Consider the following 70,222-nt stretch of genomic DNA (forward strand, 5'->3'; position numbering starts at 1 on the left):
GCCTTATGGAGAGGGACTGAGGCCTTTGGTCTACACAGCTCTAGCTGAGCTCCCAGCTGACAGCTAACACCAACTTACTAGCCATGTGAGAGCACCATCTTGAAAATGAATCCTCTAACCCCCAGTTGGACCAGCTGACATTGCATAGAGCAGAGATAAGCCTTTGCCACTGAGCCCAAATTGCAGATTTATGGTCTAAATAAATGATTGAGGTGGTTTATTACATAGCAATGGGAAACAGATACCCCACTCACTCTCTCTCCCTCCTTTCTGCCAGAGTTGTGCAAAAGTCTTGGGGACTTACCTAGGCCCAGGTACCAACAAGAAACTGACACCCATGTTCTTGCCAACAAGGACCTTTAGGTTTCCTGCTTTGCTGCTCCCATGCCACCTTTAGGGTGGGGGAATCTTCTGAGAGGCTGGGAATCCCATGACCATCCCCCTTTAAGATCTGGCATACCACCATCTCCCCCACCTCCAAGCTAACCATTTGATATCTTCTCTCAAGGCTTTCTGGAGTGGTTCTTCTCGCTTCTTTCCCCACCTCCAGAACTTCTGGCTTCATTTCTGGAACGGACTAAAGAATTTTACAAAAGATGGAGTCTCTCACTAGACGTCTCTCTGCTCTCTGCCTGGCAAAACAGCCAAGGTAAGTCATGACAAAGCCCGACTTCTGCTGGAAGAGAGTAAATGAGGACAATGTGGGGAGAGCCAGCCCCATGTGATATTTCAGTAAGTGACCCAGGTGCACATCTACTCAACAACTGTCCCTTAACCTTCTAGGCACTGTGCTAGGTGCTGGGGAGACAAGGCCAAATGGCAGTGCCATCCATAGATCCAGACGAGAGGGGAACCCATGTCCACCCAGAGCCCACATCTCATCTCCATCGTGCCTTGGGTATTAAAAACCTGGAAATCTCTGCCTAATGGGCCCACGCCCAGTTTTAAGGCTGACACAAGCCTCCTGGCATGTGCACCCCTAGAGGGGTGACCAAGAGGTGGCTGTAGGCAGGGCACGTGGACAGAGTTTGAGCATTTGGGCTGGGTTGCCGCACTCCTGAATCCTAGGTCACTTATGACATAGGACGAAGATGGGGATAGGAAGAGAAGCGGGGTGGGTGGGCTGAGGGTTGGGGTAGAATTCCAGAGTCCAAGAATTCTAAATTTGAATTTAGAATTCTTCTTCTTGGTCATTATAAGGACCAAGGTAGGAGAATAAACATATTTTATTGTCTGTTAAATGTTTAAATACAAGGGATGTGGCATCAGTTTGCACTCTGAACTTAGGCTTTACGTGATAGGATAGGTCTGCGTGATAGGACCAGTGCCCCCAGCTATGAGCTCCTACAGAGAGACCCTCTTCTTTGGGGCTGCAGAGGATGGTGGGGAGTATGGCACAGGTTCCAGAAGCTGCCTGCAGACTGCCCTCCTTGTTGCCACAGCTGCCTCCATCTCTAATCTGGAGTGGCAAAGACGGAAAGGGATAGCAAATGGGACTAACATGAGGGAATGTCTGCTTAGGGGGAAGGGAGTGCTGATGGGATCCAGCTGTTTTGCCAACTGCCAGTCACCATCACAAACACCCCAGCTGTGGAGCAGCATGGAAGAGAAAGGTATTTTATGCCCATTTTGCATGGGTAGGGTGGGGAGCTAGAACCCAACACAAGACAGAACAGGGTGGTGGTTCTCAAAATACGGTTCCTGGAGCAGCAGCGTCCACATCATTTGCGAGCTTGTTAGCACCTTGAGCTCCCGCAGGATAGAGGGTGTCCCCCTGGGAGAAAGACAATGAAGTGGAACACCGATGGGCTTACAGGATTTCCCAGACCCAATCCCCTGACCTGGTGTGGAGATTCTATGAAGGAAACTTTTTCCTGGAAAGAGAACATTTCGTGAGCATGCCCAGTGTCCAGGCAGTGAGCCAACCACTTCACGAATGCTATCACATTAATCTTCAACAGCCACCCTCAACATTAGTATTATTATTGTTATTGTTATTTTTCCCTGTTTAGGGGCTCATCCTAGAATGGTTAAGTACCTCGCCTTGCCCTGGGTTGCCAGGCAGCTACCTAGGTCTGTGATTCTCAGACCACCCTAAATTTCTTCACAATTTGCTCAAACTTGAGTGTGATTCAGAATCACCTGGAAGCCTTGTGAAACCAAATTGCCCCATAGTTTCTCATTCAGTAGGTCTGGGATGGGCCCTCAAAATACACATTCCTAACAAGTTCCCAGATGATGTTGATGCTGCTGGTCCCAGGACCATGCTTTCAGACTACTAGACCAGGCTGGGATCCAGCTCCCTACCCTACTCCACCCATGCAAAACGGGCATAATCATACCCTCCCCACAATGCTGGTGTTGTGAAATGCCAGTGAGATAATGGGAGTGAAAGAGCTTTGTCAGCTGCACAGGTGAATGGCCCTGGTCATTAACTGGGTAACCTGCCCCAGGCTAGTCCCCTGGAGTCTGGGAGTGCAGCATGCTGGGATGCAGGGTGGGGCATGACAGACACCTGGTGACCTTGTAGCCCACCTTAATTCTGGGCCATTTCTATGGAGAGAGCCACCTTTGAGGGCTCAGGCCTGCAGGCTCTCCTGTCACCCCTCTCATCAACCCACACCTCCTCCCTTACCTCAGGCGGGCTGCTGGGCACTGCTCCAACAGCTGGCTGGCCTGGGCCACTTCTCCAGGGGCCAGCCTAGGCAAGCTGGGGCAGCACCAAGTCTGTGTGTAATTCAGGGACTGGGGCTGGATCCTGATCACCACTGCCTGCACCTTCTCTAAGCCTTAAGTTGTGCATCAGTAAAATGGGTGTAACATGAGTACCCCATGAGTTGTGGGAATTCAAGGGCCGGTACTTTTCACAGTGCTTGGCATAGAGCCCAGCCCCTGGCAAGGGTTCAATCAATGGTAGCTGTTAGTTTCAAAAAGTGCCCAGGCCTAAGCAGCCTTCTGATAGAGACTTGGAACGCAAACCACTCCCACGCTGTTCCCCGGTGGCACCCGGATACACCCGTCCTGGAATGCCAGAGTGGGGGCCCCAGGCCTCACCGCCCTGAGTCGGGGTGGACAGGGCGGGAAAGGATTACCGAGGAGGGGAAAGGGAGTGTCTTCATCCTAGGAGAGCCGGGGGCGGACCCGGAGGAGAAAGTGAAGGAGGCGGGGACGATGGGAGGGCCCAGGAGGGCCGGAGGACTCGGGGGAACGAGGAAGGCCGAAGAGGGGCGGGACCGCTAGGTAGGGCTGTGACTTGGGCAGGGCTCGGGGGCGGGGGCAGAGGGACACACAGTACAGGGTCGGGAGGCGGGGCCAGGGGCGGGCGTCGCCCCCTGCGTGACCTGGAGGCGGGGCTGCCGAGAAAGAGAGAGGCCAGAGCGGGGCGGGGCAAGGGGCGGGGCCTGGCCTCCAGCGGGATCCGGGGAGGGGCTGGCGGGTTAGAGTAGAGCGGCCGTAGTGGGCGGAGCCTGGCTCGCCTGGAAGCGAGGCTGCTTTCTCTCGAGGCCCGGGGGCGGGGCTGGCGGACTCTTAGAAAAGCAGAAGGGGCGTGGCCTGAGGAGGGGCGGGGCCTGGCCGAGGCCGTTGCCTTCGCAGACGGCCTCCGGGAGGGGGACGCTGGAGTGACTGAGCCAAGGGCGGCGCAGCCCGACGCTGACTGGGACGCGAGCGGGCGACGCCGGGCTTGGAGCGCGGAGCAAAAAGCAAAGCCAGCAGGTGAGAAGGGCCGAGGGAAGCCGTCCGGACAACCAGAAGCGAAGTTAGTTTTCGCCCCTACTTCTGTGGCCGGCTCGGGCAGCTTTCTCGGAACAAGTGACAGGTCGGAGCAGCTGGTGGGGGAGAAGGAGCATTGGCCCCCGAGTTCTGACCGCACCCCCACCCCACAAAGTTCTCTGGTTCCGTCTTGCACCGGCTGTGTGACCCGGCCCTGTCCCTCCACCCGGATTTCCCAGGTTGCAGTAGGAGGGGGTTGAACCAGGTGAACTCCATGCTCCAGTTTCCTTTCTCACTGAAACTCTGGAGGGTGAGGACTGCCAGGTGGGAACGGACTGCAGTTCAGCCACAGGTGTTCAGATTGCGCTACCTAACCGCAGTTTCCCTGCAAATGGGACTGAGAGAAGCGTGTTGCTTTAAAGGTCACACTGGTTCCCGGATGGGGCTCGATCCCATGGGCCTTGGGGAAGGTGAGCCCAAAGCAGGGAGGTTGCGGTTCTCCTCCCCATTACCCCAATTTTGAGAGCTCAACTGAGCCGGGCTCTCAAAGACTTCAAATCGGAAACTTAGCCGGGCTTTTCTAGATGAGCTGACCTGAGGGGTCCAGGCAGAAACTGAGGGACAGTTCTTATTGGGGTGAGTGGGGAAGAGGAGAGGAAACCCCACCAAACCTTGGGCCCAGGGTCAAGCCCAAGGGTTTGTTGTGCTGGAGGGTTCTGTCCCTGGTGGTGATGGGTGCCCTGTGTAGGGCCACAGTAGCTGGGCAGCGTAGTTCAGTGGTCAAGGGCTTGAACTTTGGGACCAAACTGACTTGGATTCCACTCTCCCTCCAAACTTCAGTTTTCTTGTCTATAAAATGGGGTAATGACTGTACCCAATAGTAGTAGCGAGAACTATAGAGAATAACGTGTATACAGTGCTTACCCAGGAGCCAGGCACCCAGTGATGCCTCACACTACATGACAGCTGCTCTGATGGGGATGGGCAGGTGATGGGCTGGCTTCCTGCTGGAAATGAGCCCTTGTTTTTGGAGGATTGGAGGCTGGCTGCATCCCCTCCTGACTCTGTGAGAGCCAGAAATTGCCAACTGCCACCAATGTCACTCTGTTCATTCAAGGGCTGGAGAGTGTGTCACCTGGACCAAAGAGTGGCTGAGTTTTCTGTAATATTGCTTGAGTGAGTGGGTGTTCAATTAAACCAAAAAATCTTTACTGAGCCCCTACAATATAGTACACAAAGCTAGGAGATACAGAGGTGAACTAGCCAGACCTGGCTCTGCCCTCATCCTGAGTTGGTGTCCCTGCCGGAGAGGATCACTCACATGCAGGGCTCAGGGCCAGAGGAGATTTCACAGGTCTGTGCCGTGCTGATGATTGGACTTCAGCTATTCCATTGCACACTTGGCTTGGGGTGGAGGTGAGGGGCAGTGTGGGCACCTGTTGTCTGTGTGAGCAGGGTTGGACACCGAAGGATACCCTTTGTCATCTGGGGAGATAAGCTGTACACTTTGGAACCAGTCGGAAAGTACTATGCACAGAGTCTGACTGAAGGCTGCACGATGTAGAGGACAGAGTTTGGGATCAAACTGTATATAGGGAGGGGGAGGTGTCAGAAGAGGTGACACACTTGAGAAAGCAGAGCAGGGGGTGAGGAGGCTTCCTGGAGATTTAGCAGGACTTTCTGCCCAGGCTCTCAAGCCCTGGTTGGGCTGGGATCAATGTGGGGCCATAGACTTAAGTGGCATAAGATTAGAGTTTAGTACAGTGGGGAGGGAGAGGGCTTGGTCAGTGGTGCCCATGGTGGGGAGGAGATGTTCATTTTATAGTTCCGGTAAGCATCTAATGGAAAGCCCTACCCCCCACAACCCCCACCACACACGCTGAATGATACAAGGCCCTCACCCTAAGGTTGCTTATCACCTGGGGAGGAGTTTAGACAACAATACCAGTGACTCCGATACAAGATAAGTGAAAAAAGCGTTAGTGGGATTTTCAGGGCCTTAAGGATTGGGAGGGTTTCAGTAGCCAGGGCAAAGATAGTGTCTTGGACAGAGGAAAACGCCTAGGCAGAAGCAAGGAGGTCAGCCTGTTCAGGGAGTTCTCAAGAAAATGCTGTGTTGATTAGTCTGGCTGAAGTCTGGGACTGTGCAGGGGATGCGAAGCAGGAATAGTAGGTGGGATTAACTCATGAAGGATCTTGAATGCCCAGATGAAAAGTTTCAATTGGATTTGTGCAAAGTGGGAGCCACTGAAAGTTTTTGAGCAGGGGCGTAACATACCAGAGTGGCAGTCTGTGCCAGATGTGCTGTGGTAATGGGGAAAGAGGGGTCTGGGTGACTTTAGGGCAGATGGGAGTGAAGGAAAAGGCACCATCAAAGGGGTGGAAGCGGAGCCAGAGTGGCGCGAGAGGAGTGTTCCAGTGCATGCCCTGCATTTCTTTCTATTCCCCCACCCTGTCTGGTCCGTGGTGCACAGCAGGGGTTCAGAAACATGGCTGGATTGGGTGGGTGGGGGGTGCCAGGGAGAGTGATAGGGAGAGAGCCACCCAAGAAGGCCCTGCATTCACCCATGAAGGGGAGGTATCTGGGCCAAGGGGCGGGAGCCTGGCCCAGCCAGCAATAGGTTTGGGAGCAGGGTGGGTGGGAAGAAGTGTCTTGGGTTTCCCTCTCCCAGCCCCAGCCCAGGGAGGGCAGAGGTGAGAGGTTAGCCCTGCGCTATCTCTGGCAGCAGGCAGCCACTCAGGGCACAAGTTTCCCACATTGAAGGGGGGGAGTTTTGGTTCCTTTGGGTTCCTCTGAAATTTCTACTGTGCAGGGGCAACCCCCTCTCTCGAGGCCTCAGACCTTACAGTCACAGCCTGGAAGTTCCTGCCAGCCATCCCCCTCCACTCTCGGGACCCAACCCCTGTTCCCCTGAGGACCAGACAGCCCCTCCTGGCACACAGCTGAACAGACTCAAGCCCTGAGTGTTCCTTTGGGTTCGAACACCTGGGGCCAGCTGGTACCCCTGGTTTGGGCTTGGCCTTGGTCCCCTGCTCCAAACCGTTATACCCACTTCCTCTGCCCCACGGGAAGCTCAGAGGGGACGGTTATGATTTAATCAAGAGCATCAAATGGCCAGAAGTTGGCTCTGTGAGAGGAGGGAAGAGTCTGGGCTGCTTGGCCTGGGCCCCTCTATGGGACAGGAGGGGATCGGGGTGGGGGGCCTGTTTAATCTCAGCAGGAACTGCCCTGCCCTCTGGTTTCCTTTCCTCTGAGCCTGAGTCTGAGGAGCCTGGAGGGGAAGCTCAGTGGTAAACATTGGCCCAGGGGTATGGGATGTGTTGCTTCTCCACCCGCCCCCAGACCCTGATGCTGCCCTGTGAAGGGGCAGCCAAGCACAGACTTGTCACCTCTGTGACAAGCTCAGTGGTGTCTTTCGGGAGATGGCTTGTTCCTGACTCACCCCCCAGGTTCCCCTACACTGTGGTTTTCCTGCCAGCAGCTGATTCACTCTGTGCTGACACGAAGCAGCAACTGAGGGGTGAAAGAAGCCTGTATTTTGGTCTTGCAGTTCATTCCGGCTCTGGTGTTTGTATGCTGTGTGACCTTAGATAAGTCCCTTTTCCTCTCTGGGCTTCCTTTCCCTGATCTGCTAATGGCCCATTCTTTCCTTGGCTCTCAGGGGGTTCTGGGACCTGGGACCTATCCTTTGTAAAGTAGGGCATGTGCGTGAACATATAGTCATGCGCATGTGCACAGACACACGGACACACACACACACACATGCAATACAGTCTCAGCACAGAGTGTAGCTGAGTGACTCCCTTCAGATGAATAGTACTTGGTCCCACCTCTCTACTCTTCTTACCTTGTTCCCCCACCTAAATTGCCCTCACCTACCTTCTGTCTATCCACAGATTAGGGAGATGCTATAGCATGGTGGTGAAGTGCTGGACTTTGAATCTTGGTCCTGTCAATTCCTAGCTATGTGACCCTTTCTGAGCCTCTGTTTTTGAATCTGTAAATTGGGAATTACAATGGTAACTATTTCATGGGGTAGCATGAGGATAAAACAAAAAAGTACACACAAAATGTTTAGCACTTTTATTCCTAGCATATGGTAAATGTGCAATAAATGAGTCGTCGATATTTTCTGCATCTGGCTGGTCTTTCAAGACTTGTGCCAGGCTACTTCTCAGACCCCCAGGGGCATTCCCAGAGCACTTGCTTTCTGCACAGATCCTCTGTGCCTGCCCCAAGACACTAGTCACTTCCAGTTGTGTGGTGCTCCCTGGCTCTTCCTGGCGGTGACTGGGTCTCCTCAACATGGCTCTAAGGTTCCTGAGGGGAAGTAGGTCTGAACATCAATGGCAGACTTTCCCCAAGTGCCCCAATCCCCCACCACCTTTTCTCCTTCCCCCAGTCCCCTGTGCTTGTCTCCACCAAGGACCTTCCTGTTTGGTCCTGATGTTTTAGGGCGTACAGTGTTTCTGAGAACTCTACTGGGCAGGGACATCCCTATCCATCTCTGTATTCTTGATTTCTGGCATAAGGCCTGGCATATAGCAGGCACTTGGGAAATGATTGTTCAATGAATAAGAAGGTGATTCTCCTCAGGGGGCCCCATCAGGACGCAGCTAGGTGCCACACTCGGTGCCCACCTTGGCAAAGGTGGAGCCAGAAAGCAGGGTCTGGATATCCTGCCTTGCCCTGCAAGTCTGTCCACCCCACTCCTGGAACTGGATCCAGGGAGGAGAGAACGGACTGTCTGGGTTGCTTTAGTTGGGCTTCCACTTCCCTTGTGATGCCTGGCCTTTACCCTCCTGATAGGGGAACAGCTCGACTTCCTCCAGCCGAGTGAGGGGCCACTCTGGCCTTTAGTGAACTCTGATTCAGCCAGTAAAGGTGCTTTCAAGTCAGCAGTTACTTGTTGAAGGTGCTACTGCCCTGTGGGGGCTGGGACTGGGGGAAGGGGAAGGTGCCGTCCAGGAAGGCCATCTCAGACATCATCCACGCAGACCACCTGGTGGGCAGCTCTGGAAGCACCCTCTCCCCTCTGACTTCTTGCCCCTCAGAAGAGGCTTCGACCCCTTGTTTGGGTCCCACCCCTGACTTTCCCTGCTATGTCTCTCTGCTGTGTGAGGGGTGATCCTGCATGAGAGTTGTTCAGAGTTCTGGGCCTATGCTCTTAAGGCCAATGTGGAGAAGTGGACACAGTGCTGGATGCTGGGCTTTAGGAAACCTGGATGCAGATTCTGGCTCTGCCGTGGAACTGCAGAGTTATGTTGGCCATGGAGCTGACCTCTGGGCTGGCTTTCTTACTCTTCGGGCAGCAAGTGTTCCAGAAGCCTGCCTGTAGTCCTAGCTGGACTTGGGCCCAGGGGAATGGGGAAGAAACCCTAGGCAAGGTCATGGACTGTGGAATCAAACTGTCTGAGGATGTTTGCAGCCCACCTCTGCTACTTTCCAGCTGGGCGTGACCTTGTGCACATGTCTTAACCCTTTCGTGCATCAGTTTCAGCATCTGTAAACTGGGGTCAATAACAGTACTTACCTCATAGGGTTGTTTGGGAGTGACATATGAGCTAATATATGTGAAGCATTTAGGACAGTCCCTGGCACATAGTAAGTGCTAGATATATATCTGTTGTTTTTGTAGTGTTATTAGTAGGAAGCAGGATTTAAGTCTTTGGGAGACAGGAGAGCCTGGTGAATAGCTTCAATCAAGGGGATCAAGGGACGTGGGTTCCAGTCCCAGCTCATCCTTTACTTGCCATGTGACTTTGGGCAAGTTACAGCCCCTCTGGAGCTGCAAAACTATAACTGTTATCCTACATTTGCTGCACTTGGCTTTTGTAAGTAAGGCACATGTGATACCACAGTGAGCAGCCACAGGATTTTATTCAGGGAAAGGGTTTCTGGGTACCTGGCCCATTCTCCTGCACTGAGACAGTCTGAGGAGGAAGACTGTAGGTGGGCAGGTTCTGGCCACAGGGCATTGCAGACACAGAGGGGCAGAGCTGCTCCTCCATGGCTCCACTCAACAAGGCCAAAACACAAATGAATACATTTAAATATTGCAATATGCAAATATATAGGTTAGATTACAGATCTTTATCTTTTTTACTTTCCCTACTTTCTGAATCTTCTGCAGTGAGCCCATATTATTTTTATGCTCAAGAAAAAAAGAACACACTCATACAATAAAGCTATAAAAAAAATTTACCATACATATTTAAACAAAAATATGTTATATGAACTTGGGATCATATTGAGGATTTTGTTAATAAATCATATTTTTTTCAAAGGAGGGATAGGGTGTTGGTTTGAAGTGAATATAAATTTGTCAAACCTCAAAAGACTCTGAGGGAGTGTCTATAGCCACAGGCCTCACAGCCTAGGAGACCAGAGTCAGATATGGACAGAAATGAAAACCAGCTTCCAACATGATTGACACATCTCAGTGCTGGGTGATGTTTAGAAAGCTTTTCAACAGTAGTTGAAATCAACAGGCTTAATGACCATTCTGAGCCTCAGTTTCCTCATCTGTAAAATAGGGGTAATAATGATAACTTCCATCAGGGCTGCTGTGAGGGTTAAGGAGCTAAACACATATTGAAAATGGCACTCCAAATGGAAGCGTCATCAGTGAGAAGGCCCACAGGAAAACAAAACGTGGCTTTAGATCTGGTGCTCAGATGGCTTGCCAGCTGTCTGTCCTGGCACTGGTAGAGTTACCCGTCCAGCCACAGGCAACACTGGAGAGGAGCCAGCCTCCTCGCAGGATCAGGTGACAGGTACAGAGAACAGCCCAGAGGGAATGCTCCCTGCAGGTAACCTGGCCCAGTGAGGGGTGGCGGGGGCGGGGGGGGGGGGGGGGGGGGGGGTGGGAGGCCCGCTGAGCATGCCCAGTGTGTCTCCCAGGTGAACCAATCAGATGAGCCACTCCTGGGTCCCGCAGGTAGAGTGAAGGAGGGGGCGGAGCAAGGCCAAAGGTGTTTCCCTGGTAGAGGTCAGGCAGCAGGCAAACATGTGCAGAGAGGAATACCTGTTCCCACTCGCACACACAAGGCATTTTGAGGGATGCCTGGTCCGCGGTAAGCACTCAATAAATGCTGCTTTATTGTTGCTGATAATAATAATAACTAGTAATTATACTACCACAGTTGGAAAATCACCTCCCACATGCTGTTTTAGGAGATAGGTCCCATCGCAATAGCATTCTAATGTTCTAAGAGAGTTTGTCGTTTATAGAGGAAATAGAAACTCAGTGGGGGAGGATTGATTTGTCTGAGACCGTACAGCAAGTGAGTGGATATCTAGGCCTTGGGTCACCTTCAGTCACATAGACTACCTACCTCCCTGACCCCTGGCCTCTTTGAACATACATTTCAGTGGAGTAACTGGAGCAGGGAGGTTGGGTCCGTCCCTGGCACTAGGCATTTACTGTCTGTTCAAACGCCCCTCTGATCCCCTTTATCTCTGCCCCAGCCCCTCTCCTGGAAGGGTTGAGTTGCAGACACCTCTTTTGCCTGGAAATAGTATAGCATGGGGCCATGGTTCTCAAATTTTGTGCACATCAGGAGTCCCTGGGGAATCCTGGAAGTTGCAAGTAGGGAACCTCTGGGATTGTGATCTACAACTTGGGGTTCTTCTGGTCCTTCAGGCATTGATGTTGGCCAGACGTAGGTATGGGCCAGCTCTACCTTGCAGTATCTGCTCACCTCTGGGCAAGTTTCTCAACATCTCAGAGCCTTGGTTTCCATGATGATTAATGCTTAGTGGTGGGCCCAGGGAAGAGTGTACCTTTGATAAAAGAGTGATAATGATGAATGAAGACTGCTTCTCTCACTCCTTTGGGGGAAATGACAGGGAGTCCAATTCTCCAGAGGCTGAGGTCACTGATCTGGAGGGAAGGAGCTTTCCACGGCTGCCTGGACCTTTAGGGGTCAGGAGGGGCCTTAGGCCTCTGTGGTCTTAGTCCCCGATTAGAGTATCTGAGCCCAGCCTGAATTGGAGTGCTCTTGGCATAGAATTGAGGGCAAAGTTAGGGGCCTGTGTATAGAGCACAAGATCTTGGTGCTGTGAGCAGCTCTGTAGTTCACTGAGTCAGCCTACCTACCCAGTCTGATCCCAGGGACAGCATCCAGCCTATACTTGCGTGCCTCATGGCTTGGAGAGCTCACGACCTTTCATCTCTGGACAGATCTGACTTTTAGAAAATATGGTATAGAATTGAGCAAACCCACCTCTCTGAGCTCCCACTTGTTGATCCTGATCATGCTTGGAGGGACACTCCCGGGTGGTACCAAATCTTGTAGCAGGGGACCCCAGGCCAGTGATTCTGACATAGGAAAGAGACATTTCTGCCAACTTTTGAAACAACTTTATCTCCATCTGAATTAAATGGCTACCAAAAAACCCCACAAACTTTCTAATTATTGGGGAAAGAGTTTCTGTGGAAAAATTTGGAGGGTGAAGAACAGACACACGAGGAAATAACCGCTCAGAGATAACCGCTGTGAACAGTTTGGTGTTTTGGCCATTTATTTAAAATTTTTTAAAACACACACACACTGAGATCATACCATATGAACCACTTCCTGTGCTGCTGCTTTTGGCTTCATGTGGTATACGGAGGATTTTCCATGTGATTCAATATTCTGCCGCAGTGTTTCCCGGTCCTGTACTATATCACACCACATGAGTCTGCTGTGACCTGGTTAAGCATTCCCCTGCTGCTGCTGTTGAATTTTTCATTAGTATCCACATTGCTATAGTGACCACCTCATCCATATGTATATTTTGTGCTCAGCTCTAATGAGCTCCACAGAGTGAATTCCTAGAAGTGGTTTTCTAGTCAGGTGGATTTTAAACTCAAGATCCGAGGACCAGATTCTCAGGGAAAAGCCCTTTCTCCTATACCCACCAGAATATACCCCCCAATTTAGCTCTGGCCCCACTGTGGGGGTGAGGGGTACTGTCTGTCCCTTGAGCTCGTTGTCAGACCCACAAAAGGAAGGAGGCAGGCTTTTAGGGTATGTGGGTCTGGGAAAAAGACCTTCAGAGAGAGAGACAGAGACAGAGACAGAGAAAGACAGACAAACATGGAGGAACTTTTTCTCTTCAATTATAGTCCAACTTTTGACCCTCCTCCTCTCTCCTCTCTGGGAGCTTGTGGTGTCATTAACTAATCATGGGATGTCTTTACTATTTACTAACTTCTCCGCAGTGACTCCTTCCTCCCCAACAGCCATCTGGAAGCCAGAGGATGGGAAGATGAGTCTGTGGGAAGGAGTTTCCCTGGAGTAGGAGGTGGGTCATGGGGTGGTACAGTGGTTCTCAAGCTCTGACACACATCAGAGTCACTTGGAGGGTGTGTTAAAGTACAGATCGCGGGGCCCCACCCCCAGAGCTTTGGATTCTGTTGGTATGGAGTGCAGCCTGAGAATATGCATTTCTAACACGTCCCCAGGAGATGCTGCAACTGCTGGCCCAGGACTACACTTTGAGAACCAGTGGAGCAGTGGAATGGGTAGGAGTAAGGCTTTGTGGTGAATTTCAGCTCCTGGTGCTGCTGAAAGTAGGAACCTTGCCCTGTTTAATAAAGCCTTATCCTGTGAGGCATGAACTTAACTCCCCCCACCCCCACCCCCACCCTTCTCCAATGTGTGCTTTGCATATATTGAGAACTTTATGTGCAAGAGGACAAGATGAATATCACCATCCCCATTTTACAGAAAGGAAAACTGAGGCTCTGACAGGTGATCTGATATGTCCGAAGATGGTCTGAAAGCCGGTAGGAGTGCTAACACTAGGACCCTGGCCCTGCTGTGTCCCCCACCCACCCTGACTTCTCTCAGGCAGGTCTGGTGTGGAAGCAGTGATACCTTCCCTGACCATGGTGCCTGCCCCAGGAGACCTTAAATGAGGGACCTGGGGAGGCAGCTTCCCCCATACCATCTCGGAGCTGAGGTCTTGCTCTCTTTTTATTCCCCCACTAACTATTCAGTAATGTGATCTTCCAAGGTCTAGTGTTCTCCAGCCAGTTTATGTTCCCAGTTATTGTTCTGGACAGGTTTTCTGGGAAGCTGGAAACTTTCTCCTGCCAAGCCTGGGCTCTGCGTGGCAGGCACAGCAGAGGGGGAGAACCCTCATCTGTTGAGCATCTCATGTGTGCCAGGCCCTGCCCTGGACCCTTGCAGCCTTGATGTCAGATCAGCCTCTACCAACCTCCCAGGTAGAGGTTTTCATCAGCCTCCATTTTAGAGATGAAGAAACTGAGGTTCTGGGAGCTGAAACAACTTGCCTAAGGTCACAGAGCTGAAAGGGGCAGATCAATCCCAAACTTTCAATCCCAAACTCTATAGGTTTCAATCCCAAACTCTATAGCTGAGCCAGGTGTGGGGTGGCAGCGGGTCCTGGACTGGATGGAGCTGGGATGTGGGGGAGGCAGCCTCTGCCCCATCTGCCATCCATGCAAGTAGGCGCAGAGCTCTCTTCAGTTTCAAGATCTGGCAGTGGGAGGGCCCTGGCCTTGTCGGGAGACCCAGTTCAAATCCTGTGCTGCTGCTGTCTGGCTATGTGACCCTGGGCAAGTCACTCCCGTCTTGGGGCATCTGAGTCCTCATTTCTTATAATGATACCTTATGCTTTATAGCTGTTGGCAGTGGACCTATTCTCATGTACTTATTCCTTCAGGCCTCCCAGAACCCTGTGAAATTGACAGCGAGGCTGTTATTACTCAGCCCGTTTTCACAGATGATGACAGGGCAGTGAGTGAGTTGCCCAGGACTCTACAGCTAAGGAGGGGCTAGAGCCAGGACTTGAACCTGCATTGTCTTTGCTCCCCATACTTAGCCTGGTCCATCACCCAGGCTGCCTCCTCAATAGGGAGTGAGAGCTCTGGGCTCCTCCTCTCTGTTCTTAGGTAGAATTAAGAGGCTTAGGGCTCTTAGTTGGGCTGGTGGGTCCTTGGTGCAAGGGGCTCAGGACTGCAGGAAAGGTGGGCCTGGGATCTTTGCTCTGGGCCAGAAACCTGTGGAGAGGGAAGATAGGGTGGTCCAGGCTGTCCCCATCACTGGGTTCTGCCCATACCCTGGCATTTGAGGCCCCTGGTGGGGAGAGAGGTCCAGCCCAGTTTCCCCTCCCACTCAGCTCCTGGCTTCTCCTGGTGACTGTGCCTGTCCTCCAAAATGCACTATGCGGAAATTTCTAGACTCTTAACACCTTGACGCCTGGGCCCTGCAGCTCTGCCTGAATCCGTCACCTCCTCCCATCTCCTGACCTGAATCTTCCTCATACTTCCAGGCCCGATTCCAGCCACCTTCGTCCTTCAGGGAAGCCTTGGGCCTCTGGCCACACCAACTTAACTGTCTCGAGTCTGTCCAGTGGGTGAACTGGGTGACTGGGTTGGTTAACTCCCCAGCTAGGCATGAGCGCAGGGACTGTGGCTGATGTGGGTCCAAGGCCCTGCAGGGTCTGTGCACGCTGGGGATGGTCAGCCTCAGACCTGTGCTTTATGTGCTTGTGACTTCAAGCAAGTCACTTACTTTCTCTGAGCCTTGGCTTCCTTCTCCTGAAAATAAGAAGGCTGCTTTCCTTACTGACGACTTGTGAGGCTTGTAGGAGATAAGTGGAAAACACCCAGCAGGGCACTGAGGCCTGGTGGGTTTGGGGTGCTCAGGAAATGCCAGTCTCTCCCCTTCCCTGCAGGGGACTCAGGCTACAGTCTGCCTCCACCCACCCAATGCCCTTGAGTGGAGCGTCTGGTTGAGCATTGATTTAAGGCCTGAACTATCTCTGCTCTAGGTAGGGGGTATTCTAGGCTGATAATGGGCCAAGGATTGGGTAGAGGGATGGGATCAGCTCCACACATACAGGTCTTTAATCAGGCTCTGCCAGGCCAGCCCATGGCTTACTCAGGAGAGTGTGGTGCTGATAACACCAATGCCACAGGTTCAGATCCCATACAGGGATGGCCGGTTAGCTCACTGGGTGAGCGTGGTGCTGACAACACCAAGTCAAGGGTTAAGATCCCCTTACCGGTCATCTTTAAAAAAAAAAAAAAAAAAATCAGGCTCTGCCACTTCCAAGTGGTGACCCTGACCGGGTACTGTACTCACCTCCCTGAGCCTCAGTTTCCAGATCTGGGAAGTTGATAACTCTCATCTCCTGTGTTCTCAGGATCACACATGACCGGCACACAGGAAGCTTCCTGGTAGGTGGGTGAATAGGGAGTGGCAGTCCAGGTGACCGAGGCCCAGGGCTTCCTCCCAGGAGCCTGAGTTAGGCCAGTGGCTGCTTGTTTACATACCCCGTTTCCCACTGGAAAACAAATACTCCCCTTTCCCTCTGGATGCCCAGAGGCTCACCAGGCCATTGCACTCTTGGCTCTGGGCCTGGCTTGCTGGGACGCCTGGGAAAGCAGCTCCTCTCTGAGCTCCTGTCTTCCTGTGGGAAGGGAGCCAGTGGGGTGTGAGGTCCTGTCTGACTCTACCTGAGTGAGGTGGTGTTGCCTCATGTCCCAGGACTGGCTCCTGGGGCCCAGCGGGGGCAAAGACCCCTTCTTATAGTGCTTAGCACCTTTCCTTTTCATTCCTGTCTGTCTGTATACCACCCTCCTCCCAGCCCCCTGTGGTCCAGAACCTTCTCACAGTGATAATAATCACCAACCTTCCCTTTATTGTGCTAAACCATCTTACTCCTTGAGCCTCATACCTCCCTGTAAGATGGAATGAACTTTTGTTACCCCAGAGAGGGAAAGGAACTTGCCCAAAGCCCACGCTGGTGGCTCACTGCACTCTCTACCCACCTTCATCCCCCAGCTCTTGGTGAGCACTCAAATTCTTGGCTAGATGTTGCCTCCCACAGCCATGCCCCTCACATTAGGAGTGGGAAGCGGGCTGGTCCCTGAGAAGAGGAGAGGGTGGCAGAGTGCTGGGTCTCTAGGACCAGGGTGGAAGGCCCCAGGTTTTCACCCTGCTGCAGAGCTGGCACAGGGACTGTCCCCACTGCACAGACAAGAAGGCTGAGGGTTAGGGAAGGAGAGTGGTGGGTTATAGGGTAGAGCTGGCTGGGCGTGCTCCCTTTCCTCCTTGGCTATTTGGAACCTGGGTGCTCATTCTGACCTAGCTGCTGCTGGTTGGGGTCCCTTCTCTCTGCTCTAGCATCCTTAGGAGGCTCTCAGTGGCTTGGCACAGAGCACTCTAGCACCTCTCCTGATGACAAAGACCCAGCCCAGCAGCCTGCTCAGGAATCTCGGTGGGGGCGGGAGGGGCGGGTGGTCCTTCCAGGCATCACCTGCTGCTCCTGGAATCTAGGGGAGGCCACAGCTGAGAAGAATGGGCTGGGGAGGGGAGGGGCCATTGTGAATGGCTAGTCAGGGGGGCAGAAGTGGGTGAGCACCAGAGGGTAGCCCATCCCTTGAGGCTACAAGGGGAGGCAGGGCTCTTGGCTACAGAACAGGGTGAGGGCTGAGCATGCAAATCAGCCTGTGGCATGGCCCAGGAGGAGGAGCTGGGCTGCCTCCCAAGGTGGGATCCTTCCTGAGTCAGCGGGACCTGCACTTGGGCAATTTCACCCTGGGACCCTCTGGGCTTCCTCACAGGGACTGCAGGTGGGAGCCCTGGATGCAGGGAAGGCACCCTTCACTTGGGACTGTCTCTCTGTCCCTCTCTCCCTGTCATTCTCTTGTCTCTGCATCTCTCACTCTCCCCTCCGCACCTTCCTCTGCCTCTTTTTACCCCCTTATCTCCCCACCAAGTCAGTGACCCCCTCTGCCTACCCTCCAATCACTCTGAAGCCAGAACAACTTTCAAGGCCCTGGCAGGTGCTGAGGCCCGTGGCCACCCTGGCTGAACCCACCCCGAGGGGACCAGAGTCTGCCCAAGCCACCGTGGCTCTTCAGCAATCCCAGAGCAGCTCAAGAAGCCCAGGGAGCCCTAGGGAAGGAGGCCTGACAGATCACGCTGTGTTCCTCTATTTCCACCTTTCCTGCCCGAACTGCCAAGTACCTAGGCTGTTTGAATGGCCACTACCCTGCCTGGGACCCAGGGGCCCACTCTCTGGGAGGCATAGCCCTTTGTCCTGGTCTCAGAGGGCCAAGATCCCTGAAGTTGACTGTGGAAATGGATTTCTCGGGGCCACACCTCCCTGGAGCCGGGTGCCCACCATGGGGAGGGATGGCTGGACTAGGCTCCAGGCTCTGTGTCTAGGTGAGGTTTCCCTGGGCACTCTGGATGTCCAGGATGGTAGAGAGATGGTCCCAGAGACAGGGCAGAGGAGGAAGGCTCAGAGCAGCCACTGGCAGAGATACAGAAGCATCCAGAAGGGAAGAGAAAAGGAAGGGAGAACTGAGGGAGAGAGGGGTGTGGCCCCAGAGAGCCTGGGGCCTTGCCTGGGCTGAGCTGCCTCCAGCTGGGTCTCAGCCAGAAGACCCCACCTGCACCACTCTGTGTTGTCACCTGGTGGTCCCTGGAGAGCACCCTGCACCTGTATGCAGCGCTTTGCCTTCACTGTCTCTTGCTCACCCTCTCACTGTGGCCTCTCTCTCCCCATCAAGTACCCCTAACGCGCAAACGGTTCTCAGGCCTAGGAAGGTGCTGAGACCTATAGGCTTAGGAGGAAGGGAGTATTCGCCCATTTTACAGATGAGGGAACTGAGGCTCAGAAAGGTTAAGTTCCAGTTAGGAAGAGGTAGACAGAGCTGTGTCTGTCTGATGCCCACCCTAAGTACTCATGCCAAGATAATTAAGGCTGCCAGGTAGTGCTCCATGAAGGTCTGGGCAGGAGAATGATCTAAGAAGGCGGCCTGGAGAAGGAGGCATTTCAGCTGCTCCATCTCTTCCTTTCTGAGCTCAGTGCCCGAGGGGGGTGTGATGTGACTGAAGGGCCTGCCTGCTGCCATGTGGGGTCCTTGATTAGAGTCCTCCTCCCTTTCCCTGTTTGCTCAGGGCCCACACCCCAGGGAACCCCAGCCCTGGCTCAGAGGTTAGCTTTTGTTAGCCACCTGCCCTGAGATGTCTAGGCCCTGGGATGAGTATGTGAGCTGGTCCCTGGTGTTTAGTATAGCCCCAGAGTATCTCCAGTTGGGTGCGTTTGGTGTCTGGTCTGCAAAACCCAGTTAATCTAGGTTGGGCCTTGCTGGGGTTATTTTAATTGCCTATCATTTATAACTTCATTTCTGCAGGCAGCGTAGCATGACAGTAAAGCACCAGAACTCTGGGTCAGACTGTTGGGGGTCAACTCCCAGCCTCACCAGCTGTGTGACCTTGGGTGACTCCTTTTACCACCCCGAGTCTCAGTTTCTTCAGCTGTCAAGTGGGGTTAACAGCAGTGCTTATCTCACAGGACCATTGCGAGGATACACTGAGCTATGGGAGGCGCTTAGTGCACCTCTGGCAAGTAGTAACTGTGCAAAAACATTGGCTTTTGTTATTGTTAAATACTGGTGACTATGTTCTAAAGAGTCTCTCCTGTCCCTTGTCTCCTTGAGGGAGAGCTCGAGGTGGAGTGGAATCACCATGTAGCTTCATGATTATGTTGGTGAATAATTGCTCACTTTCATGTCTGTGCCCTTCCAGTCTGGGCACTCCCTGAGGGCAGGGATGGGTTTGATTTATTTGTTTCCTGTGTCCAGCTCGGGGCCAGCCTGGAGTGGGGATTTGCTGGACTGCAGTGGGCAGTGGCTCAGGATGGAAACTCTCCGTGGAGAACAGCCACTTGGGAGCCCAGGGCAGGCAGCCCCTGAGGCCTTCTGGACCCATGAGCCATTTCCTGTGGGAGGAGGGAGTGTTGTCCCCTTTGAAGTCACGTTAGAGTCTTAAGCCTGGATTCATGTCCTGCTGTTTTAGCCTCACCCTCTGTGTCCACCTCTGTCACAGCTGGCTGGGGTAGGGCGAGAATTTGGGCATACTGTGTGTTAAACCTACAGACACCTGGCCCCATCCCTGGATGCTGTGATTCCGTGGGCTTGGGACCCGGGAATAGCACTTCAAAAACCTGGCCTTAGTGACCACTCCCGTCTCATGAGAATGCTGCAGTGGTAGGAAGCAGTATCACAAAGTAGGTAGGACATTGGACACCCGAGTCAGAGGGTTGTGAGTGCAAAGCACAGCTGGTCCCCTGTACTCTATGTGACCAGGGCAAGTGCCAGCACCCTCCTGAGTCCCAGTGATCCTACTTGGGGATTTGGGGTTAAATGAGACAAGATTAGTGAGGCAATGCCAACAGAGGCGGTTCTTTTGTAAATTTCCCTTTTGTCCTCAGTCTTCCCTCTGCCTGACCTCCATTTCAAGTTTTTGGGTGATGGTAAGCTTCCTGGGGAAATCTGTAGGAACCTTGTGTCTGTACCACACCTCAAGAGGCAAGCATTCTTTGTACCCTCCTCTCTGCCATGTGGGGAGGGGACCTCTTCCCAGAGTCTCCTCTACCTCTGTCATGTTCACATCCTGGGGTCTGGCAAGCTGATTCTGCCTTCTTCCTGCACAAGCCTTGATAGCCCATTTTACAGGTGAAGACATAGAGGCTCAAGGTGAATAGGTTACTTGCCAAAGACACAGATCTGAGAAATGGGAGTGGAATTTAGGTCTCTCTCAATTCAAAGTCCATACTGCGATCTGGTTCATAATTCTGTCCCCAGCCATGGGGCGAGGTAGAGGTCTTTGACAGGTAGCTGACTCCTGAGAGTCACCTGGGAACCTGGAGCTCTCACAGACTCTCATCTAGTCCCTAAATGTCCTTCTAAATTAGTGCTGCCCAACCATTGAGCCCAAATGGGTTACAGGTGTGTTGAGATGATTATTTTTCTCAGCCCTTGGGAACAGAGTTCTGGGCTGGTCACTGCAGGCCAGGTGTAGTTCTGTCTGTCCATTTCAGTGTGCAGAATAGGTAGGTATACTTCTTTGTGTGTATCATGATAAGAAACAGGCTGAGAAGCACTGACTGCCCTAAGCAATCTCCTCCCTGTCCCCCAACATCCACAATGAGCATACACATTCCCATGAAGGATGGGGTTTATTTTCTTCTCTGGGCCTCAGTCTCTTCATCTGAGAAATGGGGACTGAACTAGGTGATATTAAAGGCCTTTCTGGCACTATGAACCTGAGCCTTGGGACGCAACATTGGGAGGGAACAGGGGCTTCATGGGGCCCAAGCAGCCTGCTAGGGAGGCCGAAAATAGTCAAGAAAGAGAGCCATGACCAGCAAGAGGTTGGAGGCTATGGTTCAGCCTCAACTTTCATCTTTGGCTGTGTGTTGGCCAGGTAGGAAGGCTGGAGGGCTCCAGGTGTCTGCTCTGCCTGTTCTGCACTCTCCCATCAGAGTGGCCCCCTTCTTCATGCTTGGTTTGCAAAGCAAAACCTCCTGAGAAGGGCCACATCTGTTGGCCTCATCATCAAAACTGAAGGAACATCCTGGCCAGGATTGGTGGGGCTGATCTTTTCCTTCCTGACGGGAAGTTGAGAGTCAGGCCTCTGGGAGCTGGGGCAGGATGGGGAGTGGGAGCAGGCTGCAGGCAGGGGTGAGGAAGGGTGGGGGTGGATGGGCTCCATCATCCACCTCATTCCCTTAGGAAGTGGGTAAGGAAGAAGGAGCTCTGGTCTCAGTCAGATCTGAATTTTAATCATGGCTCAGCCACTTACTTGTGGGGCTCTAGGCAAGTCACTGAACCTGAGTCTCAATTTCTCCATCTGTTAAATGGGGATAATGATCTCTCAGTGGAGGGTGTTACAGAGATTAAATGAGAGACAGTGGGTCATGGCATGATATAGACTATAAAGTGCTGTCACTCTTGTACACAGTCTGGCCAGGGGTGGCTGCTGGCCTGTGTAGCTCTTGTACCCTTGGGATCCTTCCCCCTCCCCTGCCTCCCAAATGCCAGGAGGCAATCCCAGCTCCAGGGTGTTAAGGTCCTTGAACTAGTAGGAGCCTGTCACACTGGCTCCTGGGATCATGTGACAGGTCTGTTCCTTAACGAGCCTTCAGATTTCGCATCTGTAAGACAAACAGGGAAGCCCTTTGGGCTCTAAGATCTTGTGATTCCTGGGAAGGTTTGATTTGGATGTGTTTCTTCCGATCCATGATGGTTGTGGTAGTGGTGGGATTGGCCTGTGAGCAGCTGACAGTGCTCTCAAAGGTCTCTCCATGTCTTATTGCAATCCTCCAACAATCTTGTGAGATGGGGGTCTCGCTAGCATCTTGGTGTTAGAGGTGAAGACCTTGGGGCTCAGAGATGTTTAGTGACTCCCTAAACACAGCTAGTAGGAAGCAGATCTGAGATTCAAACCAAGGTTTCAAAGGAAACTTGAGATCCTAATTCTGCTTTATGGCCTCACGATTCTCTTGTTGCCCAGAGTAACAGCTTTTTTTCCCCCCTTTTTGTTTTAACAACAACAACAAGAGTAAGATCACAGACTGAAAAATAAAATAGTGGGAGGTCAAAAACTAGTCCCTGGAGTCAGCTGGGGTTTCAGGAAGCACATCACCTGTCAAACATGAAAACAAACACAGCTGCCTGTGACCAGCCTCTGTCCATGGCAATCGGGACAAAGTCCAGAGAACAAGCTTGCAGATAGAGTACCTGCCATGGGCTGGCTTCCAGAGCAGAACAGCGGGCCAGACTTTCTCACTCCACTTTCTGCCCCAGTGGGCAGACTGAGTGCCTACGGATTGGATCAGTTGCCAGACTCACCAGACTGGCTGGGCCTCTGAGCCTCAGGCAAGCCCCTTTGGCATAACCCAGAGGCTGGGGCAGAGACCCTCCTTTAGGTGTCCAGCCCCGCCCTGCTTCTCCCCTATCCCCTTGCCCCAGAGCAGCAGTGGCCATCGTCTGGCAGGGAGGCCTCCAGGCCAGGCACACATTCGGAGGCTGGATCAAGCCCTCAGAGGGCTGCAGACTACTGGTCAGGAAATCAACAACTTCCGGATACTTATCATCATCACCACCATAATTGTTAGCATTTATTTGACACTGGGTGTCAGGCACTTTACAGATACTAACTCCTTGAAGCCTCACCATAACCCATTATTATGTTCATTTTACAGGTGGGAAAGCTGAGGCACAGTGGTGAAGTGATTGTCCAAGGCCATGCAGCTGGCAAGATGTGGCAGATATGGCATCTTTAGACAGAGAGAGTAGGGGAGAAGGCCAGCACCAGCATGGATTGAGCCCTTCTGTGTGCCAGTCTGATGGCAGTCCACCTGCACACCTGCATGGGGTGGGCAGGGTAGCATCCCCATCCACTGACCAGACAGCAGCTCTGCAGTTCCCAAGGTCACTATACATGTAGTATATCTATCCCAAGGGCAGATACATGGCATAGCCAGGAGTGGGATCCAAGGGCCATCTGTGTGACTCTGAGTCCAATGCTCCTTATACCTGTCCATGCAGAAGCCCCAGGGAGCAGGGGCAGGGCAGCAGGGAGAGAGAGAAGAGATCTGGACCGGGAATCTCCAAGTCCTTTATTTCATGCTCAGCCCGAGCTTGCTGTGCTACCTGCGTTCTCTTTCTCTCTCTGGGCTCCTCTGAAAAATGCAGTGATCTCAAAAGTCTTCTCATGCAGAGTGACATTGCTCTGGGGTAAATGATCTGAGGGGAATGAGCCTTCAGAAAGTCAAGAGTGGAACAAAGGTGCAGGGAGCTTCATCTGGCACTGTTTCTCAGACACCATTGTGCCAGGCACAGATGTACGAGGAAACCTAGGCCTGCCTATATTCCGCTCAAGAGCAGAGGGCCTGGGCTGTGCTGGAGATGGAGCTACGGCAGCGGGTCTCAGCACATCAGAATCCCCAGAGAGCTTAAAAAACCCTGATGCCCAGGCTCTACTCCAGAGCAACTTATCAGGACCTTTGGCAGCATCAGCCATTCTTAGAGCTTCTTGGGGTAATTCCAGTGTGCAACCAAGACTGGGGACCACTGGGTTAGAGCATCTGGGAGATTGGAGAAGACAGAGCCTTAGCTCCCAGGAGGGCTTTTGAGGGTATGTGACTCCCTGAAGTGGGATGGAAGCATGTGACTGCCAGCCTGTGTGCATATTTATAGAGAGAGAGTCCATAGCTTCCATCAGCTTTTCTCACCCAAAGGTGATTAAAATCCAATCTTGGGGTGAGAAGTGACCCATCCCCAGCCCCTCCTCTAGCCCGCGATGTTATTTCTAAGGACCAGAAACCGCCAATTGCAATATCAAAGTCGGGTTGTCTAGTCTCCCATTTCCTGACCTCTTTAGTCCCTGCCCCCTTCCTGCAAATACACACTGAGTGCTTACAGTGTATGAAGGACTGTCCCAGGCTCTGGGACACAGGGTGAATAAGACAGGCATGGCCTCTCCCCTTAAGCCTACATTCTAGTGGGGGATACAGACACACTAATGAACAGATAAGATGGCTGCAGTGAGGGGGCCATGTGACAGACCCAGAGGTCAAAACTGGCTGCTCCCTAGAGTCACCTGGGGAGCCCCCACCCTGAGATTCTGATGACTTGGGTGGGCAGGAGCAGGGGGACTAGGCATTGGCATATTTTGATTCTAATGAGCAGCTGCAGTTGAGGCCCACTGTATAGACTGGATGTTCAGGGAAGGTCTCAGGGAGGAGGGATCTCAGCCTTCTGAGCCAAGGCCTACAGGGGGCTTTGCAAGAAGAGTGGTCTGGCAGAGGCATCATAAGTGCAAAGGCCCTGAGGTGTACTGGGACAGTAAGAAAGCTGCCAAATGTGTGTGTGCAAGGGGACGGGGGGATGAGTAAAGAGGACAGAGGAGGGGCAGGGCAAACCAGGCAGAGTCCTGTCGGCCACACAAAGACTGAATTTTGCAGGAAATACAGCAGTGGTGGCTACATCACCATTGGAGGGTTGCAGGCAGGGGAAGCCAAGATCTGGGTTGCATTTTTCAGAGAGTCCTCCCTGCTGTGTGGTTGGTGAGGCAGGAGTGGAACCATGACCAGCCAGGAAGCTGCACTTGGAGAAGACACATTTGTGGAGAAGATGAAGGGGAAGACAAAGCGTGGCTCTTAGGTGTTCAGTCTGAGCCACTAGGTGGGTGGAGGGGCTGTTTATTCCCCTTCTCTGAATCCTACAGCACTTAGAGTCCTGGCCCCAAAGAGACCTTCCAAAGCCTTTGATTTGGTGTTTCCTAAGATGGGTTTCATGTGGTGTTAAGAGCTATTAAGTGAAAAATGGCTTCACCTAAGTTTGGGAATGACTCACTAGGGTTTGCTGCTGGCATCTCGGGATGTGAGTAGTCTAATGTACAGTGGCTCTCGGGGAGGAGAACTGGTGCTCCACAAACTTGGTGACAGTGAAGCCTTCTGTTCCTAACAGTGCAGCAGAGTCTTCTAGGCCTCATCTCCTGTGGAACCGCTCTAGAAAACACTGCTCTGGTCCAAGTCTGTCATCTGACAGGTAGGCGGCAGGTCCAAGGAGGGCAGTTACCTGTGTTTGGTCACATATTGTGTTTCCCGTCAGAGCAGGGATCGAGCCTGTGCTTCCTGACTCTGTGCCTGGAGGGGCTGTGGCCACCACACTGCTTGGTCTCCCCAAGGCTATTTGGGAACATATGTGTTCTCAGGTCAGGCTGGAGGGCTCCTTCCCCATCCTCAGGTGAGGGACAAACCAAGTCTCCTATTCCATAGGTGCAAACTCATGAGGGGGTGGGCAACATAGAAAAGGAGTTCTCTCAAAGACACAGGCCTTTCCCCCTTCCCACCTCCTGCACCCAGGGGCTGCAGGGGAGGTGAGGGAGGCTTGGTTATGGGTTCTGGCCTTCAGAGTTGGCTTGGGTGCTTATCCTACATGTCCCCTATCCCAACCATTGGGTGAGGACAGGAGAGGTCTGAAAATAGTTTCAGCTGACTTAGGGGCTGGATCTCAGACTCCCTTCAGGAGGCTAGCACTTGTAAGTCCTGGTATTCTTGGTGGCAGTCTTCCCCTTCCCCTCTTGCCTCCATCCATCCATCCCTCCATCCATCCCTCCATCTATCCCACCATCCATCCCTCCACCCAGTCTTTCATTCAGCAACATTTGTTGGGAGCCTACTTTGTTCTGATAATTACACATAGTCTTCCCCTCAGTGCATCACAGTCCACAGGGGCGGTGGACAAGTAACATGTGGAAAGTTACGGTATAGCATGAGTTACAGTAACTGCCATCTTTGACAGCCTACCATATGCCAGGCATTTTACCCGCATCATTGAATTTAACATTTGGACAGATTTGCAAAATAGGCTTTATCTTCTTCATTTCACAGATGAGAAAAGTGAGGCTTAGAGAGGTTAAGTCACTTGTCCAAGGTCACAAGCCAGGAGGTGATAGAACTGCATTTAAACCCAGGCCACAGCCTGTTCTGGGAGTTGCTCCAATATCCAGCACTATTGGAAGGAAGCAGAAAGGGAATGTCCCAACCAGAATATGTATTGGGGGTCAGGGAGTGGCAGTAGCTGGAGTAGGAGGTTCCCTGGAGGATATGATGTCTGAGGTGATTATTAAGGGATGAGTAGAAGTTAGTAAAATATTAGTATAATATTTTGTTGTATGAGTACAAACCGATTTGGCATAAAATGACATGTTTGGTCAATTTGAATTGCAGTTGCTTAGAAATGGTCAATTTACCTGTTATCAAGTACAGCATAAAATCAGCACCTCCATCCTGCTGCTCACGTAGGTCTCTGTGACTATTCTGGAATTTTCCCATGAGATGTGCTTGCATCTCATTCCCTTGTGTTGTCAGTTTTTTAAACACAGCCTAGCAGGAAAGCTTGGGCAGACCCTCCAGTGTTTACAGAAAGTATATACAAGAAAGTATAACATACGGGAAAGTTCTTTTTGCTGAATTTCATCTGTAAATGAAACACTCACCCCTCACCTCTTCTGTCAGTACTGAGCCAATGACACTAAGCCCTGGCTATGCCAGGCACTGATCTCACGATCTCTTCACAACAGGGGGTGCAATTAGGAGTCCCACTTAGAGGAAAATGAGGCCCAGGAAGTCACTTCCCTGTGGTCATGTGTTGGCACAGCCAGTAAATGAACCCTAGTCCAGGGATCCTGTCTTCTCTCTCTAAGTGGCAGCCAGTTCCTGCCCCCCAGCTTGCTGTTTCTCTTCCCCAAGACCCCACGCTAAGGGTGGTCCTGAGGCTCGCTGCCTCTTACAGACACTTGTCTGTACACGCTCTGCTCCCCTACACCAGAGGTTGGCAAACTTTTCTGCAAAGGGCCAGATAGTAAATGTTTTAGTCCAGTGAGTGTGGCTGTGTGCCAATACAACTTTATTTATGGACACAGAAATTTGAAGTTCATGTAATTTTCATGCATTGCAAAATCTTTTTATTTTTTATTTTATTTATTTATTTATTTATTTATTTTTAAAAGATGACCGGTAAGGGGATCTTAACCCTTGACTTGGTGTTGTCAGCACCACGCTCACCCAGTGAGCAAACCGGCCATCCCTATATGGGATCCGAACCCGCGGCCTCGGGGCTCCCAGCGCCACACTCTCCCGAGTGAGCCACGGGCTCAGCCCTTATTTTTTTTTTCAACTATTTTAAAATGTAAAATGTGTTCTTAGCTTGCAAACTAGACAAAAAATAGGCAGGGGCTAGATTTGGTCCTCAGGCTATAATTGTTGACCTCTAGCCCATACCAACTCTTGTCTCCATCCCACAGATGAGAGACTGAGGCCCACTCCTCAGTGGGCCCTCTGAGTCCAACTGTGAAGTCTCCTCAGGGATTGGTGGTGGTGGGTTCCCTGAAGATCATGCTGCACCTTATCGTGGGGTGCCCTGGGTGTGTCCCCAACCTAAGCCAAGCTGAGCCCTGCCCTTTGTGGAACCATCCACTCCTTGTCACTGTGAGGTGGAAACGTCTGTACCTACAGGGCGGAAAGACTTTGTATCTTGGATATTGCCCAATGTGCCCTGGAGCCGCCTATCCCAGGCTCTGGTTCCAGCACCTTCTCTTCCCTCAAGCGATTCCCAGGTAGCCTCTGGGCCCATCCGATTGGCTGGGCTGCCTGCCAGTCAGGGGCTGCCTAGCTCTTATTTCAGTGCTTGAACTCACCCAGCTGCCTCCTACATGGATGTAGAGGATGGAGTGGCCTAAGGCAACAGCACCCTGGGCTCTGTCCTTGCCTGTCCACCTACTGGTGACGTTGGGCACACTCCTTCACTCCCCTGTGCCTCAATTTGCTTATAGGGTGCTGAAGGGCTTAGCCCAATGCCTGATGCAATTTGTGTGAGTGACCCAGAGACCAGCCAAGGTTGCCCAGCATCTGGAATATCGGGAATAGCAGCCCAGCAGTATCTGCCTTGGGTGTGGGCCTGATGCTGCTGAGTTGGGACCTTGGCAGGGAGGTTTCCTAGACTTTTCTTTACCCACTAACCTGAGTAGCTTTGAGCAGTCACCTTGATACTCACCACCTAACTGGACAGAGGAATCCCTAGAGATCCCTTTATAGTTTTGGCCACTTGCCAGAAGGGAGCACTTCACAGGGGAAAGATCTTGGGCTTTGGAAACCCCCACCGCTTATGAGCTGTGGTACTTGAGCAAGTAACTTAACTTGTTTGAGCCTCAGGTCCCCTAGGAATACCCAGCTCGTGGGCTGGTTGTGAGGAACGAGGGGCTGATCTTTGAGAATGGCCCCTTGAAGTAGGTGCTTCTCACATGTGCCCACTCCTCCTCCCTCAGCAGACCCCATATTTACTCTTTTCTAAAAGCTCCCCTTTTCTGAATGCCCACCTCCCTTTGAGGCTGCTCTGGAGACCCAGCCTCAGCAGATCATGCAAGAGCAGGAAAGTGTAGAAACCCCTTTCCTGGACTTTCTGAAACTGTAACACAGCGGGTCTGACGCAGTCGCCAAGGGGCTGTTTCCACACTTCTCCAATTTCACAAGAATGCCAAGGGCACCGCCATGCTGGTTGCTGGTGACTTATCCAGCGCTGCTTGGGTGCTGAGTTTGGGCCGGTCCCTCAGGGTGCGCCTGTGTCATGCACTGGAAGGAGACTCAGCCATGCTGAAACAAAGCAGGTCCCGGTAGGAAAGAAAAACACGTCTGGCTCTGGGAAAGGATCTTTCCTCTCTCGCTGCTTTGTTCCGGAGAGTTTATGAAGTGCCTGTGGTGTGTCAGGCACTGAGCTGGGAGGCGCGAGAGAGGAAAACCAACAGCTCTCCTTGCTGTTGCGCGGCCCCGGCAGGCCTTTCCCGGCCAGGCCTGGGTTTGGGCATCCCAGATCTCTGGCTCTGCTGATATGGGGGAGTCATGTCTTTTTCTCTCCAGGTCTGGGAGAGGCCCTGGGGGAGTTGCCAAGGCCAGACTTCCCAGGCTCCTGAGTCACCACCATCTGCAATCCTCAGACCCAGGCCTTGGGCTCTCGTAGACTGGAAGAGCCAGTTAATCCACCCTCTCCCTGTCACACTCAAATTCCCTGTAAGTAAATATTTATTCACACTTTGCTTCCATGCCATTTGTGACAGGAAGCTCACTACCACACAGGCAGCCTGTTCTTTCTTTGAAGCTTTGCTTCATGTTGTGTCCAAATCTGAATTTTAGAAAGGCAGCCAAAGAAACTTCCTCCAACAAAGGCTGCAGAAAGCTGAACTGGACCTCTCGGGAGGTTGTGAGCCTCCCCCCAACCCCTCCCCCATCGCTGGAGGTATGTAAAGGAGATGCTGAGCTCCTGCTTGGCAAAGATGACAGAAGACTGTGGATTGTTAGTATGTCCAGAAAAGGGTTGGGAGACTACATGTCGATGGGGAAATTCACAAGACTTTAGGAGGAGGAAGGAGTGAAGCAGGGCCTTGACCCTCCTTCCTTTCTGCTCTGCAGCCTGTTCTTCCTCCTCCTCCCCTCCGTGGAGCAGTGGGAGCACAGCTGGGCCTGGTGCCTGGCCCCCCCCTCCCCCCACCGCCCCAGCCCAGCTCTGCCCATGCAGCTGTCCCGCCCAGCTGTCCTGCCCAGCTGCCCTGCTGGCTCCCTTCACCCCACAGGGCCTGAGGGCTGGCAGTTGCCATTCCTGGATTGTCTGTCTTCAGGGAGGGGGCAAGGGCAGCCAGCTTCCAGCTTCCCTCTTCCTTTGCCTGGGATTTCGCTGTTGGGGGGCACAGTGTGCTCAAGCATGGATCACATCATTTCACAGCACGACTTATGTCATCTAGGGTGACTCTGAAAACTTGGAAATAACCTGTGTGTCCAGTCTTAGAGTACTGGTTTGGTGCTTTGTAAAATATCTGTGTGTGAGACTTTAACCTGGGGTCCTTGAGGTTCCTGAGTGGGTCCATGAACCCCCAGAAATTATTTGCAAAATACTACCTATACATGAATTTTCCGGGGAGTCTGTGGCCCCCAACATGTTAGGTAAGTACTGATCAATAGGATGGAATCCTATGCAACGTTAAAGTTACGTTGTAGAAGCACATTTTATCAGCATACAGAGATTGTATGTTGTAGAACAAAAAAGCAGACTACAAAACACTATATATAGGACGAGCCCAATTTTGTTTAAAACCATTTGTTATGCATGTACACACTGTAAGTATAGCTACTTAAAGGATGAAAATTTTTTATCTCTGGGGTGAGATAAAAATTTTTGTTAATTTCTATTTTTCTCCATTTGTTGGATATTCTATAATGCATATTTATTCCCTTTGTAATGGCGGAGGTGGGGGGAGCCCTAGTCCCTTTTCTGAGAAACCGGATCTCTTTCTCTCTGTCCTCGGCAGCCCCCACTGCCCCAGCCCTCTATGTCCTAAAAGGAGACTGCAGATCTGCAGAACAAGCCACAGGTGTCACCTCTGGGTCTCTGTCAGTTGATCACTAACTTGCTGATCTCCTGGCTTCGACCACAGTCCATCTGGGCAAGTTGAAGGGCCTGGGGTTGTGGAGGTGAGGGTCTCCCCACTTAATTTCCCTCCAGCCACAGCCCTGGTGGAGTGGCTGACTCAGACCCTGACTGCCGAGAGTCAGGTGGCTGAGACTGCTTAGAGGACCACACTTCCTGGCTGTGTGGCTTTGGGCCAGTCATCTAACCTCTCTGGGCCTCAGTGTCCTGTAAAGCAGGGGCAGTTGTAGTACTTACTTCATGGGGTGGCTGTGAGGATGAACTGAGATGATTTGGGATCAGGGGTCACAGAGACCCGCCAGCATTGGCGCCCCCTCCCCCCACCCTGGCCCCACCCTGCACTGACCTACCTGCTTTCTCTCTTCTCCCCAGGGAGCTCCAGGACCAGCAGGATGGGGTCAGCCTGTATCAAAGTCACCAAATACTTTCTCTTCCTCTTCAATTTGCTCTTCTTTGTAAGTACAGCCAGTGCCCTGACCGCCTCCAACAGACTCTCCTCCCAGGGACATTCAAGCCTGAGACCTCCAGAGCCCTCTGGGCCATGGGGATGGGTGGTGAGGGCTGAGGACAAACTGTCCTGGGTGGAATTGGGCTGGGGCAGTGAGGAGATTCCCAGCTGGCTTTTTGGTAAAGCACTAGATTCCCATCCAGCCTTCTCCTCTCCTAGAGCACCCAAAGCCTGGGCTGGCCAGGCTGGAGGTGCTATGGGGAGAAGAGAGCTCCCGGATGCCCCCTAACTCATCAGCAGTTATTGGAAGAAGCCCCTTGACATCTCTCTCATTCTGTCCTGACCCTCCTCCCACATAGAGAACTTACCTCTTATAGTTCTGGGTCTCAACTGCCCCATGACACCTGCATCTGTGTGGTTGGGAATGTCTCCCTGATCTCCAATAGGGTGAGCAAGAGGAGGCCAGGCCTGGGCCAGGGTTGGGGGACATGTTCCCCCTTCCCTAGACCCACTCCCCAGGCCTGGCCAGGTCCCCCAGATAAGCTCCGTGCACATCTGGAGATGGTTCTTCTGGGGCCTCTGTTTTCCTCGCTGGCCTGGCACTGACTGAATCCTGCCTTGGAGTTGCCAGGTTGATGGTGTGTGTATGTGTGTGAGTGTGGGTGCATGTGTCAATGTGAGAGTGACAGTGTGTGGGAGTTGCGAGTGGCCTGGAGAGGCCTCATCACCCCAGAGTGGTGGTGGGAACCATGGCTTCTGCACGCTGTTGGTTCACCCACACTGTTAAAAACTCAGGTTCTACAATAGGATGTTTTTTATGATCCAATTTTATTTTTAAAATGTATATATTCATAAAAACATGAATATTTTTTAGAGGAGAGGAAAATACCTCCGAATATGAATGTTGGGGTTCCTGGAAATTTTGATTTTATATTTTTGCTTCTCTGTATTTTCCAAATTTTCTACAGTGGATGGGAGTTACTTGTGGGGGAAAATGTTTTACATCACAAGTTACATGAGATTATAGAAAGTTTGGAAAATAAATAACCATTCTAAATTCCCCATCATAACTTTAAGCCAATGCACAGATACTCACAGGTGTGTTCCTGGCACATGTGCACATACACACATGTGTGCACAAGCACACATGGACAGCCCTGGTGCTACCTGCCCAGCTGTTTGTCCACCAGCTCCAGCCCCAGCTCCCTCCTTGAGGACTGTGCTGAGGCCCCGCCATGGCTCCGGCCCTCCACCCATAGCAACCAGGCGTGGGACCCACCTAGGGCAGGGGCAGGGCCTGGGCACCTTGGCTTCCCCAGCCTGGTGGTCAGGCCCCTCCTGGCTGGAGCAGGCCTCTGGGAAGCAGCTGCCCACACAGGCAAAGCCAAGCTTTCCCTGGCAGGCGCTTGGCTTCTGGATCAAGGCCGAGCTTAAAGGGCCAACAGGCCAGGACCGGGGGGCAGGAGGTGGAGTACTGTGGCTCCATTCCTAGCGGCTTGAGGGACTAGAGAAAGGGGTCTGGGCTCTGGCCTAGGAGGTGGCAGAGCGTAGGGTTCAAGGGCATAGATACTTTCTGTCCTCTATGCAGTGGGGGGAGGGTGGGGGAGACAGGCGCTGAGACCTAGTAGAGAAAGGGAGCAGGGTTGATGGTTTTGGCCAGGGTGTCCCTTCCTGTCCTGCTCCAGGCTGCCCTATAGAATCAGAGACTGGAAAAACTGCTCTGGCCAGAGCTTGGGGCTGGTCTGGGCCATCCAGGGCTTGGCCTCCTCCCAGCTTCTCCAGGGGCTGGCAGGAGTCAGGTGTCAACTGCCTGTGGTGGGAGGAGGGCGGCTGTCATCGCAGGAGGGTGAGAGGGAGGGAGAGGAGAGGGCTGGAGGAGACATTGTGTGTGTCGTTCATTTGCACATCACCCTTCAACAGATGTGTATGACACCTTGGCGTGTTCAGATGTTCACAGGCAGAGCACCCCGGTTTCTACACTTACAGAGCTTGTGTTGGTGGGCAGCACGTGCCTCTCTCTCCAGAGCACAGACTGTGCAGGCCTGTCCTGGAAGGGCTCTGGTTTTTGTTGTACGCACATTGGGAAGTGGTCACATGATTGGGTTTGTGGTGTGGAAAAATCACCCTGGCTGCTGTGTGTGATCATGCACACTTCTGCATGCATACCTCCTTACCTGTGCTCCCACCTCCCAAACTCCCAGTAAGGTGCCCCATCTGCTTTTCTTAGGTCCAAGGAAATCCAGAGGCAGCTGGTGCTGTGGCCATGAGCCTCCACTGGGTATTCCAGCTGGGCTGATGGTGGTTAATGTGGGGCGTGCCCTATGGCCCCCATCTTGGTTCACAGAGAAAGGGGGTGCCATGGGGCCTAGCTCACTCTGGTAGGCTACCCGGCCCAGCCTCCTTCCTGGCTGTCTCATGGCCTGGCAACTGGCCCAGCCACACCTCACAGGCAGGCTGCGGTCATCAGACCCGCAAAGGGACTAAGCGTGCAGCACCAGGGACTTCCTTCTCTGGGTTTCTCTTGGCAAGCCAAGGAGCTGGTTGGGCCATCTGGGATTTTGATCTATATGGGATTATGTGGCCCAGAGGGAATTTTCTGCCCTGCCTTCCACTTCCTTTTTGGAGGGGCTGTTCTCCTGCTTAGCCCCACGAGTGCAGGAGGTGAGAGGGGCAGGGGGTTTTGTCCATGTGGACCTGAGTTGCAGAGGGGCAGACTGTGGGCCTGAGGACTGGCCCTTGCCTGGCTGTGCTGTGAGGTGGGGGCAGGGGGGGAAGGGGGCAGGAGTCTTTGAGAACCAAACTCCCAGGTCCTAGAAAGCCCACTGTGTGGAGGTGGAGCAAAGGCAAAATGCCCACCAAACTGACAAGGTATCTTAAGACTGAGAAACCAGGCAGGCACTCCATGAGAGCAAAGGATTTTTAGTGAGGAGGGTAACTTACAGGCTGGTGGATCGGGCGGGCCACGACCCAAAGGTGGGCTTGCAGTCTCTCCACGCAGTCTCCTTGTTGAGCCCCAGTTTATACAGGCAGTCCGCGCAAAGCAGTGGAAAAGGCCAAGAAGCAAGAAACGAGCTAACGTCACCAACTCCATATGTCTATGACAGTGGGTACTATCTTTGGTGGTCTTGTGATGCAGGTAGCCAGACAGGCTGTTGTCACACCGGTACTCAATCATTAAGTTTCTTCTCTGTAGTTAGCAAACTGTTTCTACCTGTTGTTCTGACAACCTTACCCTCAGTTACTGTATAACTTTTGTTCACAGTAAGGACAAGGTGACCCCATCCTCAAGTGGATCCTTTCCTTCCCCACTGCCTCAGTTGCCTTCCTGTCCCCAGACACCAGCTTTCTAGGATAGGGCCCAGGATGGATCCCAAATATCCCTACAGTTCTCCTGCCACCATCTAATGGATGAAACCAGGGCCTCAGTTTCCCTGCGTGTAAAATGGGAACAATAACAGGGCCCATCTGGCTAGATGAGAGGGAGGACAAATGGCAGCTCACTGATGATCCTGGTGGAAGACAGTGAGGGACAAGTGTGCGTGGTCACTGTGCCTTCATCATCCTGGCCACCAGCTGCAGTTCTCTGCAGAGGCTGGGACTAAGGTCAGGCCAGTAGGCAGTACCCCATCGAGCCATGGGAGGCCTGAGTCATACCGATCCTGTCAAAATCTTATTTCAAAGCTTGGTAGTTCATCATGGATTTTTTTGCATTAATTTTGTTTTCTAAAAAGTATTTCTTCAAAATATTATCTATCTTGATTATAAGGTTTTTTTTTTTTTTGGTGGCCTCTTCCATTTTGTACCTGAGACACATGTCTCATGTCTCACTCTGGCCCTGGGGCCAGTCTCCAGTGACAATAAGACATGCTGATGGAGACCCTGTGACCCATGCTCACCCCAGGCTGTAGGCGTCAGGTAGCTGCTGGCCTTGGACCTGAGATGATGGGATGGTGGCTGAGGTGGAATCCTCAAAATGGGTTATCTACCAGATGGACCCATTCCAGGCCCCAGGTAATGGCCAGCCTTGTGGGGTGACACAGGGCCACCCCCAACCCCAAAGGGAACGTGTGTCTTTCCCCAGACTGCAGGCTCTTCCCTAGCCTTAGCCAGCCTGGTGGGATGGTGGATCTTGGCTGGGACTGTACCTGAGCAAAGGCTATAGACCCCTGCCCTGGTGGAGGGGAGAAAGTCAGGGAACCCTTGGGCTTCTCATTTGTTCCCCATCACCTCTCAGTCACCCCTCATTCCCTTACATTTCTAATCCTGCATTTACAGTTGGGGTCCTGAGCTCATTCATTCCCTCAGCCACTCAGCTCCTAGTACTACAGGACTGCCAGGGATTCAGAGCCATGTTCAACCCAGCCCTGCCCTCAGGGAGCTCACAGTCTTGCCAGAGAAATTAACACAGCAGAGAATTAGACCCACTGGGAATGCTATTAAGCAGGATCAGACAGTGATTGCCACAGAATAGGGGCATCTTAGTCTGCCTAGGGAAGTCGAGGAAGGCTCCTGGGGAAGGTGGCCTCTTGCTAAGATCTAAAGGACAAGCTGGCTTTGATGTTCAAGTCCATGGAGGGCCTTCTGCGGAGCCTTGTTTGGGAAGCTCCCAGGCCCTAAGCTGAGCTGGAGGGGAGAGAAGAGCACAGGAAGGGCTCCCAGGCAGTAGGCTGCACCAGTAGACTCTGTCTGACCACACGTGGTGGTGGGGGAAGGGCAGGAGGCAGGAGGGATTCCCCGCACATGGTCCTGCTGTCTGGACTGCTGGGGTTTGGGAGCTGAGGCCATGCCAACATCCTGGGGCTCGAGAAGGATGGAAGTGTCTCTCTCTGGGTCCCTCTTGCCTGGGCTTCTTGTGTAGTTGGGGGAGCCCCTCAACCCACCTGCTCTTGGGCTCCCCATTAACCGCCCCCTTCTCCTTCCAGATCCTGGGTGCAGTGATCCTGGGCTTCGGGGTGTGGATCCTGGCCGACAGGAGCAGTTTCATCTCCGTCTTGCGTAAGGACCCCTCTGGTTCCCTGGACCCCAGCCTGCTCTAGAGGAGAGGGCCCAGGCAGCAGGCAAAGCTGCTCCCACAAGTACTTTGGCTTCAATGCCTGTCACTTTTTCAGCTGACCTCAGGGACTTGGGCAGGTCCTGTTTTTCACCACTATACTGTGGGTCCCTCAGCAGGGGTTTCCAGAAGGAATTTTCTCTCCTCCCCAAACAAAGCTGCTGTTGTCTGGAGAACACTGGGGGATGACAGAGGCTTGTTTTTCCCTTCCTGGCCCCTTCCCTCAGCCCTGACCTTGGGAAAGCCTCTTACATTCTCTCTCCCTCTATTTGCCTATTCAGCAAAATGTGGGCAACAGGCCCACCGCTTCCTATTTCAGAGAGATATAGGAAAGAGCCAGGAAAGGTAGATTGTCCAGTGTTGATGAAGCACCTACTGTGAGCCTGGCATGGCAAGGCAGGTCAGGCACGTGCTCAGAGGAGACCAGGCACAGCTACCACGCATCACACTCATCGTGTGCCAAGCACCTTGCACGTATAAACTGTCTTCATCCTACAACAGCCCTGCGAGGCAGTGCTATTCTATCCCTGCCTTACAAATGAAGGAGCAGGAGCTCAGAGAGGTTAAGTCACTTGTGGAAGTTCACGCAGCTTTTGAATGGCAGGTGTGGGATGAAGCCCCAAGAGCTTTGGTCATAAATGCAGCACATGGCAGAGTGAGCCACATGGGAAGCTCCTCCTCTTACTCTTCAGAAGCAGGACAGAAGGAGCCCAGACATTCCTACATGGATGACAGGAGTCTTTCAGGTCTACTCACCGTCTCCTCCAGGAGGCCCTCAGGGCTTCCTGCACGGACATCATGGGAGGGAGGCAAGCAGAGGCTGCAGGAGTCCAGTGATGCCACTTCGCTCACTGAGCATGCCTTGGCGCACTGCTCCTCCCAGCAGCTGTCCAAGGCAGCGGGTTTGGACTCTGGCCCATGACAGCTGCTTGATTTCAATAAAACAGAACATGGCTAGGATGTGGTGATGTAGGAGCCACACCTGTCACCCTGGCCGCAGGGGGCTGAGCCACTCCTCCGTGAGATGGGAAGCAAGGATGACCCACCCCGTAGCCACATCCGTCGTGGGGTGGGGACTATCAGTCCTATCTCCTGCTAGTCCTCCATTCTAGGGTCAGGGTCAGGATTCCTGCCTCAGCCTTCCCAACATGGGACACACCCTCCTCAGCCTTGCCTAGGCCTAAGCTCCCAGCTTCCTGGGACACAGCCCACACCCAGCAGGCACTGTGCCATAGGACAAAGTCTGGAGGCCCAGCCCGCCCACCCACATTTCTGCCCTCTGCGCCCTGCCCCAGGGCTCCGGGAGTGGGGAGACCTGCTGCTACAACTCCAGCCCTCTCCCCGTTAGGGTCTGAGAATCTTGAGCTGGCCAGACCTTAAAGGCCCAGTATTGCACCAGGGGTACTTTTTACAAATACCTTGACCTGGGCCCTACCCAGCCCGAGGGATCTGACTCCATCAGTGCATGTGGGGGACTGAGGGCTAGTGTTTTTTAAGAAACTCCCCAGGTGATTCACTAGGCAGCCAGAATTCAGAAACACTGATCCACTAGCCAAGCCACTATACATATGGGTAAACCAAAGCTCAGAGAGGTGGGGAAAACAACTTTCTAAGAGTCACACAGCAAGTGAGAGTCAGAACTGGGAACAGGAGCTCCTGATCTACTATGTGCCAGGCCTGTGTGACCCATTTCTTTCCTTCCCTAGTTGAATCCTCACTGTGAATTCGTGGGGCTGGGCATTACTATCCCCATTTTACAGAGGAGGAAATCGATGCACAGGGAGGTGAAGTAACTTGTCCAGGGGCACACAACTCAGAGGTAGGGGAGCTGAGATGTGAACCAGGTGGCATGGCTCCTGAGCCCATGCCCTTAACCCCTGTGCCATGAGTTAGCACCCAAACAAGAGGAAGCACACTGTGAGGTGTAGTCTAGTGCTAGACTGCCCAGATACAGTCATGGGTCTGCTATCGATAGCTGTGTGACCCTCGGCAATTTACCTCCCCTCTCTGTGCCCTCACCTATAAAAGGGGCATAATAACAGAAGTCACCTCATAGGGTTAGTGTGAGAAATTAACAAGTCTCTCATTTCTATCTGAAAAGAGTTTACGAGAGCTCCTAGTGAATAGTAAACACTACATAAGTGATTGTTAAATAAGTCTTGTAATGCAATTTAATCCTTATAATATCTTTAAAAAGCAGGACTTAGTCCCATTTTGCAGAGAAAGAAATAGAAAATGGCTTGCCCAGAGTCAGAGCATGTTAGCAGCAGAGCTGGGATTAGGATGCACTTTTCTTGGTCCTGAGTCCCTTTCAGTTTTGTGCACCTGCTCTCCACCTCCTTGTCCCTGCCAGGTCCAAAAGACAAAAGACTTTCTGCCATGCACAGTGGATGGGCCACTCTGGGATGTATACTTGCCTCTTTCCTAAGTCAGGTTGCTGAGATTTGGGGCAGGCCTGAGACCCTGGGTGAGGACAGGGAGGCCCTGCAGCTCAGGTGGCCTTCTGGGTAAGGGCTTGAGTTGGGGTCTCAGCCCTGGGCCTTGCCTGCTGGGTCCCTTGCAGCCTCTTAGCCTCTCTGAGCCTCCAGGTCCTTACAGACAAATCTCTGTGTGAATTCAGCCTCACAGGGCTGTTGCTGAAATTAAGCAGGATGATTTGGATAAAGGGCTTTGTTTGGGGCTGGCACATGGCAGCTGTCCAGGCAGTGCCAGTTTCTTTTTTCTGGGAGTAGTCACTGTGAGGAATTGTTGGAACCCAAGCCCAGGAAGTTTAGGGAAAATGGAATTGGCGGCCTCTCCCTGCCTGTGCTGATGCTGAGAGCCAGGCGGTGAGGGCCTGTGTGAGAAGGCTGGGGATCGGTGCCAGGAGGCCCCCGTGCTCACCCCATGGGGGTTCCTATGAAGAGCTTGGTTGGGGCAGCCTTGTCCTGGCACCCTGGGAGCGGGGTGGTCCGTCCAGGGCTCTTTCTGAGCCAGAACATTCTGTCTGTGACCAGGAAGTGGAGCCAGATCACACGGCCTCTTACCCACCCTCCCACCGTCTGCTTTGTAGTTATTCCTCTGGCCCTAAGGCAGGCATCTCAGCCTCTCCAAGGTCCCCCAGGGAGTCATGGCCTGCTAGGCCTGTGTTCTCCCTGCTGATAGTCAATGGTCAGCCCTGGCTGTGCCTCAGTGGCTATGGAAGCACATTAAAAATGCAGAGTCTTGACCTCCTCCCAGAGAGTCTTTGTTCAGTTGTGATGGACCCAGAAATCCGTATCCCTAAAAGGTTCCTCTGATTCACACTTTCCTCCAGCCTTCTGGAAATATCTGGCCTCAGCCATCTCCTCGAGAATTCTGTGCCCAGCCTCCTAGCACCTGGGGCTGTTGTGGGAGTGAGTCTGTATTCACCTGCCTGGGAAGCACATCCACCCTGGTCCTCCAGGTATATCAGGCCTGGGGGAAGAGCGGACCCCAACAGATGGGCTGGAGAGGCATGAACTTTGCCCTGCTGATCTTTTGGGCTTCTTGGGCAATGCTGGTCAGTGCCCCGTAAGGACTTCTGACTTCCAACCACTTGAATGGGCTCTGTGCCCTAGCAGCTCTGAAGACAGTCTTAAACCATCAGGACTTTGCCATCCCAGCATCTCTCCCGCTGGTCTCGTTTCTCACTCACGCTGGTCTATTCTTTCTCTCTCTCTTTCCACTCTTCAAGTGTACCAAGCTTCCTCCTCCTCAGGCTTTTGCACCTGCTGCACCCCCTGCCTGGGATGCTTTCCCTTGGCTCTTCACTTGGCTAGCTTCTCCACTGGCCTTCCCTGGCCACCCCACTCCACCCCTGCCCTGTCATTCTCTGAACCATTAGCCAGCTTCAGATCTTTATACAACCAGAAAACCTGGATTGTTTACTTATTGTCCCCACCCGCTCTGCTGCACATCAGGCCTTGTCAGTTTTACTTCTGCATCCCCAGCCATTGGCACAGTTCCTGGCACAAGGTTGGCACAGGATGACTGCTTGTTGGCTGAATGCATGAATGAGCATCATGCCTGTATCAGCCTGTGTGCCCTGTGCATCCATGGAAAGAGCGTGGTGTTAGAGCTCTGCATAGTTCCAAATCCCAGCTCTGGCCCATGCACCTCCCTGAGCTGCCATTTCCTCATCTGTGAAATAGCCATGCTATCACCTGCCCAGTACAGTTATGTCATAGTTGGAGACAGTGTGTGTAAAGTCCCTGAGGCACCGTGAGTGGGCAAGAAAGGCTGGTGGTTATTGTTATATGAACCAGAAGGAAGACTGGTCAGAAGTCAGCCTGGACTCTAACGTCTGCAGCCCCTGCAGAACCAGCTAGCCCATCATTCTATTTCACATGGCACCTCACCACGCCAAGCACTGTTCTGCGAGCTGGGTGCTGACCAAGAGCAAACCAAAGCCCCTGCCCTCCTGCAGCTCACATTCTCAGAGAGTGGAGGGTGGCAAACAATGAACAAGAAAAATCAGTATAATGAGGAGTCTATTCAATCCTGATAAGTGCTAAGGGATGAGGGTTAGGCTAGATCAGTTTGTGGGGTGCGATTTTAGATGAGGGAGAGGGCATATACAAAGAGGCAGCTTCCAAAGGAGGCAGGGGAGCCAGTTCCTTGTTGGGCAGTGAGAGGCCAGCAGGGAAACATGGCTGACTCCAGCACCTTGGCTCCCGAGGGGATCAGGCCTTCTCACCTTTTGGGCCCACTGAGTTTGTACTTAACAAGTAGACACCCTTGTTCTTTCCCCTAGAAACCTCCTCCACCTCGCTCAGGATGGTGGCCTATGTCTTCATCAGTGTGGGGGCATTCACTGTGCTCATGGGCTTCCTGGGCTGCATTGGCGCCGTCAACGAGGTCCGCTGCCTGCTGGGGCTGGTGAGTACAGGCCCCTTCACCATTGCCCACTGCTCCACCCCCTCATCCAGCCAAGCAGGGCCTGAGTCCTACACTGGCTCAAACTTTTGGTGGAGAGCATCTCTCAAGGTGGGTGTGATGGGTGCACCTGTGGGGGACCTACAACTGACTCTGTGCCTCCTCTGTGTCCCCAGTACTTTGCCTTCCTTCTCCTGATCCTCATTGCCCAAGTGACTGCTGGGGTCCTCTGCTACTTCAAGATGGGCGAGGTAAGTACCGTTTCCCTCATTTCCCCCTCACTGGGCTGGACTGGCCACATGGAGGATTGGCCTTGGTTGTGGGGAACAGACAGGAAGCCTCTCAGTTGTCACAGACAGACCCAGTAGGTGCTAGGGACAGCCTCCTGGACCTCATGTTCCATGTGATCAAATAGAGGAATGTTAGAGGAGAAGACAGTGCATGTGGGTAGAGTCACCACTAGGCCTGAATTTCGGCTCTACCCCATTGCTTTCTTGCTATGGGGTCTTGGGCAACCTGCTTACCTCTCTGGGCCTGTTTCACAATCTGTAAGTTGGGAGCAGTAATAAAATTTAACTCTTGGGGTTGTTGCATGGATTCAGCAAGATTATCTTACTAAAACACTCAGCACAGTGTGTGGCACCATACGTACTCAATAAATGTTTGTTGTTCCTGCTGTTATTAAGACACCTTAGCAAGTATTAAATCCATGCCATTCTTCCACAGATGAGGCCCAGGCAGGAGGCTGTTAATAAAGACAGTAGTCTTGTGTCAGAGAGGAGGTGTTCAGCTTTCAGGGATAGAAAATCAGACTTACTGTGGCTTAAACTCTAAGGACATTTGTTGTTGACTTAACCAGAAGTCTGGTTTGGAAGCTCAAAGACCCTGGTTCTGGCTGTTTGTTCACCATCCTCACCATGATGGCTTTTCTGCATCATGTCACTCACCTCATGATCATGAGATAGTACAATGTCTGTGCTGCTGTGACCAGAAGAGGGGGATGTGGGCAGTGCCAGCCATGGCCATTTGTTTAATCAGAAAAGCAAACCCTCTCCAGACTGGGTTACAAAGTCGCCCCTGGCTTCAAGGGAGGCTGAGAAAGCGAGTATCCAGCTTTCAGACTCTACAGACAGAGGCACAAGTGGGAAAGGAGATGGTAATGGCTATTTGGTGAACCAATCAATTGTGACTGTCACAGTGATCATGTATGAAGGCCCTGCTGTGAGCACATGGTATCTTCTAGAAGCTTTACATGCATTATCTCATCCTCACAGCAGCTTGGCAGGGGAGAAGCAGACATTCAGAGAGATTGTGTGAGGAGGGGGTTAAAGTATAATGCCCTCCAAATTGAGAAGATGCTTGGAGACAAAAGAAGGAAGAAGGCAGGTCCATTTGGTAATCAGAGATATTTATTAATCGGGGTGACTTACAGGAAAGCTGGATGCAGTGAAGAATCAGCCACAAGCAGATGAGAGCTCTGACTCTCCGAGGTTAGACAATATTTATATAGCAAAGCCTCTGTTACTTGAACTAACTTCAAGGAAACATCTTAATAATATCATTGGTAATAACATCTTGGTAATATCATTCACAAGATGTCTTTGTGATTCACAAGGTAGGGGGTCTTGTGATTTTAGTGCTCAGACCACTGATACCAGCTGCCGTAATAAATCACTCACTCCCTGAAACCTATGTTTCTTTTACAGCTCACCCTAAGGTTCAGGTATAACTGGTCAGTGAAGCAAAGGGATGAGGTTAAGCAGGAGTCAACATGGCAGGCTGGGCACAAAATGGTGTTGATTCTGTTCACTCTCTAACAGGTGAATAACAATAACAACATCAATAATAGTAACTATAACCCCCACCATCCCTACTATATAACCCAAACCATACACCAAATACAGTACTGATCACTTGACATTCATTCTCTTGCTGATCCTCACTAGGCCTTTGCAAGGTAGTGTGAGAATATCCATCCTGCAGATGATGGGGGTGAGGGCAGCCCAGGCTCCCTGACCCCAAGTCTACCCTACCTCACACCCCACTGCACATGGCATGTGGCCCAGCCAGGCCTTAGGACCCTCCCTGCCTCCCCTCCCATGCTACCAGTTCTCTCATCCACCAGCGAGGGTGTCAGAGCCAGCAGCCAGATGGGCTTCTGCATTTTACAAATTGAAGGTCAAGTTGCCTCAGATCCCTTTTGGAAGGAAGCTGAGAAAACATCATACCAACATCAACCACTAACACTTCATAGAAGTTAGAATAAGCCTGTCACTAAGCGTGCTGCACTTATTATATTGCATTTAATTATTCCTCACAACAATTCTATGAGATTGTGAGTATTAATATCCCCATTTTCAGATGTGGAAGCTGAGGCACAGGGAGGGTAAGCAACTTGCCCAAGTTCACACAGCTAGTAAGTGGCAGAGCTAGGATTGGAACATAGGCAGCCTGGCTTCTGAATTCATGCTGGTGAAATTTTCATTGTGGTAATTCCTACCTGAATCCACTTTACTTATTGATAATCCACACCCAGCTTGTTTCTCGGGAGAATTGGAGCTGGCTCCCAATATAGGCACAGGGTAGCTAAAGTCAAAATGAGAGAGAGCAGAACTTACATTGAGAAAGAGAGAATGACCATTGCTCCTGAAAACAGCAGCTGGGGGCTAACTTGAGCACTGAACTTCCTGGCAGCTGAGGCAAAAGTGAAAATAGTGGATTCAGCAGGTGAAAGGAAGCTCACTTGCTATCAGTCAGGAGCCAGTGGTTAGGGGAGGTAAACTCCTCTCCCAGCAAAAGGGTTGTAGGGTCAGGTCTTCATTTCTGCCCTATAGTGCCTGGGGCTTCTCTGGGACCCAGTCAGTGGTATATTATTTTCAGGGTGGATAGAAACCAGGCCCCAGTGAGCTAGTTCCTATGACTCAGAAGCTGGTTGCCTCTGCAGGGGGTTCAGGCAGTCTGCCCTCTTGTCCATGTGATTTGCCACCTCATGGTAATAAGGGTAGCACCCATTGCGTGGGCACTGAACATGCTGCAGGAGGTGAGCTAGTAGCTTAACACACATTTCAGTTTACAAACACTTTCCATATTATGAAACAGAGGCTCAGAAAAGCAAAGTGACTTTTGGCCAGGGTCACACACAGGGTGATGCATCAGGGTGGAGGTTTCCGTCCTGATCCCCCTGACCCAAGGCTCATGGCTCCCTCTACAGCATGCCACCTCCTGCAGGCTGCTATTCACTCTGCTTGGCTGGTGATATGAGGACCTAAGCTTCGGAGGGGCCCTACGCTCTAGGGCAGGGCTTATTTGGAGAAGCAGGTTTCCTGACTCCAGTCCAGGCTCTGTCCGTTGTACCTGCCATTCCCTCCTCTGTCACCTCCTGGTCCCAGCCTCCCTCACCTTGGCCCACCGCCTTTTCTGGAAAGCAGGGAGAAATTTCCCAGCTTTGTTGGGGAAGTTCTTGTGCCACTGTATCATCCGAATTGGAATGAGTGATTTATTTTTTCTTTCCTGATACATTGTAAATCCCAGTAGAAGACTAAACATACCCTTGATGGTGTTTATTCCTGCAGATGAGGCCCAGCTGGGGAGGTGGGACTTGTCTGAGCCTGAAGGAAAAAGGCCTTGAAGGAGATGGAGCCTGTCCTTTCCCCTTGGACCTCCTGGCAGGTGGTGGGAATGAGCCCCTGGGCTCCCACTGAAGTGGTCTCCAGGGCTGCCATCTGTCCTTCCTGCCCCTCTCTCCCAGCAGCCTCTATTCCCAGCGCAGGAAAGGGGAGGCTGGCAGCCTTGGGCAAGGCACAGAGCCTCTCATGTCTTGGATTTTGCTTCTATAAATTGAGGAGAATAAACCTGCCTGGCCTTCCACCCCCATCCAGGATGAAGTGAACACAGACTGTGACACTTATAAAATATAAAATGGTGGCCAAGGGCCTTGACTCCACAACCAGACTGCCTGCATTGGAATCCCTGCTCTGAGACCCTGGTCGAGTCACTCAGCCTCTCTGTGCCTAGTTTCCTCATTTGTCAAATGGTAGTCATCATACAGATCCACTCTCCCTTATCTGCAATTCTAACATCCAAAAACACTTTAAAAACCAAAAATAGCATTTGAAACTCATTTGGTGACACAGTCGACCCTGAATGGAAGCAAGGCTATTTGTAATCTTTGTTTACTCCATCCAGGTGTCTCTCAGGAAATATAAAGGGGAGTAATTTTGGGGTCCTACCCCAGACCCCGCTGGGGTGTGACATATCCCCCCAATTCCTTTCTAAAATCTGTGAACATTTCTCGATGTCGGAGTCCCAGCAGGTGACCTCGCAGCACTGTGGGGAAGAGGGAGAGCATAGCACCTGGCCCCAAGCAGGTGTTTGCAGGCATCATTCAAGTGTTTATTATTATTGCCACAATTGTGCCTGGTACAGGTGCAGTAAATGGTGGCTGTTCCTGTTGTCTCTGGTATTAGCATTAGTATTAGCAAGGGCTGTGGGAACCAGTGTTGGGGTGTGAAGTTAAGATCCCTCTGGCTCTGTCCTCATCTGATTGTCCATCCAGCCGCTGTTCAGTGGGCACAGCCCAGGTCTGGGATTCAGGGCCCTATGTTCTAGGGTCGGCTTTGCCACTGATTGCTGTGTGTCTTCAGACAAGTTACCCAGCCTCTCTGAGCCGTAAGTGACCTCTTAGGCCATTCCTAGCTGTGAGAGTCTGGGAGTCTTACTGTTCCCTCTAGGCAGTGGAGGGTGGAAGGTGTCAGAAGGAAAGAAGTGGATTTATACAGTTTCCTGTGACGTGCTGGGCGCTGGGCTCGGTGCACTCATACAGGCCGTACTGCGAACCTTCCCAACAATCGTTGCAGGTGAGGCCACTGAGGCTCCCAGAGCACGTGTCAGGGGCAGCAGTGGTCGGGCTGAACTGCTCCCTAGAAAGGTTGGTCAGGAGAACTGTGATTCCATCTCTCCTCCTCCCCCTTCTCACCCAGGAAACCCACAGCACCAGTGTGCACACGCCCTCATGGCACAGGTGCTGGGCTGGGGTCCTTGGGGACAATACAGTTCTCTGTAAGTCTGCTTGCTGCACTAGGAGCTCCCTGATCTGCCAGCTCGGGTTTCTCCAGCCTGAGACAGGGAGAGATGACCTTTCTCTTCCCTGTTAGGAAGGGAGAAGGAGGCATCCAGGCTGCCCCTCTGGGAAGGAACCATGAAAAGGAACGGGGTAGCGGGAAGCTTACAGGTTGCTGAGGGGACATGACCATGGGCTCTTGCTGACTTCCGGGGTAGCTGATTATGTGGACTGCAGTCAGGCTTTCAGGGAAAACTCAGGTGGTCATGAAGAGTAAATACCCACCAACTTCACAGCCAAGGACCCTCATTTCCTATCAGGGTGCCAGGATGAAGCCTCAGAGCTGGTGTACCTGCATCCCAGAAAACAAGCTGGGCAGCACCGCCTGTGGGAAGCCTGGAGAGAGGATGGGAAGATGTGGATCCATTCCTTTGCACTTGGGGTGCCTCATTATAAGGGACATTCGACACTTGAGTAAAGATCATGGAGAGAGGTTTGACTCCATCCCTAGGAGTGGGCAATGGAGCCTGGAAAATGACCCTGGGGAAGAGGGGTAATGTTACCCTGGAGATGTGGAATGGTCTCAAATATCTGATCAATATTTGTCCTTGATGAGAGGGATTTGATTTGTTCTGTGTGGTCCCAGCTGGGACTTAGGAGTTGCGGGGGAGGCTGTGAACTAATACAAGAGGGTGGAAGTCATTTGGGCATAACTAAAATGAATTGCTTGTATCAAGAGCCCCCCAAACCCTACAATGTGATGTTGCATGAGGTGCTGAGTTTGCCATCACAGGGAGCATTTAAGCAGAGCCTGGAAAAGTGTGGAAGGACTCTTACATCTGGTGGACTCAGAGGTCTCTTCTAATCCTGACTCTCTTTGAAGAGTCACACTATGAGGTGAAATAAAAGCACAGCATTGGGGTGGGGGGTGGTGAATAGAGTCACCCAGAGGAGGATGGGATCTCAGGTCGTGTGGAGGTGGGGGGTGGCTTGCCGTCGTTGAGATCTCAGGGCTCTAGAGCTGCACTGATCAGGGTCATGTTCATATCTCTGCTGCTTGCTTGCCATGTGATCTTGGGAAGTTTTTCCAGCTCTCTGAGCCTCCAATTTCTGTTCTTGCATTGCATATAAACTACACAGTTGGTCTTGGTCAGGACTCTCTGCTGCAAGTGACACAAACCTAGCTGAAAGTGTCCGGAGCCAGCTGGAGGCTTAGCTGGATCTAGGTCTCCAAAGGCTGCTGCCAGGACTGTCCTTCTCCATGGCTAGGCCCTGATCTTCTCCACTGGCTTCCTTCTCAGGTGGGCTGTCCCCAGTGGAGCCTGAGGTAGGCTCAAGTCCTCATCCCACCACACTGGTGGAAAGAGAGGGACCATGTACGTTATCATGGGTCACAAGTCCGTTCCTGACCACTCACTGTGCCAGGGTGTGCAAGGCACTAAGTAGCAGCAAGGGTCAGGGCCTCCCCAGCCACATAGATGCTTGAGGGTGGTTACCCTCGAGGAAGGGATCTGCCATTTGAAGATAAAGGGGAAATGGGTGCAGGAGGGCCCAAACAATAGAGTGGTCCCTGCAGGGATGAGTGTGATAATGAAGGTCTCACCCTTCCTCTCTGCTCTTTCTTGTGTCAGTAGCTACCTGGTTGCCAGGATGATCTCCCTGGGCTCCCAACACAGGTGTCCTGGGCATTGGGATGCCAAGGTATCTGCCCTGAGCTCAGCCAGCCCCTGTGGCGCTGGTCCCTGTGGCCTGGCTGTGGCCCTCAGCCACATTCTAGACTGGAGGATGATGTGATGTTTCCATGGAAACCACCCAGCCTCAGTGGAAACCACCTTTATCCATCACCGCTTCATTTTAGGGGGCCTGGGAGGGAAAGAGGGAAGTATGGGCTGCTGTGACAACCACACTGTGGTATAAATAGAGCCTGAGGCGGGCCAGTAGTGAAGGCACTAGGTGGGTGAGGAAGGATGTGGGAGAGGCAGCTCTCTGCACAGATGCTTCTGGGGACCCCTCCTTTCCACGCCCTGGGGATCATTCGCTCACTGGGGACTGGAGGTGGAGCTGAGGTCTCAGAGCAGAAAGACCCAGGTTCTGCAGGCAGACAGCCCTGGCTGTGTGACTTGGGCAAACCACTTAGCCTTTCTGGGTGCCAGTTAAAACTGCTTTGACCTACTTCAAGGCATGGCCATGTGGTTTAAATGCCAATAAAGCTTCATGGGTAAAAATTTGGTTCTGGAATAGGACCTCAGTTCTTCCACATGTCGACTCTGTGACCTTGGGCAAGTTAACCTCTCTATGTTTGTTTTCTGCACCTCTGTAATGAGAGAATGGAGTCAATACCTGGGCTACAGGTCTTCTGTGAGGATTAAATTGAGATCATACATTAAAAGGTCTTAACATGGTGCCTGGTACATAACAAGCGTTTGATAAAAGTTAGTTACTATTCATGTTGGATTCATTACTGACAGGAAAGCTTTGTACATTGTAGAACTCTTTATGAGTTAAAAAAAAACCAAACAAACAAAACTTTATTGGAAGGAGTAAAGAGTAGTCATGGGGGCTGGTTCCCCAGGGCTAATCAGGGGAGTGGGCAGGGAGCCAGGGCTACAGGTCCATTGTCCTCTGAGCCCAGCACTCGAGGGCTCTTCATGGGGGGCTGGAGGAAGACCCCCTCACGGGTTGCCTCAGAGCCAGGCTCTGAAACCCTCTACCTGGAAGCATCTGTCCCATCTCTCCCAATTCCTCTTTCTCAGGAACCCAGTGGGAGCTGTGTGGCCTTCCCCTCAACGCCTCTGCCCTCTCTCGGGTCCCTCACCCCGGGTTCCTGCAGTGAATGCAGGAGACATGACCAGCCTGTCTGTGCTGTGTGCCTGGGAAGGCCCTTGGGCAATGTCCACAGGAGTGGCCAGGTCTGGCTCTCGGAGGCCCCTCTCCCAGCTGGGGCTGGGCTCATTGGCTGGCCGAGGGAGCCCTGTCCTCGGCTCCCCAGGCTGGTTTCAGGTTTGTCTCCCTTTACACAGCTGACTTGTTCCTGAAGAGCTGCTTGAGTCAGGTCCTCTGTTCAGGGCCCCAGGGAGAGCCCTCTGGAGTCAAATCCTTTTGTTCCCTGAACCCCTCGTCTGCCTTGTTTGTAAATCAGTGCTTTTTCTGTGGGGGTGCTTCTCCCCAAAGAAGAGACCTTGACTTCCTGAGCAGGGTGAGCGGCCAGCACAGTCAGGATGAGGATTTGGGGGAGCCCCAGGGCAGACAGCCAGGTCACAGAAGGGTGTCTAAGCCTGTCCCTCGGGTGATTCCACGGTCCCAGGCTGGGCAATCTTGGGGTCCCTGCACGTGCCTGCCCTGCAGTCTCGGGGCCCTATTCTGAAAAGCTGTACTCGGTTGATGGAAGAAGGGAGTTGGGCCTAGCTGTCCTTCTGTCTGTCCTTCTCTACGAGGTAGGGTGGTAACAGCTGTACCTCATGGGAGACATGAGGATTGACTCACAATTGAGAGAGCATGGGTACCACTGTGGCACGTAGCAAGTCGCGGTGGTTATGGCCGCACTTGTTGTTCATGTACACTACATGCCTACCTTGTGCCAGGCTTCACTCTAGCCACTGGGGACTCTGTAGTGAGCACACCAGATATAGTCCCTGCCCCCACGGAGCTGACGTTCTAGCGGAGGAGAAACACAATAAACCCCGAAAACAAATGAGCATATGACATCAGCACTGTGAAGAAAAATGCAGCATGCTCATCCTTGCAGGAGAGGGAGGGCCTGGGTAGTTGAGCAGGGGATGGAGAAGGGTTGGCATTTTGAAGAATGGTCCAAGAAGGCCTTTCTGAGGAGGTGACATTTGAGCAGAGCCCTGCAGGAAGCAGAGGAGGGAGCCATGTTAATATCTAGGGGAGGAGCATTCCAGGCAGAGGGATCAGCAAGTGCAAAGGCCCTGAGGCAGGAGCCTGCCTCGCACAAAGACCACAAGGAGCCCTGAGTAATTGAAGCAGAAGCAAGAACAGGGGAAATGAGGTCTGGGAAGAGCAGGGACAAATGGTGTAGGGCCTTGTAGGCCATCCAGAGGGTTTTCAGCAGCAATGTGGAAAGAGCCATGGGCTGGTGAGTACAGAATAGACTGCAGGGTGGGAGAGGTTGGCACTGACTGCGTTGAGCAGCCAGGAAGCACCAAGAAAGTGGTTGGAATGAACACTGAAACACTCTCGAGCTGTGAGCATGTCCCCAGGGTTGTTCGGGAGACAGAGTGAGACAATTTAAGTACGTGTGGCCAAGATGGGCCCGGGTTTCAGGAAATCTGAACCTGATCCTTGCCCTCTCCTCTGCAGCTGAAACAGGAGATGGGCAACATCGTGATAGAACTCATTCGGAACTACAATGAGAGCCGTGAGGACAGCCTGCAGGAAGCCTGGGACTACGTGCAGGCTCAGGTATGGGCCACGTGAGGCTGTCTGGTCTGTGTGTCAGTGCATTTGGGGCCCTATGCACTCGTGTGTCTGGATCCAGTCATCAGCAGTGCCTGTATGTGCCTGAAAGAGAGAATACATCAGTGAGTTTGTGTGTGTGTGTCTCTACTGGGGGCAGGGGACTCCTGAGCAGCCCCTGCCTGGCGCCTCAGCCAGCACCATATCTCCTTCCTCAGGAAGCCCAGAGTCTTGGAGGCAGCTCCGTGGCTTGTGGTGTCCCCGTTTGGCACTGGAGCAGGGGGCCAACTGTCAACCCCCTCCTCTTGAGCCAGCCTGGGGAGTGCTGGGAGCCCCTCCAAACTGGGTGCTGAGCGAAGTTCCAGTGGTTACCTCTGGGGAGGGTGTTAACTGGGGAGGTGCCCAGAGAATCTTCTGGCATGAAAGGGATGTTTTATCCAAATCTCGATCTGGGTGTGTGGACATATGTAAAAATTCATCAAGCTGAATTGTGCACTTTAATGTATGTGTATTACACCTCGATAAAAGTAAGAGAAACCAACTGATGGATGGGTGGACGGACGGACTGACCGCTAGCCAACCGACTGGCTGACACTGACCAACTGACCGATCAACCAGTCGATTGGCTGGCTGACTGGCCGACCGGGTTCCCAGCCTGCCTCGATGGTGAACCAGTGGCCACACACACAAGTGGACCTCAGTGATCAGGCCTTGATTCCCCCTTCTGTGGTCCCAGATGCTGTGCATGTCCTTGGCCGGGACCTTCCCTCTCTGCCTGCAGCTTCCCCTCTCTCCCGTGAGGGCGCTGGACGCATGGTCACTTGGGACCTGCTGGCACCTTAGGGAGAGGAGCAGCAAGAGAAAGCCTGAGTCTGCAGCACCAGGAGAATTTGGAGACTGGAGATGGGACGTGCTGTCCAGGCAACATGGACACGGCCATTTTCAGAGCTGTGCAAGGGGAGGGCGATGTTTTCTGGCCCTGACAGAGATCAGCTGTGGGGGCTGTGTCAGCTGGAGGGCTGGGTGCATGCAGGGAGACATTTTGGTTATACCTGTGGTTTGACCCACTATTGCTGAGACCCTTTGCTGGGAATAGAGGGAGCTGAATGTCCCTCTTGATGAACAAGTGCCATCCTTCAAGGAGTCTGGGGGAGAGGTGAGTCCCTTGGGAGGTGGTGAGTGTCCCACCATGGGAGGTCGATGGCTGGTTGGGGGGTTCCTGCGGCAGTAAGGCCTCTGGGTGATTCCGATGTCCATCAGATGCTGCTTGGGATGGTGGTTTGGGAAGCAGGCTGTGATCTCTGCTTAGACTTGCTTTCCTCCCTTCACCTGGGACCCCTCCTCCCCTCTCCCCGCTCCCGGTGAAGACTGGTATGGAAGTTTCTGTACCCATTGGGTTATTGGGTAATCACTCTCACCATTCCCCTATGCATTGCCCCTCCCCAGCATGTTGAAATAAAATGTGTTATGCCACATTAAAAGAAAAAAAGAAAAAGAAATGAAAAGAAAAAGAAAGCAGTCTATGAGTCAGGCTCCCGAGTGCTGGGGTATTAACTCTGCCGTTTCCTATCTACACCTTTGCTGAGCCTCAATTTCCTCATCTATAAAATGGGGCTATTGATCCATGCTCATGTGAGGTGCATTTGAAAAGCCCATGGCACTTAGGCAGTGCCTATTATGTGGCACTTTGGTGGTGATACTATTCATCATCCACAACCAGTGAGACACAGGGTGGAGGTGGCATGTGCTGCTGGGGACAGACCTGAGCATGGGGTACAACAAGGGTCAGAGCAATGGAACCCCTGGAAAGGAGGGCTCTGCTGGTGCCACAGGGGGCCAAGGAGAGCTGCCTCATTTTGCTTGGGTGTGGGGGAGCCTGCAGGTGCCCTCCAGCCCTGCAGATCTGTGTGCCTCTCAGAGATGCCAGCCTTTTCTGCCAGAGAGGAAGCAGCCAGGCCACTGGAACATGAACAATAAAACCTGGGTTAGAAACTCTGCCTGGAGCCAGAGCGTTCCTGAGTGTGCCTGCCATGCCCCCTGCTGGCCACTCCTGCTAGTCTGGGACTTAATACCCCAAGACAGCAAGGAAGCTGTTCGGGAACTGACCACTGCTGGGAACTGGGGCAGCAGGTCACCCATGACATCCCATTTAACCCTCCAGGGACCCTAGAATAGTAGCTATTAGCACACAGAGGCCTCTTTCGGCAAATGGAGCCCAGAAGTCTTTTTCCCTCTGGAGCTAGAACATTTTCTCCTTTAAAACATTAGAATTAACCATGTCTCTTTTTTCACTTTGGCAACCAGGAAGCTCAGAGCCAAATCTCAACTCCGGCACACTTTTAGCACCTAAAAGTAGACTGGCCCTTACTGAACTCTTACTGTATTCTCCAGACCTGTGCTGGACGCTTTGCCCGCATCCCATGTAGTCTTTGTGACAGCCCTGTGAGTTAGGAAACTTTGTAATCCCCATTTTGCTGATGAGAAAACTGAGGCCAGTCCCTTGATTGAGGTTGCTCAGCTAGTAGGTGGCAGAGCTGGGATTGAAGCCAGTAGGCTGACTTCGATCCCACTCTCTGAACTGTATGCTATCTGCTCTCTGTGTCGCACACCTGTGCTTTGTCTTTCAACTTGAAATTCCGTCCTACTCTGCTTTGTTTTTGCTGGTCCTGATTTTTTGTTTTCTGTTGTATCAATAATTTACGGTATGTTTTCCAAAACATACCATAAAGCCAAAATGAAACGTATACTCTAGTCCTGACTGGGACCAGGGGGCCTGGAAGTGGCAGATCTGAGCCTCTGTCCTGGGGAGGCCCCGCCACTGCCAGGAGAGTGGCCTGCCTGGGAAGGGCAGTGGGCATAAGCAGTCTGTCCGCCTCTTTGTCCAGATGAATTGCTGTGGCTGGATAAGCTTCTACAATTGGACGTACAATGCTGCGCTCATGAATCACACTGAGATCACCTACCCCTGCTCCTGCAAGGAAGAGGATGACAAGGGGGAAGAGGATGACAGCTACATCATAAGGAAGGGCTTCTGCGAGACCCCTGGCAATAGCACCCAGAGTGGCAACAGCCCTGAGAACTGGCCTGTATACCAGGAGGTGTGTGGAGGGCTGTGGTTCAGTGATGTGGGGACCATCTGGGCTCAGGGACACCTTTGGGTTGAGACTTAGGCCGCCCAGCCTTGCCTGGGCTACTGCCCAGTCCTACCTCCCTTCATTTAGTTCCTCCCTTTGATTCATTTGTTCATTCGTCATTTGTACCTTCATTTACTTGTTCATTCCTTCAGGGAACACATGGAGCCCTCTCTGCGGGCCCTCTGGGTGGGGGTGAGTCCTCTTGGTGGTTCTGCCTGAGGGGGTGGGGAGCATGATGTGGGGTGACTGGCTGTGTTCTCCCCTTGCAGGGTTGCATGGAAAAGGTGGAGGCGTGGTTGCAGGAGAACCTGGGCGTTATCCTCGGCGTGTGTGGGGGCATCGCTGTCATTGAGGTCTGGGTCCCCTCCCCTTCGGTCCTTCCTTAGGCTCTGTCCTGGATTGTCTCTGCCCTACCAATGTCCTTGGGGAGGCAGAGGCCTGCAGGGCAAGAGGCCCATCAGCTTCTAGAGGCCCTCTGGCCTGAGCACTGTCCTGCTCTGTGACATTGAACAAGATGCTGGCCCTCTCTGGGCCTCCCCCTGCTTCCTGCATCACAGGGTGGTCATGAGGCTCAAGTTGAGGATCGATTAATCCAGATCCAAACCTGTGTGTTAACCCGGATGGCGAGGCTGGAGTCTCTGGGGGCCTGGGCAGTTCAACCTCCCTCTGACTCTTCATCTCTCCCCTGACAGCTCCTGGGGATATTCCTGTCCATCTGCTTATGCCGGCACGTCCGCTCTGAAGACTACAGCAAAGTCCCCAAGTATTGAGGCAGCTGCTATCCTCACCTCCCTTCCCGTTCCCCAACCTCAGGGCTTCCAGGGGTCTCCCTGGCTCCCTCCTCCAGGCCTGCCTCCCTCCTCACTGCCAAGGCCCCTTGTCCATCCTTTGCTGGCTGGAAGCAGGGCTTTCTAGGGCCTGGCCCCCTCCCCCTACCTTTCTGCTGCCAGCCTGGAGCCCAGGCTGTTCTGTGGCTCTCAGCTCACTGCCCTCCAGGGTTCTCTTAGCAACTCAGAGGAAATGCTCCCTGCAGCATCCCCATGCAGGTAGGCTGGGTCTCCACCTACCCTCAAGGCTGTGTATATTGTATAGGGGAAAGTGTATTAAAATTGGGGGTGGGGTGGGATAAGGAACCCTGGGCTGTCACGGGACTGCCCACTGGGTGGGTCAACTCTTTTTCCACTATGATGCTTATATCTTTGGTTTTTCATATTTTTATTGAAGGTAGTGGGAGAGGGTGGGCTTTACCTGACATTAAGGGACAGCACCCTCCCCTAGGCCTGGCATGGCCCATCCAGGCAGCTCAGATCAGCCTGGGCCATGCTGTAGGGGCGGAACCGAAGTGAGCTCAGCGGAAGGGGTCTGCCTGAGTAAGGGGATCTGGCCTCGTTCTGGGCTGCTTAGGGACAGAGAGCCCTGCATTCTCCAGGATCCTGAGCTGTCCAAGGAGGAGGGGAGGAGGACATCTTCTCCTGGGAGAAGTAGGCTGGCCTTTCCTGGCAAGCTGTCCTCTGAGCCCCCAGAAGTGGGGTGGGTAAGGCTGTGCCTTGTAGGGGTTGTGGGGAGGGGCTCTGTGTGCACAGTTCTATAAAACATACTCAAGATTCAAAGACTGACTATTAAAGAGGGTTTTTACCAATCCAGTCTGAGATGGTGAAGATGCTGCTTCCCAGGACGGGGCAGGACCAAAGGGGAGGCATGTGAGCACAGCAGCTGGGCCTGCTGGAAAGAGTGGTGGGTCCCTCGCTGCTGCCCCAGGAGCATCTCTGGCCCTGCTCAGCCTGCTACATGAGGAGCATATGGTCCTGGTCCTTGGTAAGCCTGCCTGGCTGCTGGGGTGCCTGGAGTTTGATTTTTGTGTTAAAACAGGCATAGATCTTACCTCTCGATTCCTGCTTCTGACACCAGGGTACAGGTGCCCCCAGAAGGTGCACAAAAGTGGGCTGGCAAGGGTTTAGATGCCCATAACAGCCAGCTGCACACACACAAAAGTGGGCTGGCAATGGTTGGAAGGGGCAGTGAAGCCACAGGATAAACTTGGCCTATCTTTCTAGAACATTCATTTTTTACAAAGATCTGTGGAAGGAAACATATTCATACAAGTAAATATGATGAGTGAGATGTGCAGAATTTAGAGGCCCTTTAAAGATGAAATATGAGACTCTTGTGCCGGCTCTTACAGCTGAGCCCATCACAGCCCCTGCCCAGTGTCACAAAGCCCAGAGGTGTGTGGATGCTCAGCCTTAGAGCGTATGATGGAGGTAGCACTCTTTGGATGGGTGGGATGGAAGGCCGGGGAAAAGGCAACTAGGAGAGCACTTGCCCCACCTCTCCTCTTCCCTCACTTCTCCAGTTCACTGGAGGAAGAGGAAGAGGTGCAGCAGGGGGACTTTCATCTCCCTGCAGTGGGATGGGCAAGGCAGGGGATGGGTGGTGTTTCAGCAGGAACCTCCAGGGGGCGCTGCTGCATCGGCCTAGGAGCCCAGCAGAACCCAAAGTTGCCCTGGTTCCTCCAGGTGCTTCCCCAGCCCTAGGTCTGCAGCTCTCTCCCTTTGGTGCACTTATGAAAATGCAGATTCCAGGGCTCAAGAAGTCTGACCAGCAGATCTGGGATGGGGGCAAGGAATCTGCATTTTTTGCAGGCCTCTGAGATGATTCCTGAATTGCGGTGCTTTAGAGTCCCGGGTCCTAGTGAGATGTAGCCAGAAACTAGCTCCCCAAAGACAGATGGGATGAGGGTGTCTGGGCCATAGAGCCTGTCCTCAGCAAGGAAGAGGCACACCTTAGGGACAGTCTAACTCTTACAAGAGACTTTCTGTGGCTGAAATTCAGAGCAAACCACTTTTAGGCCTCTGGGGGGCACCAGGCGTTGCACTGGGGGCTGAGGAAGACTTAAGCCCCCTAGGGCTGTTCTCGGCCACATCCCACAACCAGGGACTCTCCCTGCAGCTGCTTGTCATGCTCCAGGGCTGGGGGCTCCGAGTGAAGCCGTTCCAGTTTATTTTATTTATAACCTGCCTCGTTCAACAAAGGAAGTGCATATAATGAAATATAAAACATAACAGGGAAAATATAAATTTATGAGGAAGTGTAGGCTGGGGTGAAATAAACACAGCTGAGTTGTCCATGAGGTTACTTACCTACTGATGGCAAACACATGCTGTGCACGGCGTGCGCCCTCTGTGGCCACGCCCCCAGCAGCCATCACTAATTGGTCACAGTTCTCATTTGCTTACCCCAGATGCACCCTGGCCATGCTTACAGCCAACGTCACTCATTGCAGCCTCAGACTTCTTCTCAGCTCAGCACTATCTATCAATCTAGTCGGGATGCAAAATGAAAGCAGTTGCCAACCTTGAACTCTTGTTGTGTTGAACTGTATATAATTTTGCCTCTGAGCTTCCTGGTGGCCAAAGGGAAAAAAAAAAAGGAAAGTTTGGTCAGTTATATAGCTCTCATTTCCCAAGGTGTCCTCATGCTTAGCTACTAGGAAAAATGTGGCTGGCTGGAATCTAGAATTCATGACTATCCCCAAACACAAAAACTTTGATAGCCCTTCATGACGGGAACAAGAAAAGTCATAGGCCCAAAAAGCAAAAAAGAGCCCACGGTGTGCTCATCCCTGTGCTGGTTATTAGCAGTGGCCACAGAAGCTGTGCTGTTTGCCAAGGAGGAGCTCAGTGAATGCCTGTGAACAATTAGGCAACAGTTTTCCATAGCAGTGATGCTGGATAGCACACTCTCTGTCCTAGCCTGCATGATATACGCCTATGTTAGTTCACTTACTCACTACAGTCCCCTGAGGTGCCTGATCATTATTATCTTCATCTTACTGCTAAGGCTAGTGAAGAACAAGAGGTTAAATGATTTTCTCAACATTCTGCTGTTTCTAAGGGGGAGCTGGGAGTCATACCCTAGCTATCTGGTTGCACAGTCTGGAGCTGCTACCAGCCCCTAAACCCTAGTGCCTCTTTGCGGCAAGCGAAAGAGCAGATGGGAAAGCAGTCAGGATCTGTTCCACGTTTTCTGTCTGTCCATCTGCACCATGGGGAGCCCTACGTGCTGCCCCTGCCCTGAGGATGGGCTGGCAGAGGAGGAGAGAGCCTGGTGGGCAGAACGAGGAGGCTATAGTGAAGTCAAGAGACAAACCTTGCCTCCTGGCTGCAGGCCGGGACCTGCATCAGACAAGGAGAATCCGGGGCTTCAGCTGGACTTGGAGCTGTGTGGAGTGGGCATGGGCTGACTCAGCTTAGAGGTCCTCAGGTGCCCCCGCAGCAGAGTCCACATCAGGCCTCAGGGAGGTTAGTAGCTGCCCAAGGGAGGGCCCAGGACCTGATTAAGGCAGAATGAGCTCAAATGGAGGCCCTGGCTCCTCGTAGCCATGTGCTCCCAGCAGACCTCTTGGCCTCACTTTCCTCATCTGGACCCTGGGGATGTTACCATAGCTGTGTGGGGCTCCATCTGGGACAAGGGGTTATGTAGAGCCCTCAGGAGGGAACCTGACCACATGTGATGGTTTCCCATGGTTTTGCTCGTCCCACGTACTCCAGTGGAGCAGACACCGTTCTGTCTCTGAGACTGTGGCAGCAGAGGGCATAGGGCAGTACAGAGGCAAGGCTCTGCTGGAGTCGGGACAGAGAAATGCAGGTCCCTATGGGGGTGGCAAGAGAGTCTGGACTGCTAGATGAGCAAGACTCCCCTGTCCTTCAGTGATGTCTGTGGGTGTGGACTCCCCTCTTGATACCTGGGGAGAAGTAGGCACAAAGGGGGCTTGGGTGTTCCAGACAAGGATGGCTGCCCACTTTAGCTCTCTGGGTCCCATAGGTGCTTGGAGTTGGGGATGGTACCCAGGGTCGGCCCCTTTCTTCTCCCTTGCACATCTCCCCTTCTCAACCCTCCTGGGCTTGGGTGGTGGGACGAATGGGGGTGCTGGGAATGGCCCAGGAAGCCAAGAGCCCCCAAAGGGCAGCAGCAGATGTTAGCTGTCAAAGAACAGAGCATGAATTATCGTTTGGGTGTGTCGGGCCCAGATGCCCAGGGCTAGGTCTGGGGCGGAGGTTGGGAGTCTTGAGAGGCTGGGGGCAAGAGAGACCTGATGTAACCACTGTCCCCGGCCACCTGCTGACCTCCCACCCAGATGGGGCCAGCTGGGGGGTATCAATACTGGGATCAGCTCCCTTTCAAGTTGTGGGGGGTGGAGAGCGGAGTCATAGTTGGTCCACCTGGCCTGTCCTCACAGGCCCTGTCGTTCTGGGTGAGGGCCCCTCATAGCTTCGCCTGCAGAGAGGGTATCCGACAGCTTCTTGGGATGTCTCTTCATAAATGCTTTCTAGTTAAGAGCCAGGGAACCTGGGTTTGAATCTAGCCCCACCTCTGTCTTCCTGGGTGACCCTGGGCCAGACAGGGTGGAGGTGGGCTCAAAAATGTGTTTGCAAAATACTTAAGACAGAAAATGTCAGAAGTGAATGAGGGTTGGCTACATCCCCCAGGCCGCTTCCTCTGGCATGTCTGTCCTGCCTAGGGCCTTACAGCTAGAGGGTGCCAGAGCCAGGATGTGGACCCCAAGTATCTGACTTCAAAGACCACACTCCTGGCTCCTGGGCCAACCCCAGGACTGTGTTTTTTTGTCAGACGTGGGCTCTAATTTATGAATCTAATCACTGGAAGCATGGGGCTTACTGGGCCCCTCATTCTGACCTCCTGGGGAGGACCCAGTCTCAGTCCCCAGCCTTTCCCCCAGGCCTATGAAGTCCTGGCAGGGAGGCTCTTTAGACCCATTTCCCTAATCCCTGAAGTAGCCCTGCAGCCAGTCATCGGCCTCAACCCGCCTGAGCATCCATCCCTTCCAGCCTCCCTCCCTGGGCTGCTGGGTCAGCTGAGATGCTGCTAGGCCTTCTGTGGGGGAGGGGGCCAGATCCAGGCCAAGGGATATGCTGTTCAGAGAACCGGCACCTGGGCACCAGCAGGCAGGGGGATGCAAGGTTGCCCCTTGGCAGTGCCCACCACTGTTCCCCAGGGTCAGCAGGAGCTTGCTCTCTGGGCTCCCTTGGAGCCATTTGCAATGCCTTGGAAGAGTCTTTTTGGGAAGTTGGACTTGGGGAGGGGATTGACTGGCATGGGCCCTGACTGATGAGAATGGAGGCCAGGCTTGAACTGGAACAGGATACTTATGTGTGGATTAGTGGCAGGTGTGGGGGGCTCTGAGGGACTGGGCAGAATTGTCATCAACCTGCAGAGAAATATTCCACTATTTTGGTGGGGGGGATTCTAGTAGCTGGCCAGTATGGGGATCTGAACCCTTGACATTTGTGTTATAACACTATGCTCTAACCAACTGAGCTAACCAGCCAGCTGCTATTTTAATAACTGCCATGGCTGTAGGGGTTAGTATGATTGTCAGCCCAGTGTGTGTGCAAGTGCACATGCATGCACACACACACACGCAGAGGCCCTGAACCCCCCTGAGTTCATTGCCAGCTATGAAGGGCCTCAGCTCTTCCCCCCGAGACTAAGCTGCGGTGCTCTGATAGGCAAGAAAGGCTGAATATCTGCCAGCCTGGCCTCCCGAGCCTGCCCTGGCAGGACACCCGGCTACTGGTCCTGTCCTGTTTCCTCGCAGAGCCACCTCCAGCTTCTGCCCTGGGGTATTCCAGGTGAGCAAGTCACCCAACCAAGAGCAGCAGGGTGGGGGGGACTACAGTGACACTGGAGCATCCAGCCACCAGGACACCTCTGGGGCCAGGGATGCCACCACCTTCTTTCCCTGCAGAGGCACATATACTGAAGTTGCCGCCCTGCCTCAGGCAAATGTCTGGCTCCTCTCAAGGGTTTTCGGAACCTGTGGACTAAAGTTTGCTCATTCACTTGTTCATTCGTTCATTCATCCCATGAAAACTTAATGGGGATTATGTGCTGAGCACAGTTCAAGGCTCAGCAGTGAACAATACAAACCCTGCCCATGTGGCACCTGTATTCAATGAATATAGGGAATCTTACACACACACACACACCTGGACGTGCATGCACACACACAGCACATATGCACACCAGCACACCCTTCCCCCCGACTCATGGGTACACAACAGCACACAGCTGCCAACTGCTGACACCACAGTCTGAGCCGAGTGTTGCTGTGGGGCCCTGGGGGCCCATCCAAAGCCCATCCTGTGGAAGGAAGTAGAAGAATGGGCAGCGTGTGGGACAAACAGGAAAGGGCTGGAGGCTCTCATTGCTCAGCCCCTTCTCCTCCAGCCATGCTCTGCAGGGATCAGCCATTCCTTTGGCAGCCCCCCTCCCAGCTGAAATCAAATCAAATCAAAACAGCTCCTGCTCACAGGGGGTGACCAGTGACAAGGGACTGCATCTATCAATCTCATCTGGACAATGGGGGCTATACTTCTCAACACCCAGTGTTCTCCTGGGAATCAAATGAGGTAGTGCACATATCAAGCTACTTCCCAGTGCAGCCTGTGCCCATGACTGGTCCTCAGCTTCAATAGGAGTCTCCCCTGCCCTGGGGATGGCCCTCCTGGGACAAGAATGAGGCACACAGGGAGAACTTTGGGCCTGACACCTGCATGGCAGTGGTGGTTGATTGGTCCAAGAGGCTGGGACTGTGCAGCAGTCTGTGCTCAGCCTCTTGGCCAGTGCGGAAGGTGCAGCCAGGTAGGAGGGCCGTTAGAGGACATTTGAGCTGTGGGCGCCAACCCCATCCCCAGCTGTCCCCTCTGACATCATTTCCCAGCACCTGCCATCTGGGCTGGGGGAATGTCAGGCCCAGAGCCAAGCCCCCTCCCCCCCACCCCCTAATGTTGCCTCAGATGCCTCAAGCAGCACCTCTGGGAACAGGGAACAGCTTCCTGCAGGATGCCGGGGCTGTGGGATGACAGCGGCAGGAACAGCTAAAAGTGCAGAGGGGCTGGTGGGGAGGTGAGGATGCAAGGCAGGAGCTAGAGAGGCCCCAGCACCTCCTGGGGGCTGTGGGGGCAGGAGGGGTGCTGGTGGCAGTCGACAAGAGTGAAGGGGTCTATCCTACACCCCTGCATCACACACCTGGGTGAGGCCAACTCAGGCTTCCAGGGTGACTGGGCCCCTGTGATCCCAGCAGCCAGTCCTCTTGACCCAGGTTCATGAAGGACTCAGGTCCTTGGAGGTAATGTCTGAACTCCTTCCACGGGGAGGCTGTACACAAACCTCCCTGGTGGGTAGTTGGGGGTCTGGCGGGATGGGAGGAAAGAGGCCCTTCCCCAGAGGGGCAGGCGCCAAACCCAACGAGCCCATGAAGAGAAAGGACAGACAGCAAGAGTGACACAATGCTATGGGCAGGAGCTTAGCCTGTGGGGGGCTGGGAATAAGAGCTGGGCCAACTCTGCAGGGTGAGACATGACTCAAGCAGGCAAAGGGGCACAGGGCAGGTAGGCGAGAGAGGGCATCAGGGCCCCAGCAGGCATGATCACCCTGTCTCCTTCCAAATCATCACCACCACAGCAGCCACCACTTATTTAGTGTTAACCTTTAACCCTGACAGCCCAGTAAGATGGACATGATGGCTCCCCGACCTCCTCCCTGCTACCATTACAGTTGTGAAAACAAAAACTTGGAAAAGTTAAGTCACTTGCTGCAGGCCTGCCCCACTGCACAAATCCAGAAGGAGTCATTCACATTGTAGTCTAAATAAATGGCTTCCCCTGCAGTTGGCAGTGAACAGCCTGTATGATCACACGTGGTTAATGCAACTCAATCAAATCCAACTTTCCATCAGCCCATGAATAACTATTGGGCACCCATCTTGCCAGGCACTGCAGAAGGACTTGGAGCTCACCAAGGCAAACAAGGTCGCTGAGGTTGTGGCACTTAGTCTAGTGGGCGGCACAAACAGTAAACACAAACATGAGCCAGAAAATGCGCCCCATGTTGGGAACACGGGACAGCAAAGATGATCAAGAGCCTGTCCCCACCCACCAGTAAGTGCTCAGGATGAGACGAAGAAGCTGGTCCCCAGGCTGGCTGCTGTCACCTGGTGTCCTCATTGCCTGAGACACTGTTGAGGCTGCTGCTCCACCAGAGAACATGGGGTGATAAATTTCCATCAATGGGCTGGCTGGCCCAGAGCTCAAGAGGATACCCAGGACCAATCAGAATGTGAATACAAATGAGAACCAGGCACCCCTTGCCCCCTAGGGGAACTGAGCTGGGCTTCCAGTCTATCCAACGTGGGCAGGAAAACATTTTCCAGGAGGCCAGGGGAAACTATCTGTAGCTCATGATGGTCTAAAATGCCTCATCAGGGAAAGTATAATGAGTTTATTTGACAGCTGGGGCTGAGGGGTGGTCCAGGTGTGCTATGTGTATTTCCTTCCTCTGATGACTGAGGGGGCAGGGACTCTACCTCAGGTGGGTTTATGGGATCCCTTGATTCCACGTGTGGGATGCATAGGCCTGGCCCTGCGTGGGGTCTGGTTTCCATCTCCTGGGGGGGGGGGGAAGGAATCTGAAGGTGGCAGCCTAGCTCTGACTGGGAGGTGGAGAAGGCAGTGGGAAGCCTTCTGGGAGAGTGATAGGCTTTCCTGCTGGTGTCACAGGGCAGAGTGAGCAGCTGAGGTACACTGGGAATCCAGAGACCTGGTCCTATCCCAGGTGCCCCCAAATAGCTGCACCGTGGTCAGCTGTTTGCAAAAATGGTCACACTCCCCTTCCTGTATCTGCTCGCTGCAATAAGGCTAGGCAACCAACTCCTCCCTGAATCTGGGCTGGTCTTGTGACTTGCTTTGGCCAACAGAATGTGGAGGAAGGGACAATGTGCCAATTCTGAGCCTAAGTCCCAGGAGGTTTTGCACTTCTCACAGCCACTGCCATGTGAAGAAGCCCAGGTTAGCCTGCTAGAGGATAGGAGGCAAAGGGCCAGTCACCTGATCATCCCAGACAGCAACCAACCCACCCTCAGAAGCAGAACCTCCCCGCCCACCTGCAGCCAACCACAGATACAGCAGAAGACCACATGAACCACCAGCTGAGCCCAGCTGCAGCCAACCACAGATACAGCAGAAGACCACATGAACCACCAGCTGAGCCCAGCCTCAGTTGCTGACACACAGAACCATGACCCGATTAAATGGTGGAGATTTTAGGCCCTAAACTTGAGGATAGTTTATTACACAGCAATAGCTAACTGATTCAATGATGACCTTAGGTAATAACAATGACAGCTACCATTTGCTGAGGGCCTACTGTATCCCAGCCCCAGCTCCATGCACTTGACATCTGTTACCTCATTTAATTCTCACTGTAGCTCTGAGAGTTGGTATTTGGATCCTCACTTTGCAGACAAGAAAACTAAGCCTCAGAAGAGCCATGGGTCTGGTCTCAGGCTGCTGAACAGTAAGAGGCAGAGACTAGATTAGAACTGTTAAGCCTGTCTTCGTGGACTTGGTTTCTGAGTCTGCTTTCCAGACAAGCCTCAATATCAGAGAAAACCGGCAGCACTTGAGAGAATGTAATATATTCTGCACACGGGAGCTGACATCATTAGGAATGTTCTCAGCCTTCCGTTCCCCAAGAATTATGCCCTGTCTCACCCTGCTCCTTTCTCACCCCCAGCCAGTGCCTCTAATTCCCTTGTGCTTTTGGAAAGAAACACAAAAGACACAGATGTTGGGATTATTATTTTTTTTATTCCACCCCGTATTTAATCAGTAAATATTATTTATTATGTGCTCATTTCCAGAGTGTTCTTTCTTTCTTGGACACATTTTCTGGGGCTCTATTGTATGCCACACCCTCACTCAGCCTAGGTGATCCTTACAGCAACACTGGGGTAGTTAGAATCATCCCCACTTTACAGGTGAGAAAACTGAGGTTCTAGAGAGGTGAAGTGGTCACTTGGAGCCACCTAAATCATAGGTGGCCAGGGCAGGATTCAGTTCCAGGTATGGCTGAATTCAGGCAAGGTCTCTCTTACTCCATCACTACAACTGTGATTTTTTTTTAAAAAAGGGATTTTGACATTTCCCTGGGCTCTGTATATGGCAGATAGAGAGGTGGAAGCCTGAGAGGAGAAAGAAAATGTGGCTGGAAAATATCCCCTGACTCTAAGGAGCTGGCTCCCGGGTTGTGATGCTCAGGCCCTGGGTAATGCTGTGATCAGCAGCCGGCCACGGAGGAGGAGGCATGTGCCAGAGGGTGGAGAAATAGCCACAGGCTCCAGCCTCCTCCCCTTGTGTCCACAGCCAACAGTCACAGCCATCCTTCGTCCCCTCCCGCCCCACCACGCCCCTCTGCTTAGTGGCTGGCCCATTGCCATCTTACACCACCAGGCATTGGGCAGTGCACCTTGCCCTCCTGGCTGAACTGTTTATAAATGGGAAATTAGGGAGAGTCCAGACTGTCTTCTCCCCCAGGGCAACCACATCCCTGGGTCCCTGGGTGGGGGGGGTGCACAGTTCTTAGCCACAGGCCTCCCAAGGGTGCCTCCTTTAGGCGGGAAGCAGGCCCCCACCCAGTGCCCTGGCCAATCAGAATGTAGCTGTGAGAAGCCTTCGTGAGGCCCCGGAGCTCTAGCAGTGTGTGAAAGCAGGAGGGGTACAAGGAGAGAGGCTGAGTGACCTGAGGATCATCTAGGCAATGAGGGGATCCCATATCCCACAACCACACATGGCTGCCTTTCCCTGAGGCAACGTGGTGCTAGAGGGATCCCCGCACTGGGGGCCTTTACTGGCTGCAAAACCTCAGACAAGTCACTTTGCCCCCTGTGCCTCCGTCATCCCCTCATCTTTAAACTGGGTGGAAAATTCTCAGAACTGCATAACGTGCAGACACTGAAAACTAATGTTTAGTAAGCACTCAGCACTTTGCACACATTATCTCAGCTGTACCCCAAATAACCCTAAGACCTCAGAATTCCTAGCATCATCCCCATTTTACAGACAAGAAAACTGAGGAGCCTCAGTGAGGTTAAGTAGCTTGCCCAGGGTCATACAGCTGACCACTCAGCCTCATAGCTGCCGGCCTCCCTTCTCTGGGTGGCAACATTTGCAAACACGTGGACATCTTGCCAGACTCATTAGCTACTGGTCAGGTCACACTTCCACACTCCTTTGCCTGATGTCCTGGACTAAGTTGCTGGCCCCCAAACTCCCCCAGAACCCTGAACTCCTCTGCTGTAATATCCTGCTCACAAAAGAGCCGTGTCCCTCCAGCTCCTGAAACAATCTCCCTCTGCTCTTCTGCCTAACTCCTGCTCCTCCTTCAGATGTACCTTCTGAGAGCTCCCCTGACTACACCCCCTAAACACACAGGTGGCCTTGCTGTGCCCTCCCAGGGCCCTCCCCATGGGGAGTGGCTCCCAGTTGCCAACACATGGGCCATGGGTTCAAATTCAAAGTCTAGCCTTCCTTTTAGTTCCTCCTCTCAAAAATGAACATAATTATAGCCCCAACCTCATATGGTTGTTGCAAGCACTAAGTGGGGGTTAGCACACGTGCAGGCTCAGAAACACTGCCGGACACCTGATGCTGGGCAGGGTACCCATGGGAGTTCTCCGAATGTCAGTTGCAATTGCTGGTTAGATGTTGTGTGTCCTCTGCTGAACTCTAAGTTCCTTGTGGAGAGGGAGGGCTTCTGGTTTGTTCCTTGCCCCGCCCCCAGCTTGGAGCACTGTGGCCTGGCACATAATGAACATTTAATGCATATTTGTTGAATTAATGAATGAATGGACGAATATATTGGGCCTTATTCTCAGTACCGGAATGAAGTAAGGTAGCGCAGAAAAGAATTCAGGCAACGGTGCATTCTTTTAGAGCAGTGCCCCTTATTTGCCTGACCTAATAATTATTTGAGCATCTTCTTAAAAATCCAGATCCTGGGCCCAACCCCTGAAGATTCTGGTTCCTTGGATGTGAGGGCACTCTAGGAATCTGGGCTTTGAACAAGGACCTCTGTCAATTCGGATGCACAGGAGTTTGAGAAATGCTGGCTTAGAGCAAAGCTTGGAAAGGAGACCAGTAGACGAGGGAAACAGACATAGCACTAGCATGTCTCAGAGGGCTGCGGCTGGGGGTCTCCTCCTGTCTGACAGGGGAGGCAGAGAGAGAGAGACCTGGAGGGCTTCCTGAAGGAGGTGGTATGAGGGCCAGCCTTGAGGATGGTGCCAGTCTGCCAGGGGAAGAAGAGGTGAGCAAGAGGCCAGGGATGTTGCCAGAGGTGGCCCAGAAGGGCGGGCTCCAGCCTCCCTCCTCACAATGACCACATCTAGAAGGCAGAGGAAGATGGCTGCTGCCCCACTGTGTGCTAGTCTAGGGTCCTGTGAATCGGGATGACCCCAGTGGAAGGGACACTCCTGAGTGTGATGTCCTCTGTCTGCTCTGCTTGGGAGGGAATGGGGGACAGCACTTTCTAAAAGAGGCCCACTCGGGAAAAGCCTGGGCCTGTGATCAGCCCATGGGCCTTGCCTGGAGGGGGCACCCAGGCTCTGGAAGAAGAGCTGCCCAGGCCTAGGAGGGCTGGGGCCAGGGGGAAGACAGTGGTGGTCAGCATTCCCCATTTCTACTATGGTCCAGCGGGGAAGCAGCCCTCAGTTGGAGTTCCATGCCAGGCATGGGGACTGGAATTTGCTGAGGGCATCTGGAACACATCCTGGAGTGTGGGGAAGGTGAGGGGACCACCTGTGTTGGGAAGAGGGGAAGCAGTGGGTAGGTGTTTTATTGTTAGGTATTGGCTGTGATCGTGGGTGTCATGAAGTCCAGCCTCTATTGTAAACCAGGGCTTTGTTCACTCTCAAATCTGTGTGTGTGTGTGTGTGTGTGTGTGTGTGTGTGTGTGTGTGTGTGTGTGTGTGTGTGTGTGTGTGTGTGTGTGTGTGTGTGTGTGTCCACATGTACTCTGTGGGGCTCCTGAATGTGTACAGGGGTGTTGACTCTTCACTGCTGTATCCTGAGAGCCTAGCACACTGCCTGGCATGTAGTAGGTGCTCAGCAAATGAATAGGTGGGTTCCAGTGTGTCATCCGTAGGACCCAGGGCAGATGGAATTCAGCTCTGTGGGACTCACTGAGAGCCTCTCACGAGCTCTGGGCAGGACACCACTGGGACAGCCCTGGAGTTCAGCTGGGGGAGCAGCAGGAAGGAGTTTCATGGTGTTGGCTGGACCTGGAGGGGAGACCGCAGGTGCCAAGGCCGGGAAGTGTGAGATGCTCCTCCAGGAACTGGCTGGGGAAGGGAGTCCAGAACCAGGGAGAAGAGGCGGAGTGGCGAGAGGTGAGTGAAGGCCAAGTAATTGAAGATTTGGGGAGGCAGTGGTTAGGGAAGAGGACACAGCTGTATGTGCATCTTTGAAGTGCTATCCTGGTTGCAGTGTGGAGGGGCTTTTGTCGGGGCAGAGAGGCTATTTATCTAAACAAGAGTCACTGGAGACCCAGACCAGTTGCAACAGGGGAGATGGAGAAGGGGGGCCAACCATCCCACTCTGCCTGGGACTTAGGGGTTTCTAGGATTCAAGACTGTCAGTGCTACACCCTAGAGAGTCCCAGATGTGTTGCTGATGAGTTGGTCACCCTAAGATGGATGAGCCCGCAGAGCAAGGGAGTCTGCTGGGGTTGGCGACAAAGGTCAGAGAAGACTCCCCTGTTCCAGCTTGAGCAACCAAGTGTGGTGAAGCCCCATTTATTGCACTTGGGGACCCTGGAGGAGGAGCACAACTGGGGGCAGATGAAGGGTCACCGTGGAACACCAGCCACAGGGGATGCTTGGCCTGAGAACAGGTTAAAGTCCTGCCCAACTTGAGGGTATAAAAGGGTCAGGCAGCTAGAGAGGAGGAGAGAGATTTTGTCAAAAGGATTTTTTTAGAAGGAGATCATGGTGAGCTTGGATTTCCAGCCTCTATGAAGGGGAGCTTGGTCATGGCTTCTCAGAGAACCATGAACAGATGGTAGCAGGCATCTCCAGTGGACTGGGGACATAGCAGCCTGGACATAGTTGGCTCCCACCAGGAAAATCTAAAAGGACCAGAAAAGGGCTACTACCTGCTAGGGATGAGTGAAAGGGAACAGGTCTGAGGTGGGATGGGCCAGACCTCCAGAGCTTGCCAGAGCACAGGACACGTGTGTGTTTTCTGTGGTCCAGACTTGGGCCTGGTCCGCCAGGGTGTTTCACAGAACACAGCTCATTCTTCCCTTCTTCCTCCTCCTCATCATGATCAGTGTTATGTGGCCAAGTAAAACAATGTAACAGAGAGTCTGCACAGGGGTGGATGTGGAAAGCCAGATGTGGAGGAGGAACAGCCACCTGTAGGAGGCACGTGGCCCAGAGTGTGGGATGTCGGCCGAACGTTCCCTGGGTAGGACGTGGCCTAAAGGACCCACAGCATCAGCCCTCCATGCTGCCAGGCCCTGTGAATGAAGCCATCTCACAACAGGACCAGCGAAGTACAACCCTTCCCGCCCCTGGCTTTTTCCCTCCCTCACTGTCCTCCAGAACTGCAAATAGCAACCTGGGGACAGAGAGTGGAGGAGCAAGGACATGCACAGGGAGAGAGAGGTCGAAACCCCTTCTCCAGTGCTGCCTGCAGAGCAGCGAGAGCAGGAAGGAGTGTGGCTTTCAATCAACTTCAAAGCTGTGACTATTACCTGAGACCAGACGCTTTCCATGTAAACCTGACTCCGTGTTTGCAACTTAAAGTGACTTAAAAATTTCTATCACATAACAGGGTCGGAAAGCTCATGGGATTGCCTGAGTTTTTGTCTAGGAGTGGGGAAGACCTTCCTCCTGCTAATGAATCATAGAGAAACATTGAGAGTCAAGGATAAAGTTGCTCTCCACCTCCCCCTGTGAGTCCACCTGATCCAATGCGCTGGCGTCAGTCATTATGGGGGTGACTCTGTCTCTCTGAGGGCAAGTTCTTGCCCAATTCAGCTCTGTTCCTCCAGCTCCTGGCCCAGGGCCGGGTATTTGATAAGCCTCCATGGATGTCAATTTCCTCCCTCTCTTCCACCTGACCCTGGGTGTTCAGAAGAGGTGGCACCAGGCTCAGAGGGTAGCCCACGTTCTCATAGATGTGAACAGGGATTCAGCCTATCTCTCATGGCATTTCCAAGTGTCAGTCACGTAAATCAGTGTGACAGTCTGTCAGCCAGTGAGGCAAATGAATGGCCCAGCAGTCAGACAGTCAGTCATGGATCAGGGACAGACAGATGACAGCCCTTGGATCACTCTGCACTCAATCTGATGTGCACATCACTTTCCAGAGTCCCCTCCCCAGACTCTACAAGAGTCTCTCCTCTCCCGGAGGCCCCCGCCTCAGAAGCTGGGCCTAGGGTGCTCCTGGCAGGGCTCCATCCCTGATCGCAGACTTGGCAGCCTCTTAGCTGCCGGCTCCAGCACTGCCCCTCCTCCTTCCTCCCTCCCAAGGTGGGAGCTTCAGCCTCTGCCAAAGCATTACTAAGAGCCATGGTGATGGTGACATCACCCTCCCTGGTCCCACCCCGCCCCCAGCCCGCTTACCCTTCACCCTTGGCTGGCCCTGTGAAGATGACACATCCTGAGTGGGGGAGGGAGCCGTCCCCTGGGACAGATGCAGAAGGTCCTCAGGCTCAGGCTGCACTCATGTCGTTCTGCTCCTCGATGGGTGGGACTGGCCTGATCTGGTGTGAAGCTCCCCCCAGCTGGAGGCTGCTCAGCCCCAGCAGTCATGGCCCTGGAGACCGAGCCAGACAGATCCAAATGCACACTGAGGCTCC

The 70,222-nt window shown here is 52.9% G+C and overlaps 1 protein-coding gene across 2 annotated transcripts; it reads left to right on the forward strand.

The window, feature by feature from the left end:
• The first annotated feature begins 3,609 nt into the window (after nucleotides 1-3,609).
• CD82 (CD82 molecule) lies at nucleotides 3,610-55,108 on the forward strand. 2 transcript variants are annotated; one of them, XM_063094575.1, is made up of 9 exons: nucleotides 3,610-3,714; nucleotides 30,888-30,970; nucleotides 35,886-35,958; nucleotides 40,767-40,891; nucleotides 41,065-41,139; nucleotides 50,268-50,369; nucleotides 53,249-53,461; nucleotides 53,767-53,850; nucleotides 54,190-55,108. In XM_063094575.1, exons 2-9 carry the CDS (start codon nucleotides 30,908-30,910, stop codon nucleotides 54,265-54,267), a joined length of 813 nt encoding a protein of 270 aa, XP_062950645.1. In that variant the 5' UTR covers nucleotides 3,610-3,714; nucleotides 30,888-30,907; the 3' UTR covers nucleotides 54,268-55,108. The 2 variants fall into 2 exon arrangements, with proteins under 2 accessions (XP_062950645.1, XP_062950646.1); XM_063094576.1 differs by lacking the exon at nucleotides 3,610-3,714 and adding an exon at nucleotides 3,922-3,976.
• Nucleotides 55,109-70,222: the final 15,114 nt, after the last annotated feature.

The sequence above is a fragment of the Cynocephalus volans genome, chromosome 4 (assembly GCF_027409185.1).
Source record: "Cynocephalus volans isolate mCynVol1 chromosome 4, mCynVol1.pri, whole genome shotgun sequence".
Lineage (NCBI taxonomy): Eukaryota > Metazoa > Chordata > Mammalia > Dermoptera > Cynocephalidae > Cynocephalus > Cynocephalus volans.

Coding starts and splice junctions, on each gene's coding strand:
- CD82 (XM_063094575.1), top strand. CDS start 30,908: ATGGGGTCAGCCTGTATCAAAGTCACCAAATACTTTCTCTTCCTCTTC. Junction 50,370..53,248: donor GGGACTACGTGCAGGCTCAG/GTATGGGCCACG, acceptor CTCTTTGTCCAG/ATGAATTGCTGTGGCTGGAT. Junction 53,462..53,766: donor ACTGGCCTGTATACCAGGAG/GTGTGTGGAGGG, acceptor CTCCCCTTGCAG/GGTTGCATGGAAAAGGTGGA.